Genomic DNA, 72,089 nt, shown 5'->3' with positions numbered 1-72,089 from the left:
AGATTAATTGACAACTCGTTTTGCCTTCGTAGGATGGGTTTTTGGAAATTATAAAAAATACAAAACTTTGAAACGATTGTATTAAGTAGGCATTTTCTTTGTAAAGAGGGTAGGGTTGGAGAAGTTAAATGAAAAATCTAGTATTCTAAAAATTTGAATTGTGTTAATATTTTTTGGGCTTGGGCTACATCACATTATTACACATAAATAATTCTCCTTATTATTAAATTTTGTAAAATGATTATTATTGCAATTATAAAAGTTTTCATTAATGAAACAATATAGAATCATTATCAAAATTACTGTTATTAGAACAATTGTGATCAATATTACAGTTGTTATTTTTTGTTTATAAAATTGACTGTGTAATAATTTCTAGTATCAATTTTTTCAAACCATACTACATGAATCATTCTCAATTCCTTTGCTCAACATGAGTTGTAGTCATGCCTTACAAAAGAAAGGAGAAGCATGGGAAATTACTGTAATCATTTGCAAAGGAGAAAATTCAATAGAGATATATCTTTGTATAGTAAAATCAAAAGTGATAAGTGCAATATTCATGATTGTGAGATATATGTCTATATAGTAAAAACAAAAGTGATAATTGTACAATATTCATGATTGGTATGTTTTCAAAAACCTACCCTCATTGGGAAAATAAAAATAAAAATTCTTTAAAATATTTCTTAAAATAATTAAAAATAACAATAAAAATTCTTTAAACATTAGAAATCAGATTTTTTTACTATGCTAAGTTTTTAAGACAAATTGATACCAAATGTATTCAAGGGAAAAAATTAGTCTCTGAACTTGTATATATATATATATATATATATATACATATATATATATATGTATATATATGTATATATATATATATATATATATATATATATATATATATATATACATATATATATATATATACATACATATATATATATATATGTACGTATATATATATATATATATATGTATATATATATATATATGTATATATATATACATATATATATATATATACATACATATATATATATATATATATATATATACATATATATATATATATACATACATATATGTATGTATGTATGTATATATATATATGTATATATATATATATATATATGTATATATATATATATATATGTGTGTGTATATATATATATGTATATATATATATATATATGTATATGTATATATATATATATATGTATATGTATATATATCTATATATATATCTGTATATATATCTATATATATGTATATATATGTATATATATGTATATATATGTATATATAAATATATATATGTATACATATGTATATATATCTATATATATGTATATATATGTATATATATGTATACATATATATATGTAAATATATATATATATATATATATACATATATACATATATATACATATACATATGTATATCTATATCTCTCTCTCTCTCTCTCTCTCTCTCTATATATATATATATATATATATATATATATATATATATATGTCACATGATAAGTTTGCCCCTATTTGTGAAATTTTTTTATAAATTTTGATAATATAAGATTCATAATTTATAAAAATAAAATTAACATTATTTCTAAGTTCAATTATCACTACATAATTTATTTTTGAATTCCTTTAATAAATTATAAGAAGGATGGACCAATACAGATAGAAAGAATGACACATATTTTGTTATGGAGCACTTGCAAATAATAATATTAAAAGTGCTAAAAGTACTAATAATTAAATTTTCTCAAAGCATCATCATACTGGAAAACAATTTAGAATCATAATAATAAGAAATAAAGTTTTCTCATAATAGAACCTTAAACTCTGAATAAAGTCTACCAAAAAGTTAACTTTGTTAATTCATTACAAAAATATCCAATATGAACTTCCGAAATTTGATTTCAATGCAAAAATCTCAAAATTCCATTTCAATTCGAGTTATCGCTCAATGCCATAAACATATATTTAATTTCACTAAACACTGCTATCTAAAATTTAATTTTCTTCAAATAAATTGAGCTAACAAAAGTATAGACCCTACAAAAAAAAATGTTTTAATCAAAATTTGCTACCTTATTTAGTACAATCAAAATCTCATGTCTAGCCTTACTTGACTGTTTCTAGAGTAGACTAAACCAAAAGACATAGAGGCAATACACTAAAATAAAAACATCCTTAATTTCACGGTCAAATCCCTAGCCCATGGTAAAACCTCATTCTTAGAAATATAATCAAATTATCCATATTAGAGTAATCCAATGCTACTAGAATTCATAATCAACTTGACATTAGTAGTTTGGATACTTTCTTTTGATAATGATTATTGATGAAATATAAGTTTAACTCTTTGTAGAATAATTGAGTGAATATCCTTGTAGATCATTAATGTCATTTTCCTATGAATATAGATTTACAAGATTTCTTAATATGAAAACATAAAACAAGATGACTCTAGTGAGATAATTCTAGAAATTGAATTGAAGAAATAACTATGCATACACTTCAAGCTAATATATTACTTGACATTTTTCTTACCTGTTCATAATTGATTTTCATTATTTCTTCAAAAGAATTGTGCTTTTGTGTGCTTTTTCCTTCCTTGGTGATGAGCACTCTATTAAAAAAAATTTTAAAAATTGTTCATATGATCAATTCTCTATTGAAGCTATTGATTTTCTATGTCCAACCTAATTTGAATGTTTAAAAATAAATGGTTCAAGTTTAATTGTTCTCTCCTGACATAGACCCAAGCATCCTTGGAGTTTTGATTCTATTTTGGGCATGTTTATAAGCCTATCACCCAATTTTGAATCTCTATTAAATCAAAACTACAACATTGGAATGGAATAAAAATTATTAAAAATTAACGGCTTGGTGATCAGCTTCCCTAATTTGTCTTCTTCAAGAAACTCTGAGAATGATTGAGATCTCGGTTTGGTGGGAGAACCATTCAAGTTTCACTATCAAACCTATGCTTCGAGAGGAAAACTTTAGCTATTGTGGAACCGTACAAAACAAAGAAAAGAAGAACATGTGTCCTGCATGCACATTGCACATGCCACTAGAATTTTATAATAGACACCTTACAGAGGAATGTCAGTCATCACAATTTTTTTTCATGTTAATTTTGTGATGGACAAAATGAAAAATACTACTAGGAAAAATGGGGGGGTGCCAATGAGAAAAGAGAAATTAAGTTTCAAAAATTCATTTCAATAAAAAATATTCAAATAACCTTAGAATAAAAGAATTTTCATGGTGTCCAAACCATTGCTTAATACAAATGAGACAATTGAAAGCTATAGTCTCCACCTTTTTATAGGCGGGACTAACAATTGTGATCAATATTATAGTTGTCATTTTTTGTTTATAAAATTGATTGTGTAATAATTTTTAGTATCAATTTTTTCGAACCATACTACATGAATCATTCTCAATTCCTTTGGTCTTGCTCTTTAGAGAAAACGCAAATAACATCAATATAAATTTAAATTACAATCTTTAAAATCACCTTTTTAAAAAATGTCTTCACAAATGAGTTGAATTGAATTTGACAGATCTAAAATAATATGGAAAATCAAACATAATATTAAAAATAATTATGGTCATTAAAGATATGAAAATCACAATTACTGAAACTCGTAAAGAAGTACAGTTAGGTTGGTCCATGTAAGCGAAATGCGAATGTACTGAAAAGATCTTGTGTGAGTATTTGAAACTCCCATATTCTCAAATTTCAACTCCTCTGATATTTGGCTCGTGGCAGGGCATATTTGCAGATTGGACAAAAGTTTGAGTATGTCAACCACTTGATTATACAGCTGCCATGGTAGAGATGACCACACTCCATCTTCTTCGCTAAATCGCCCCGAACCATGCGCTCCTGGCAGATACAACATAATATACCAATTTCACAATCATCTTTGCAATTGATCTCAACACTCACCCACTTCTCCACGGTAGACTTGTCTGCAGGATATCTACGAGCAACATTTTGATTCTCATCCGCCAACGCGTTAACAATTCTTTCAAAATCTTCATCATCCATTGCATAGTCTTCCAGACCAGTGTTAAACGGCCCATTTTCAGCGACCTCATTTTCATATTCAATTGGCTGCCCATTACGCTCATAAAACGTACAACGCCAATGCAATTTTGTTCTGCCACTTTCCAGAGACTGCAATATGTCTTCCCAGAAAAAACTCCGGCCTGAAATCCTCATCGTTACAGGAATGTCATTCATAGCACCTAATGATAGACGCACAGGAATTTTATTCTGCCTTCTCTCTCTCCTATCTTCTTCATTAGCAATTATGTTTTCATTGTCACTCCAGTTGATTGCATGCCTGTCAAAGGAAAAGAGTAAGTTGAGATATATTGTGATTCGGTTTCTTTCACAGTAGATCTGCTTAACTAGAGCATTTCTGTTATTCCTTGCATATGCCTCGTAGATTGTGTTAAGAGATGCCAAATCTCTCCGATTATTGCCTGTTATGTCCGGAACCCCGATTTCTACAATGTATTTGAGTACTTGATGGAATAAGAATGTGCTGAATTCTTCATTGAATGATCCTTCTTCGCTGAATAATTTCTGTCTTAAGCTCTGCAATTGTCTTCTGCTGATGCGGCCGTTTTCGTCGCAACGACATCCGAAGTCAGTCACGTTTCTTCTACAGTAGCGGCATGGAAATTCAACACATTCAAGATCACGCCCGCTTTCCATTCTCGGTAAGATTTTTTCACGTTTTTACAACTGTCTTTGTAATCTGTTTAGCGAGGAAGGAGAGCGCTTCTAGGTTTACACTAAGATCTCAATTTATGTAATTTGTTTCAGTCCAGCAGTCAAAAGTTGCGTTGTTTTGTTAGAGAGTGACGGCTTCTACTTACTGTAGTCAATTTTAACTATTTTTTTGGGCATGCTTCAAGATAAAATTAGTAGCCAGCAAAATAGTTGTCTTTACATTCTATTCTTTTAAATTATAATTAAGTGCAATTAAGATTTGAAGTAGGCTAAGCTGCAGCTCTTGTTGCTCATTATTATTAATAATGAAGTAGAATGATATGCAGCTTATGTTATTTATGACGGTTAAGCAGTACTAAATAGAACAAGAATATATCTAAATACCTATACCGGAGACCAATAATGCAGACTAACATACAGGCCATTTCTTCATTAGGGCTCCAGATGACTATTGGCCTGAAAAAACACATTGCCAGCAAGAAGAAATATAAGTAAATTCTTTGTTGTTGAGAATCATTTTACATGTAATGATAAGACACGCAGAGAATAATATAGTACATCTTCGGGCAACTGATATAGATGTTCTACTATATTAAAGAGAGCGAAGAGACTTGCACCTTTGTGTTGCCTCTAAGGAACTCCAAACTTCAAAGATTCTGTGAACTATATTTTCGCTTGATGCCACATCCCAAATTCCGAGATCACCACTACTTGTTCCAAAATTATGATCACAGTCAATATGAATAGATTTCATATTATTAATAAATAAATAAAGTAATTGATTAGGTGAAAGAACCTTGTTGACTACAATACTAACTTTTGGGAAGTTAAACTAATGCCATTCAATGGCATAAAACGCTCTGCTACCGACAGTCTTTTTTGCCAGCTCCACCTTGGCTCAGCCAATTCCTATGGAAATGGGTTACTCATGGAGAAATCTTCGGCTTTCTTGGCATTCTCTTTGCTTTCTAGGCTTCCCCTGTGGAACTTTGGAATGTTGTGCTTACAAAGATTCACAAAAGGCTTGATTATTGGATCACTAAGCTGCTTTCTCTTGCTAGTAAATTCCAGATTTGTTCTAAGATTTTGGCCGCCACCCATGTGTATTATTCTTCTTGTTGGGCTCCCTCCAGAGCTTCCTATCTCAAATTAGAACATTTGCTCAGAGATTTTCTTTGGGCCTCTAGTTCTAACCATCATGGTTTTCACAGAGTTGCTTGAGATTTTTGTTGTCTCCCAAGGGAATGGGGGGGTCTCAGCCTTCTCTCCACTTGGAAGCAGGACCTTGCCCTCTGTGCTAAATGGATTAACAGAGCTATTTTTGGAGATGAAGCCTAGAAAATTTTTGTTAGGCATTGCATCTCTTCAGGCTTCCCTGCTAACAGACCGGCGTGGAAGGGGATTGATTTTTAGACCCTTCTCACTATGCGTGAACCAGTGGTCATACAAGGCTCTTTTATTATTAAGAGCATCTAGAAAGCCTGGGAAGCTGTTAACCTTAGCTTCGTTGGGCTGGTGACGAGTTTCACAATGGGTTGTCCTTAAATCAACAGAACATTTGGTGGTCTCCCCTATTTGCCTTCCAGGGTACTCCTCTTGCCAAGACTCAAGGTGCCAGTGCTCTGCGTTTCTTTAAACGTAGCATACACACTACCAAGGACATTTTTTCAAGAGTCACCATGAATTTCAGGTCATGGGAAGATATGCAAGTTCAATACCACCTTGTTCGTGCCGATCACCAGACTTATGACCTTCTATTGTCTTCCATCCCTATGCACTTACTTCATAAATTGGGGTTTCAATCTATTCGTCCTTGGTGGTATGATTGGAAGTGGTTTCCTGCCACTCCATTTACCAATTATAAACCCAATATGGGATATAGATGGCTTTCGCCCCACCTTCCGATGGTGGACACGCTTAATCAATGGTGGCATTTGCATTCTTCATTTTCTCAATGGAGAAAACGGTTCGACACCATTTGGAGTGCCATTACAGAACCTAAGATTGCACACTTTGCTTGGTGCCTTGCCTTCCAAGGTCTTCCCCTGGGGCGTCGGCTCAAGCACATTGGGGTTCCTGATCCCAGATGCCCCTTCTGTGGCCAACCTGAGTCCTTTTTGCATATTTTTTGGTTTTGCAAGCATGCTTAGAATTATTGGCACTGGATTCATAATTTTTTCAAGCCTTTTAGGCCCAAACTTTTTTCAGGGCACATGATCTTGCTGGGTGATTCCCCCAGATGTCCTCGTAAGTTCTCCCAAATTTGGCATACTTTCAGGATGGAAATTTTGTTTTCTCTATGGAAAGATAGGAATGTAATTTTATTCACTCATAGTTTTTTGGATGTTAACATTGCAATGTACACTAAGGCATGCATTTGTAACAATGTCATTATGCAAATACAGGTCTAAGCTAATAAAGTTTCCCTGGAGGCTGCACACTTACAGGAATTGTTAAATCATTGGGGCAATGCTCCTTGCACCATTGCTAGAGTGCCTTCGGATGCCTCAGTCAATGCCTCCTCCTCTCGCGGTCGCCATTCCCGAGGCTAGTCCTCTGGCCGCAAGTCACACACACCGTGCTCCCAAGGTCCCTGGTACCACTCTCCTAGCGGTGGTCATGGTGGTTGGAGGTGCTACTCTACTTCCCCACCACATGGTGGTTCTAGCTAGTCCCTGACTCCCCCCCTAGGAGGGCTTCTGGCCGGTCTCTGGCTTGTCCCCCTAGATGGGCACACTCTGGCAAGTTTCCTTGGCTGGCCTTGGTAATTTCTCCTTTGCGGCCAGACAAGAAGGATGCGGAGACTGCGACTACCCCAGATCCTGCTGATGTTGCTGACGACTGGATTGTTCCCATTTCGCCTCATAATCCCACTGATGCGTGGGGATTTCTTGATAAAGATGATCCTCCTCCCTCTGCTGGTACTGCCTTGGCAGCCTAAGGTTGTTAAAAGTGTTTTTTTGTTTTTTTTTGATGAATAGTTTATAGTTTCTGGCTGAGGCCATGTTGTTTATTCTGGCTTCGACCGTTTGAACTCATTCGTGGGGTGATCCTATATCCCCCGGCCCCTTTTTTGTGAATTGTAATCTTAGTGAATTTTATTAATTGAAAAGGACTATTTATCAAAATATATATATATATTATCTAATATAATAGAATGCTTCTGGGGTGAAACTACATGCTAATTACTTTTGAGGCTTGGCAGAGTCTTTTTGCAACTCTTAGTTGGCTATGTAAAAAATTAAATACCAATAATAGCGTTGAATACTATTTGAATTCTCAAAAAATTGTTATGGACAAAATTTAAGTAAATATTGGTCTAAATAATAGTTCAATTATGAACAAATTACATGATGATTCCTAAAATTTATTACATCAAAATAGTCATTAAAATTCCTAAAATAAACAGGGTTGTAAAACAATCAGCACCCCTAACATAGAAACAACCAGCAAAAAACAACTAACACCAACACAAATCCCAATCTAATACACCCCTAAATCAAGAACAAGCTGTTTTTCAGCATTTTGATCCCCATTTCCCAAAATCTTGTTTGAACATTTTTTTATAATAAGAGGTAGTAAAAATGAAGCTGGCCCAAAACTTTAAAAAAAGATCCAGTTCATAAATGTATCAACATAAACAACATAACCAACACTCTGGACTAAATAGAAGCTAACAAACATAACAAAAAGATAAAAAAGAGGCACACCAAAAAGGAGCTAAGTCTCATTGTCAAGACATGTTATAAAAATGTTCTTGTCCTTAAATTTGAATTCTAGCACTTTTATTAATGGTAATAATAATAAGATCTTGGAAAAAAGGTTTAGAGTATTGAATAGTAAATTGAAACTCAAAATTTAGATAATTAGATTTTATAAAAATATTCATACTTATCAATTTATTTTATTTTCAAAGTTGAAATTAAGGAAACCAATTATACTAAAGTTATGGCAGGCATTCTTATTATGATTTGACAATGTATGAAATTGATGTCAACTACTGAAAAGATTATAAAAATAAAATTTACTATAATGAACAAGTTCTTACACCTAGTTATTTATGAACATGGTCAAATTAATAGATGGAAAACTCCAACTAATTTGATCTTTAGTTTAATATGGATATGTCTTGTGTGAAATCTAAATGTATACTCAATTGTGTGTGTAATATTGGTTAGATATAGGCGGGGAATTGTAAATATGCTCTAACATAAATGAAAAATTAAAAAAGAAAAATATAATCCTCATTAAAGGCATTCAAAATAATTTCTCCACTATATGAGAGGATTGTATGTGAGGTTTACAAAATTAATGAGATTCTTGAGATTAGATTGGGAGGAGCATTGTTTACTTTTATTTGAGGTGAATGTCACTACTAGGCTTTGTGTTAGAAACAATCCTCAACTTTATATAGAATGACATTTTTCAATACTCCACTAACCATGAGAGATGCAAGTGTCACTCTATTATAGTGAACTTTAATATTTGGGATTAATATGTGAGAGAGCCTAGTTCTTCTTCATGTTAAAAATTATGAGTAAAGATTGAAAAATGTTCATGCAAAATTATTATTGAATACTAGAAGGAGAAATTGGGTGTATAATGTTAATATGATAGAGTAATTTAAAATAATTTTAAATTAGGACTCAAGTCATAACTGCATCTCTTTGTCCTATTGGAGGGAAACAAAAGGAACACTATATCATATTAAATTTTGAGAAAAAAATAGAAGAACCTATTTTAGGCTTTCTATTTTTTATGTCAATATGAGGTATTTTAAAAAAGAAAAAATGATAATGACCATATATTTAAAGTCTATGCTTGCCAAACCATTACTTAGAAAAATTGAACATTATTTATTGAAGAATGTTTGTAACATTGTGCACAAATGTGTTGGTAGTACTTTGTTGACACCACTAGCCTATATGTTGAGGACTAAAATGATTTTCTCTTTAGTCTAACAGATGTTAGTATTTGAGTGTTAAGATACCAAAAAAAAATTTAAAACATTGGAACACAATTATAATGTGTAGACATTTCTTTACAAGACACAAGAAAAGAAAGACCATGTATAGAAGAGAACTAAGGGCATTCGAAATGATAAATGAGATTAATGAAGACACAACTATAGATAGACCTACTAATCTAGTATTGAATAAATAATTAATAATAACTAGGAAAACTATAATAACTTTCAAAATGATAAATTTTAAGGTCTTAGAGTAAGGGGAAAGATGAATAATTTAAGAAATAAAGATGAAGGGTTTTTAGATACATAAAAAAGAATGACATTAACGTGAACATTTGTAAGATTTAGTAGATGAAAAGGTTATCTTAATAATGAATAAATAAATGAAAAATCCTTTAGCCACTACAAGAAAAATTTTACTTCTAAATATAACTATTGATTAGTTTGAATGCAAAGTTCTATGGAGATTATAAAGGAGATAAATAATTTTTAAAAAAATTATAAATACCTTGGGGTTGATAAAATACGAATGAAATTATACAATAAGAATAATAGTTGGGTTAGTAAGGACCTTGTAAAACCTATCTCCTACTAAGCAATTGCTACATCACCAAATTGCTAGAATTCAGAAAATAAACAAAAGAAAACCCTAGTTTGACTAGTCGAGAATTATTCCATTAATCATAATCAAGGATTAATAAATAGTTGTCCATTTAAGAATGCACTACATAACATTATCACCTACACATCATCCATCCACCAAAATACCCATTTAATAAATGCAAGATCATTAGAGATACATTGGATTGTTCATAATTACATCATAAGATGATTGTTTATATTAAATCAAAAGTAGAATTAATCATTATATCTCTAATATGTGTCCATCTATGACCTCTAGTATCAATAGCCATTGGACTTCATCCATCCGCTATCTGAGATGGGAGTGTTTCCTAGATACTTTTACCATGCTAACCATGAAGTGTTTAGCGGCCTCAAGGTCCTTCTTCACACAAAGAATACATAGACCCTAGCATGAGAAGCCTAACAAGTTGTAACAAGAGAATTACATGGATCTATTGCAGCCATGAAACATATATCTCAAAGTACCCTAATCACACATATGCAATAAACTAAAATAGCTTACCTAAGCACTTTTAGAGCCACAATTAGCACTACTGATGGGTAAAAGAGAAACATATCATATTGTATCCATTTCTAAGCCTCCCATTTAAAAGCACATTACACCCAACCCATAAAGAGTTTGAGAAACACTCAGGTTAGTAAGGACTAGTAAAAATATAAATAAGAGAAATTTTAATAAATTTATTCATATATTTACATTCAACATGGCAATGTATTTAAGTGAATGAACTCATAAAATTCAGTATTTATAGGGAGTTCCTCAAATGTCCTATTTTACTCCTAGACATTCCATTTAGTAAGTCATTTCTGTATATGAGCAATGTTAGTATGCTAATAGAAACCAAATTTAAATAAAGCTTCTACAAACTAAACAAAATTCATAAACTTCAAGATAGACTAAGATGAGCTCTCAATTAAGAATATGAGCCATTAATGGGCTCTCTCGATAAGAAGCTCTTTTGTTGAGTGGCTTTGTCGAAATAGATAGGATGTATCCTCAAGCTTATGCTTCAAAAAGGGCTTCAAATGGAGTTGGAATTTGGGTGTGAGTGTATGGTTTTGATGTAAAATGGCTTCTTAAAATGGCATTATGAATTTACTTCATGGATTGTGTTATTTTTCAAAGGGGAAGGATCCAATTTATAGGCAAGAGGCTTGAGGGATTGAGGGCTAAGATGCAAGGATAGGAAAAAGCTCATGGAGGGCTCAGATTGCATGAGAGGAGAGCACATGGATTGTGCTTCCTTATAGCCAATCAGGGTGTGACACATGTCACAGGGTGAGAGGATGGAGGAAAGGGGATGGATGAGTCAACAAAGGAGGCTCAAGGGATAAAATCTTCATAAAGACCCTCATAATGGCTTGTAAGAGCAATAAAAGGGCTTGGAAGAGTCATTTATGGCCTAGTGGGCTTCATAAAGTTTTATGGTTGACATATTTTGAGGGAGATGAGAGAAAATTCAACTTGGACTTGATTAGGAAGGTTTTAAGCTTGCTTAGGCTTGTGCAAATGATTAGAGGATGGATTAGGATGGTTTAGGATTAGCTTAGGGATAGGCAAGTGGATGGCATTTAATGAGGGTAGGTTAAGGAGGAGATATTTGTTAACTTTGGCTTGGGTTAGTAAGTCTTAACCCATGTTTAGAAAATGTGACAAGGTTAGGAGGGGATTAGGATTAGGTTTAAAGACATCTTCTAGAAGAGTCTAGACTTTGGATGAGGATAAAGACTTTCTAGAATAGTCTAGAACTTCCTAGGATGAGGATGAAGATTTTCTAGAAGAGTCTAGAACTTCTTAGGATGAGGATAAATTAGATTTTTAGGAAATAAATAAAGTTTTATTTATTTCAAGGGTTTTGGTTGAGGAGATATTTATTAAATTTTTTTTAATAAACATGAGGATTAATATTTAATCTTAATTAAATATTTTGAGTTGGGATTAGGGGTATGAAATGATGGGATTAGCCTTTAATCAAAATTAAAGAAGGATTAGAAGATTTTGGAAGAGGTTAGTGGTCTTAAGGAAATTGGCCAAGTTTTGGGCAAAAAATAAATTTTTTATTTATTTTGGGTTTTTTGGTCAATTTATTAATTAAATAATTAATAAATAAGGAAATAATGTTTAAATAAGATTTAAACATTTTTGGGAGGGATTCCTTAATTAAATATTTTTAATTAAGATAAAGGGATTTAATTGCATAAAAATAAATAAATAAATTAAATAATTAATTAATTAATAAATGATGATGTCATCAGGAATTTTTCAGAAAATAAAAATACTTTATTTTCTAAAGGTTTTTAGGTGTCTACATTTTGCCCCTCTTTGATGTGATGCCGCAAGTGGCATGACATCAAAGATAAGAAAATAAGATGCCCAAGGCTAGAGTAGTAGAGGAGAGAATGGACTGCAAGATGCCCCCTCAAGAAGGTGGCGGGGAGAGAAAGCAAGGCTCGACAACTTCTTGAAAAGTACAAGAATCCGAGATGAGCAAGAAGACTCAGATTGGCTTAAGAGAAGAGGTTTAGTTAGCTCAAAATCTCACTACAGGAGAATGATAAAGGGAGAATTAGAGGCACAAGAGGAAGCAAGCTTAAGTTCTCAAGGATTGCAGAGGATGAAGGACCGGAGTGCTATAAAAGGAATCCAGGATGGGGAGATGGATGAGGGGATTAAAAAGCTAATGCAACAGGATTTCAAAGAGTCAAATTTGCGAAAGATGGGTTTCGGAGATCCCTAGGACTAGGATTGTGGATCTCGAAAGATGAGGCTTGGTGAATTGATTTGGATTGGTGGATCCCTAACACTAGGATTGTAGATCCCTAAAGCTAAGAGTGAGAAGTGATTCAAAGAGATACTGATGTATAAGCTAGGGTAGGAGAGACAGATGTTGGATATGGATGGGGGATAATGGAGATGAAGGAAAACCATTGAAGCTTTTTGAGTGGGGGGATACTTCAAAGAGAAGTACCACCATGTAGTTGAGCACTAGATTTTCTATAGGACTGTTGGTTAATTACCAAGGTTACCAAGAACATCAAGGCCCTTTCACCAATTGTCTAGAGGACTGACGAACTGACTCAAAACAAACACGCAAGGATTGCCCCAGTATCACACATGAATCCCAGAGGAAGCAGTGTTGAAACGACACTGGGTAACCCACAAGCAGAAAAGAAAACAAGAAAAAGATATGATCAAGACCTTACGCTCTGATTGCCCCACACGTAGTATACCATGATATGGAAGATCATGGAAACCTTGAGGAGGGACCAAGTAGATTGCTTGGAAAAGATATTTCAAGACCCAACAGGGAAGAGTCCACATCAAAAGAAAGCAAAAATCCAAAAGAGAACCGTTTGCCAACGAGATGGGTAGGACGAGGTACTAACAGACCAAGATCAGACATGAGGAAAGTTATATCCTGCAAGGACCTATCGAAGAGCACCTAAGCTGGTGGATTTGGATGAGTGATGCATCTGGAAAGATAAACTAAGAAAGATAACACTTTGGTGATAGGAAATCTAGCTAAAGGATGCATTGGAATAGCTAACCAAGATGTGCGATGGATGCAAGATGTTGATCAAGGATGAACTAACACAAACGCTGGATAGATACAATGGTACTAAGCTAATGAGGATGTACAAGCTAATGGACCAAGATATTTACAAGCTGAAGCTGACCAAGATAGTTACAAGTAGGCAAAATCTCGGGATGATAGGATAGCAGGATGGTTCGATGTTGTGCAAGATGTGAAAGCTAAGGGTGGGGTGATAACAAAGGATATGGATTTGACAAGATGCATCCAATGATGATGATGGGGACAATGCTAAGGTTTGTGGTAGTTGAACGAATAGATGGCGCTAGAGTGAATGGCTAATGAGAGGATGACATTAGATTTGCATGAGGATAGCCTAGAGCAGGATACTAATGACAAGGGAGGATGGACAAGACAAGATCTCCAAGGAATATAGTGCCCCCAATCAGAAGATAACATGTGGAAGGAGGTCTTATGATGGATGTGATAGGATTGAAGCTAGGATGTTAAAAGCTGAAGGGGATGGAAAAAGCTGAAGGGGCTAGGGAGATGGATGATAGTTGGGATGGTTGGCTAAAGCTGCAGGAGATAAGTGGATGGTGTGAGATGGAAGATGGAGGGTGGAGGATAGGTGGATAGATTGGAAGATGAAGTTGGATGTCAAAAGATGACCAAAAGCATGAGGGTGATAAGCTAAGCTGGGGATGGTGGGATTACGCATGATGCTTGTTTGCCAAGTTTTCATCATGGTACTTGTCCAAGGTGCTTGAATTGCCAAGTTTTCACCAGTGGACGCTTTATTTTTCTTTATTATTTTTTGACTTTTTGAATTTCGACTTAGCTAGAATGATTTTGGCTTTCTTCAACTATTTTTGGCTCATAGATATTGGTAGGATGGAAAAAAAGGATTGGATTGAACAAGTGGAATGGTGGGTGGGAGTTTGACAGATAATGGATGCAAAGACATAAGGCTTGTGGGTAAATGGATGAGGAAAATGGAAATATCACCATTGGCACACACCTTTAGAGGTGATAAAGTAGTGGGAAAGATGGTTTTGAGCGAGGTTGAGGAGAAAATGGAGGAAGAGAAAGATAAGGACTAAAAGTAGAGCTGGAAGATGGAGGATGGGAAATTTAGGATAAGAAGCATATGGACTAAAAGTGGATTGGGGGGATGAAGGATTCTTATATGGGGATTTGGATGAAGGATGGATGGATCAGGCTTTTTGAGTAGCGTGAATGGATGCCAATTGAGATTTTTCTTTGAGATGCATTTCTTTTACGAGCATCTTGGGTATCCAAATGATTTTTGACTTTTTTAGTTGGGGCTTTTGTGGCCTCTTGACTTTATCTTTGATTGGGATTAAATGTTTCTTGTTTGGAACATGTATTTTAGAAGGGAGATGTTGAGACTTGGATTTTTGTGGATTTTTGGATTTATGCTTTTGTATTTTGGCATCCAATATGCTTCTATTAGCCATGGGATGGGAACAAGAGCATGGAGGAGATGGAGGGTTAATTGATAGAGTGATAGGGTTTAAAGGTTGGACGGGATTCAAGGGTGAGTGCCTTTGATGATCTAGTTGGTGGATTTGAGGGCATGGAAGGATAGATTGGAGCATAGGATATGGATGTATATAATTTCCCAAAATGGATGCAGGGAAGGAAGGATATGGGCCCAAAATAGATGGAAACGGGGAAGGTGTAGGTCCCAAAATAGATGGAGGGGATAAAGGATTCATATTAGGTATGTAAGGACCCAAAATGGATGGAAAGGGTGTGGGATTTAGATAAGGGATATATGGACCCAAAATGGAGGGTTGGAGATAAGGAGTAGGATGAGGGCCCAAAATAGATGAATAATAAGATGGATGGGAACTTTGGGGTGTAGATGGAAGGACTTGGGACCATGGAGGAATAGCGAGGATACAAACATCTAGAAATACATTTTCATTTCTTTTTTCAATATGATGTTCATTATTTGGAACACAAGATGTGAGTCCATTACTAGCTGAAGGAGTTGGAGCTTCAGATATGATAATTGGTTCTTTTTTGATGGATCTATCATCATGGATTATGGGAGATGTATGATCACGAAGCAGAGGAGATGGGAGGATAAGATCTTGAGTTGGGTGGGCTGAGGGAAAGGGATCTTGAGATGCAGTAAGTAAGATGGTAGGATTTAGATATGGAGGGGATGGTAAAAGTGGATCATGTAGGGGAATAAGTGGGATCGCGAGATCTGTTGTTCTATCGGAGGGTATTTCAACATGCTTTTGGACAAGATCTTGATAGGAATGGATGGGAGTGGATGCATGAGGTTCATTATATGGGATTTGGATAATTCTTGGAGGAGGAGATGTGGATGGGATTTGGTGTGATTCGATGGGTGGTGGGATTTTGACGCTTGTGGGAAGTGGAAGGATTTTAAGAAATTTGATGGATGGTATGGGGATGGTAGCTATGGGAGATGGAGGTGATATTATAGATGGGGAAGCTTCATCACTGACTACTTCACATGGTTGGATTAGATTACATGGCTTATCGACTATTGGATGCAGCATTTCTTGTATTTCCTCTAGGAGATTCCTTGGAGACTCATGTGTTGGAGGTGGAGGTGGATTGACAAGAATAGCTAGTGTGATGGGGGTGGAAGATTCGAAGCTTGTTTGATTGGGTGATGGAGGAGAAGCTGGGATATCAGATGGCATGACTAGATAGTTTGGTAGAGTATGTGGATTTTGGGGGATGCTTGGGGGAATGTTTCTAAGGCTTTCAATATACTCATCATAGTCAACAAGATTTTTATCATCATTGGAATAGGAGGTTGCAGGAGCAAGGACAATATGACCGAACACATCATGATAGGTTTGGGATTTCATTTTTTGATGATGAGTCGGATGGGGATAGGATCTTGCATATGGATGAACACAGAAGCTCATGGTTGGATTTGGATTAAACAAAGATTTTGGATTGGCTGATGAAGGATTTCCTAGAGAGAGTCAAAGCTGTATGACAAACCTAAGGAGGATTGGCTGGAGATTTTTTTCTTTCTTGTGCACTGGATTTGCTAGTGGTTGTGTCAACTTGAGGATAGACTAATGATCCTATGGGCATGACATGAGATTGACCACTTGTGGATCCCAACCTTTAGCTCAAGGTGATGAGGGATATAAGTGACAAAGCTGGATTACCCTAGACAAAGCTTTGTCAAAGGGATAACCTTAGTGACACTCGTGGATTGATCAGATTTATTGGATAGCAAATTCTAGCAGAATGACAACAACTCTCTAAAGGCTTGTGTGTGATTTTGGATTGGGTTGCTAGCTGGCTGCGGGGGGTGATTTGGAGAGACTTTGGAGTTGGGATTGTTCTAAAGCAAGGAACTAGATAAATTCGATTGCAGTGGGGGAGCTTGGATGATTTTCTGATGAGGCAGTGACTACGCTAAGTATTCCTTGAGCTAGGAGATTTTTTCTTTTTTGGGATTTTGACCAAAGTTGGCAAACATTCATTCAAAAGCTATGAACAAAAAAGAAGACAAAATTTTGGAGCAAGCACATCAAACACACCAACATCCTAGGAAGCTTTCTACAATGATGAAATTTGTTATAGCTAGGGAGTCCTGGATATATGCAAGGTACGTGAGGCACAAATCCATAGATGAAACCAAAAAGATGTCACACAGCCGAGAGGAGCGGTAACCCACTTCTCATCTTTCACTTCTCAAGGGTATAAAGTTTCTTGAGGCTTAGCCCGAGTGACAAAATCTTGATTCCAAGAGAGGTGTCTTTGGATTCACCTCCCAATTTTTATAATCTGCTGGAACGTTGGAGTTGAGGTCATCCCAAGGGGTGATGAAATCCCCAAGTAGGCCTCCTAAAAAGTGTAAAACAAGACCACATACATGATCTTGGGCTTTAAAAGACACACGTTTACTCCAATTGATGATTTAGATTTTGTAAGTTATGATTGAAGGCACTTGTGATTATGGCATACAATGTTCATTCCAATTTGATAGCATCGTTAGCATAATGAAAGTCGAGAGATCGTCAACATAAGAAATGCGTCCAAACCATGCAATGTTCATTGATTGTTAGGCATTCAAGATTGAGTGTGAGTTTGTTTTAACCCCAAAACAAAGACGTGTGAAACTCGATTTCCAAGCGCACGCCCGGAGGCCCTCCACGTCAAAATTTGTCCAATTTTTATGCCCAAATGAAGTGTGAGCAAGATTAATGCTCATTCAAGAAATTTTCTAACTTAGAAAAACCACTAAAGACCCAAGTGAGTGGAGTTTGATTTGCGTGGAGCACTTAACACCCTCTTAGGTAGACCCATCCCCATAGATGGTGCTAAGATTGCAACCAATGGTTAAATTGATGGGTGATTAAAGAGGGTGAGTCCAACTACAAACTTACTCAAAGCATCTTTATTAGTTTTTATAACTTAGAAGATTTCAAAAATGTGGATTCTTTTTATGCCCCAAAAGATGATTATTTGATCTATGGCATTCAAGATTGGATTTTTTGTTTTAATCACGATTCATAAAAAAAAAAAACTTGATTTTAATCCATGGCACTCAAGAGTGATTTTAGCAACATGCATTCAGAGACAAGTGATTAAACATTCAAGTTTTTTCCTTTGAGCATTCAAGATTGAGATTTTGTGTGTTGTTTTAAGAACTTTGAAGTTCTTTGTTTTAACCTTAGATCATTCAATATTGTTTTGGACTCAAAAGTGAACATGGGGCTTTGGACTTTGGTTTTCATTCAATATTTTGTGTTCTAGTTTGCATATTTTAAGCCCAAAAATGATATTCCTAGATTGTTTTGATGCATGAAAAATCTAAGAAACATTCAAGATTTTGCAACAAGACATTTGTTTGGAACAAATAACAAAGCTTTTAGGACAATTTTTGGCAACCATTTAGGACTCTTAGTTTTCATGAGATTTTTAAAAGAACTTTAAAATATTTGCAAATAAGGTTCATTTTATCCTTGATTGATGCTTTGAGTTTGATTTAGATTTTAGTGTGCACTTAGTGTTGATTTTGAACCTTTTGAAATGGAAACTTGAAGTTCTTTTTAAATTCCCAAAAATGAAGTGTTCCTAACTTTGCATGAATGCATCTAAAAACTTGATGTTGAAAGGATGCAAATGATTGGATTGGTTTAGTTTCACTTGTTAAAAGATTTTTTCTTTTTTTCAAAATTTTAATTTTTAATGGATTTAAGTATGATTTGGGGGTTCATTTTAAGCACTAAAAAGAAGTGTGTATGATTTTGCTTCCTTAAAAAAAAATGGCCAAGATCTCCCATAGGAAGAAGAAGAAGAAGTAGATGGAATAAGAAGAATATAGACAAGAAGAGGAAGAAGAATTCCAAGTTCTTTGTCCACCTATAAGCTTGAAAAATCTGCAAACACTATGAGATAGACTATGAGTTCCTTTGTCTTCTTCATGCTCATATGGATCTACAAAACCAATTTATACAATCCTACCAATCACAAAAACAAGCAAAATCAGCCAAAATTAGCAAATGACATAACAAACTTGACTAAAAAAGCTAATGAAGATGACCCATGCGGGGTCCCACCGGGTGTGCCAAAATGTATATGAGCAATGTTAGTATGCTAATAGAAACCAAATTTAAATAAAGCTTCTACAAACTAAAAAAATTTCATAAACTTCAAGATAGACTAAGATGAGCTCTCAATTAAGAATATAAGTCATTAATGGTCTCTCTCAATAAGAAGCTCTTTTGTTGAGTGGCTTTGTCTAAATAGATAGGATGTATGCTCAAGCGTATGCTTCAAAAAGGGCTTCAAATGGAGTTGGAATTTGGGTGTGAGTGTATGGTTTTTATGTAAAATGGCTTCTTAAAATGGCATTATGACTTTACTTCATGGATTGTGTTATTTTTCAAAGGGTAAGGATCCAATTTATAGGCAAGAGGCTTGAGGGATTGAGGGATAAGATGCAAGGATGGGAAAAAGCTCATGGAGGGCTCAGATTGCATGAGAGGAGAGCACATGGATTGTGCTTCCTTACAACCAATCAGGGAGTGACACATGTCACAGGGTGAGAGGATGGAGGAAAGGGGATGGATGAGTCAACAAAGGAGGCTCAAGGGATAAAATCTTCATAAAGACCCTCATAATGGCTTGTAAGAGCAATAAAAGGGCTTGGAAGAGTCATTTATGGCGTAGTGGGCTTCATAAAGTTTTATGGTTGACATATTTTGAGGGAGATGAGAGCAATTTCGACTTGGACTTGATTAGGAATGTTTTAAGCTTGCTTAGGCTTGTGCAAATGATTAGAGGATGGATTAGGATGGTTTAGGATTAGCTTAGGGATAGGCAAGTGGATGGCATATAATGAGGGTGGGTGAAGGAGGAGATATTTGTTAACTTTGGCTTGGGTTAGTAAGTCTTAACCCATGTTTAGAGAATGTGACAAGGTTAGGAGGGGATTAGGATTAGGTTTAAAGACATCTTCTAGAAGAGTCTAGACTTTGGATGAGGATAAAGACTTTCTAGAATAGTCTAGAACTTCTTAGGATGAGGATGAAGACTTTCTAGAAGAGTCTAGAACTTCTTAGGATGAGGATAAATTAGATTTTTAGGAAATAAATAAAGTTTTATTTATTTCAAGGGTTTGGGTTGAGAAGATATTTATTAAAACTATTTTAATAAACATGAGGATTAATATTTAATCTTAATTAAATATTTTGAGTTGGGATTAGGGGTAGGAAATGATGGGATTAGCCTTTAATCAAAATTAAAGAAGGATTAGAAGATTTTGGAAGAGGTTAGTGGTCTTAAGGAAATTGGCCAAGTTTTGGGCAAAAAATAATTTATTTATTTATTTTGGGTTTTTTGGTTAATTTATTAATTAAATAATTAATAAATAATGAAATAATGCTTAAATAAGATTTAAACATTTTTGGGATGGATTCCTTAATTAAATATTTTTAATTAAGATAAAAGAATTTAATGGCATAAAAATAAATTAATTAATTAATAAATGATGATGTCATCAATAATTTTTCAGAAAATAAATATAATTTATTTTCTAAAGGTTTTTAGGTGTCTACATTTCCCCAGGTAAGGAACTAAAGAAGAAACTACATGATATATCACTAAATTCTTTTAAAAATGGATCATATTTTCACCTTCATAATATTTCACATCCCTAACAAACCATTTTGTGTATATAATGTCACAGCTCACATTCTAATGAACATTATATAGTCATTTACTAGGTATAATAAAATATATTGTAAGATTCTCAGTAGCTCTAAGAATAATTTAAGCTCAAATTTGACTGCTTTATCTTTGGATAGACATGGATTTACATAAGTAATCATGAAAATTGGTGAAGTTAGCCTTAGTGCTTGTTCTTCGGATCTCTATGAACAATAGATTTTAATACATATTTTCATATCCAATGCAAATTGATTATGGTTCCTATCTGTACACAGGTTATCGATAATATACAATTAATCCATGATTTAAATATAATAAGTTTTTTGCTTGATCCCTTTTATTGGTTCTATCATTTATATTAGAATTAAAACTCTTAGTTGATGTAATTCTTGGTTCATTAAAGAATGTTATAATATAGTTGGTTGTTCAACTAGCATATCCAGAACTTTCTACCTATGAGTTGAAGAAAATTCATAATTAATGATATCAATGTTGTTGGAAGTATTAGAGTTCTGAGAGGGGGGGTGAATCAGAACTATATGAGTTTAATTCAAAAATTGATTACAATCCTTTATCAATTCATAAATGAATGTAAAGTTGTGCTGAAAAATATAAATATTCACATTGAACATAAAGAAATATCAACTCACAAAATATAGAGACACATATTTTGCTGAGTGGAAAACCCTCAAAATTCCTCAAAAAGGATTCATCATAGGGAGAAAAGCTACTCCATGAATCTATAATCTTTATTGAGCTTCAACTCCTTTACAATCAGCAACAATAACTACTCAGGGTATTCAACCCTTTGTGTCTTTTTCTATGCTTACAATCTCATATACACATACAAATGTATATGCTACAGCAATACATGTACATAAGCTTATAATATAGCTTTCAAATCTCAACACTTAACAAGTTTTTCTCAAAATGTATTTGTGTCTTCTTTACAATAAATTTCACACTCATAAATCTCATAATTTACAAATGATCTCTATAAATAGAGACAAAAGTTGAAATAGATCAGTTATATCAAACCAACTAAACCAGTTAGGGTCATTTAACAAAACTCTTTTATGAAATGCCATTGAAAAACCAACTTTTATTAGTTATGCCTTAGATTTGTTAATGTTTAACAATATAAACTTCAAGTTGTGCAAGTAGTATTCCAAGCTTGAAACCCTTAAAGGATTCCAAAAAAAAAAATTTCAAAAATGCCATTTCAAACAAATAAAATTCTTTCAATAGTTTGTCTTTGAAGAATTTTAAAATTGTCATCTAGGACCAAAATTTTTTTTTCCCTTTGAAGACCAAAAATCCTTTTATTTGAGATTGAACCATGAAAATATTCAAACATTTGTGCTTCAAAAACTTTATTTCCTTTTTCATCTTTCAAAAAACTTGACTGTGAATTTTAACTTAACTTTTCAAAAACTGAAACTGGATAAAAAAAACATTTCCATACTGGAGGAAAAATTTTATTCTTCTTTGTTTATTTCAAGGAAAGAAAAATTTTAAGTAAAGATAATCCAAATCTTCATTTCTTTTAAACTCCTTACTTCCCCTTCAAAAAAAAAAAAAAAAAAAAAAAAACTTGTAAGAACAACTCTATTTTTTTTTACCATAGTCATTCCATGCACACACATAGGAATAAGATAAATAGGTGAGACTTTTAAAGAAACAACATGCATAATTTTATGTTATTCATTGTGAAAGAAACTTCCTTAACTATTTTTTAAACCTGTTCACACAGCCAAGGATCATTTTATCTTTACTAAAAACAAATCCTTATGCTTGCGTGTCAAAGACCCAAAAAAATTTCTTTCATGCAAATCAATAGAGGATAGAAAAGATATTACAAACATTGTAGAGAGAAAATATCAAGAAACACTTCAATAAGAATCCGCAGAGTTAAAAAATAGCTTTTCAAAATGTCCACAACCAAAATCAAAACATAGAATCCTTTGAAGTCCACGATACAAAATTAACACTTGGCAAGTTTCCTATTGCATGCAGGCTTTTTACTTAATGCCTTTGTATAGCTAGTATTTCTCATTTACTGTGCTGACGGCAAATGTGCATGTCAAAACTTTACATTATGCCATGTTTTAATTTTCCTACCTTGCTTTATTTTCTAGTTTCCATCTTTCCAAAAAAATATACTTGTTTTTTTTATATGTGCCATGCAATATATGCTATTTTTTCCGTGCTATACACAATGTCCACATATTTACATTTTGCCAACTTGTTAATTGTCGACATGGTCAACAATCTCCCCCATTTTTTGAGGCAAAAAATTTATCAACTAATATATAGAAGATGATATACAAAAAGCATAGATTCAATCACTTCCTTATATAACATATAATAGATATATCTTGAATGAATATGAAGAATAAATATACTAATTAGTATGCTATAAGAATATAATACTGAACACACAATGCTGATACAATGCTGAACAACTGAACAATAAACTAATAATATGCTTATTAAAATATGCCAATTGATATGCCAAATGATATGCCACTGATATGCCAAATACCAACTAAAACCAACTAAAATGAAAAATATGCGAACTGTGCCAATTGAAACCAACTAATTAATCTCCCCCAAAATTTTTGCATCAAAAAAATTGACCATCTGCTTTTCATAGAAGAATTTCTATAAATAGGAGCAGAAACATAACATAGAATGTTTATTTGCAAGAAACTTATATCAACATTGATTGAGAGAAAACTCCCAACCGAGTTCTTAGCTATTCAAATAATTCCCTAGGTAGAGCTTTAGTAAAAATGTCTACTACCTATCCTTGAGTGGTAACATAAATTAACTTGAATTCATTATTAAGAATGTTGTCATGCAAAAAGTGAAGTTTAATAGCCACATGTTTTGTATGTGAGTGCATTACTAGATTTTTGCTCAATTAAATAGAGCTCATATTATCAAACATGATAGAAATAGGTTTTGGGACTTGAATTCCTAAATTAGTCAATTGATAATCCATACAAGTCAGCTAAGTATAATATGTTGTAGTTGTGACATACTTAGATTCACAAGTAAACAATGTAACACAATCCTATTTTTTACTATGCCAGGCAACTAGGCAATCACCAAAGAAGAAAGTTGTACCACTAGTGCTCTTTTTATCATCAAATCCACCCTAATCTGCATTAGTATAACCAAAAAGTGTAAAATCATCACTATGAGGATACCATAAACCATAATCGAGTGTGCTTTGAATGTATTGCAATAATCTATTCACTGCATTTGGATTAGATTATTTTGGATCAGGTTGAAATCTTGACACCATACATACTACTTGCATTTTATTAGGACTAGATGTTGTAAGATATAACAAACTTCCAATCATAGATCTATAAAGAGTTTGATTTATTGAAGGTGAGTCATCATTCTTTGTTAGTTTGTAGCCTATCTCCACAGGAATACTTACTAGTTTACAGTCAGTGATATTGAACTTTCTCAACATTTCATTTGCATATTTTGTTTGAGAAAGGAACAATCCATGTTCAAGCTATGAGACTTGCAAACCCACGAAAAATGTGAGCACACCCAATAATAACATTTCAAACTCAGATTCCATAATTTTTTAATTTTTTTTGTTCTAATTCATCATTAGTAGACCCATAAATAATATCATCCACATAGATTTCTGTTGCCAAAATATCATAATTTATGACTTTGATATATAAAGAACTATCTTCTTTTCCATGAGAAAATCCATTTGCAATTAAATATTTATCCAACCTGGAGTACCAAGCTCTAGGAGCTTGTTTTAAACCATATAAAGCTTTTTTGAGTTAGTAAACATAATCAAGTTTGTTAGGAGATTCAAAACCTTTTGACTATTCCATATAGACTTCCTCTTCAAGATACCCATTCAAGAATGTAGCTTTGATTTCCATTTGGTAAACAATAATTTTTTTATAACTAGCATATGCAAGCAAAATTCTGACTGATTCCATCCTTGCAATTGGTTAAAAGGTTTCACCAAAATCAACTCCTTGCTGAGCATAACCTTTGCATACAAATTTGGCTTTATTCCTGATCACTTTGCCATCTTCGTTCAATTTTTTACAGAATATCCAGTTTCCACCTATGACATTTTTGTCATTAGGTCTAGGAACAAGTTCCCAATTCTTGTTTTTCTCTATTTGGTTTATTTCTTCCCACGTAGCATTTTTCCAATAGGATTTTGATAAGGCTTCAACAACACTCTTTGGTTCAAAATCTGATATCAAGAAAAAATATTCATCAATGTTTTCTTGTTCATCTATTTTGGATTTTCTTCTAGTTAAGATCCCTATTTCTACATCTCCAATAACTTGAGACTCAGGATGTCTCTTAGCAATTATTCTAGAGGATGTTTTTATTTTTGAACTAGTACTTATTTCTTTGGGACTTGAACAATTTTCTAGTTCAATTTCATCAGCAAGTTCAGTTTCAACATTTTCAAGATGTTTATCATGTAAAGTTTCTAATTTTTGGAATGATGTATCTTCATGATCCTCTTTATTATTGCAGCACATAGAATTTTCATCAAATACAACATTTATGGCTTCTATAATTTTATTCAACCTTTTATTATAGCATTTTTAAGCTTTGCTATGGAGTACTCAAGGAAGATCCCTTCATCAAATCTTGAATCGAAGTTTTCTAAAGAATCATCATTCTTTTTAATAAAATATTTATAACCAAAGATCTTGAAATTTTTGACAATTTCTATTTTTCCATTCCATAATTCATATGGAATATGAGCTATTCTAACTTTGATCTATGCTCTATTTAGAATGTAGATAGTTATATACACAACTTCTTTCCAAAAAAATTTGGGAAGTTTTGCTTCGTTAAGCATGGTTCTGGCCATTTCTTTTACAGTTCTATTTTTCCTTTCTACAACACCATTTTGCTATGGTGTCCTAGTAGTAGAGTATTATCTTTTGATGCCATGTTTTTCCACAATACTCAATGAATTCCTATGAGGTGAATTCTCCTCTCCTATCCGATCTTACACATTTTAATTTTAAGTTAGTTTCCCTTTCTACCATTTTTCTATAGATTTTAAAATAGTCAAAGGCTTCTGATTTGTGTTTCAAAATTTTTACCCAAACCATCCTTGAATAGTCATCTATGAACAACATGAAATATTTTTCACCATCTAATGATGTAGTTTTAGTTGGACCACAAAGATCAGTATGCACTAGTTAAAGTGGTCTATTTAATGAGTATTCTTTTGTTTTAAAAGATACTCTCATTTGTTTTCCTTTTACACATTCTTCACAAATATTTACTAGTTTGGTTATATTTGGTAATCCTCTGACCTTTTTATTCTTACTAATTCTAGCAAGATTATCAAAGTTTAGATGTCCCAATCTCTTATGCCATAGCCAATTTTCTTCTACGTGACTCATAAGACAAGTATTAACCAATGAAGTTTCTTGAATAGTAGAATTAATTAGGTTATAAAGATTTCCACTTGTTCTTAACCCAATTGCAATGACTCTATCCCTTCCATTTTTGATATAGCATCCTTTTGCATTAAAAGAAATAGAGTACTCACTATCACAAATCTAACTAACACTCAAAAGGTTATGTTTTGAACCTTCAACAAAATATACATCATGAATTGGTGTATCCTTCTTTAAAATTATTGAGCCTCTTCCTATTATATAGGCTCTTGAATTATCACCAAATCATACAAACCCTCCATCAAAACCTTCTAGTGTTTTGAATTTTCTTTTAAACCCAGTCATATGGTGTGAGCAGCCACTGTCCAAAACCCACATTGCAGGTTTTTGAGAAAATAGAGTTGTTTCAACAATTAAAGATTTTTCAGTTGTCTTTACTTGCTTCTAGATCTATTTAGGTCTCAAATAAAATTTGCATTGATTTGTAAAATGACCATAGTGAAAACATTTAAAGCACTTAATAATTCTTTTTTTGCCTTGATTCGTGTTGTTTTTACAGAAAATGGCATTGTGCCCAAAGACATTGTAGTTGAAACAATAACCATTAAAAAAGAATTTGATTTTCTGACACCTTAGATGAACTTTGAAAAACATTTAATTTCTTATCCTTTTCTTCAAGTAAGAATTTTTGATTTTCTATAATCAGATTTGCTTCTTTTAATTATTCTTGAAGTTTTTGATTTTCAATTTCATGATTTGAAATTAACTTCTTTAATCTTTTAAGTTCTTGTAAAGACTTTCAAAGTTCTTCTTCGAGATCTACTTCTTTATCTGAATTAGATTAAGATTCAAATTCACTAGATTCAAGTTTAGGGGTGTGGACTATTTCATCCATGAATAATCTTTCCCCTTCTTTGTCAAGATCAGTAGATGCTTCATTAGAATCTTCTTTTGACAGATGACTTTTCTTTTTATAGTCCATGAATCTTTTTTTTTGATTCCAATGCTTCTTTTTGGAAAACTTCTCATTTTTCTTGTCATAATCTTCAAGTTCAACATTTTGACATTTTGTAGCAAAATCTCATAATTGACCACAGCTAAAACATTTAGGTTTTCCTTTATACTTCTTTATCATTCTTCTTACCAACAATGCTTCTAAAGCGTCTATTAGGTTTGAATTAGTCTCATCATGTTTTTTAGCCTTAAAAGTTGTTTCTTTTGATGACGAACTAGCTTGATTGATAATCTTTATTTCATATGCAGTTAGTTTTCCTTGAAATTGATGCAGAGTCATTTTAGAAAAGCTTTTCTTTTCTTTTGATGCAGATACTTTAGTTTCAAATCTAGGTAATACTGACCTAATAACTTTTGAAACTATATCATGTTCTTCAGTATGTTCACCTGGACCCTTTCTAGCATTTACTACCTTATCAATTCTTAAGAAGTATGCTGCACTGGTTTTATCTTCATTCTTTTTTAGATTATCAAATTGTAGGTTTGAGAATTAGCAGTTTGGATTCTTTTACTTTTTCATCTCCTTGATAGATTGTTTCAAGTTTGACCCAAATGTCATTTGTTGAATTGTAATAGACAACTTTAGCAAAAACATCTTTTATGAGACCACAAAGAAGGGCATATCTTGCATTTTTATCCAGCTCAAATGTCTGTTTATCATTTGCATCAGTAGGGACTATTGGTGGGACAATATACTTTGTAATAACAAGATCCAACATTCTTATATCTAAAGAATGTATAAGTGCCTCCATCATTACTTTCCAGAAGACATAATCATTTCCATCAAACAGTGGAGCCCTGTTAAGGGAAGCCCCTTCAACTTGTGCCATAACTTCCAAATAATCCCTAGAAAAATTCCTAAGAGCAATCCTATGCTCTAATACCACTTGTTGGAAGTATTAGAGTTCTAAGAGGGGGCAGGGAGGGGGTTGGTTTTGGGGGGGGGTGGAGGGGGGCGTGAATAAGAACTATATGAATTTAATTCAAAAATTGATTACAATCCTTTATCAATTCGTACTTGAATGTAAAGTTGTGCTAAAAAATATAAACATTCACCATGAACAGAAAGAAATATCAACTCACAAAATATAGTGACACATATTTTGCTGAGTGGGAAACTCTCAAAATTCCTAAAAAAGAATTTTTCATAAGGAGAAAAAGCACTCCATGAATCTGTAATCTTTATTGAGCTTCAACTCCTTTATAATCAATAGTAATAACTGGTCAAGGTATTCAACCCTTTGTGTCTTTTTCTATGCTTACAATCTCATATACACATACAAATGTATATGCTACACCAATACATGTACATAAGCTTATAATATAGCTTTCAAATCTCAATACTTAACAAGTTTTTCTCAAAATGTATTTGTGTTTTCTTTAAAAAAAAATTCACACACATACATCTTAGAATTTAAAAATGATCTCTATAAATAGAGATGAAATTTGAAATAGATCAGTTATATCAAACCAACTGAACCAGATAGGGTCATTTAACATAACCCTTTTATGAAATGTTGTTGAAAAACCAACTTTTATTAGTTATGCCTCAGATTTGTTCATGTTCAAAAATATACACTTCAAGTTGTACAAGTAGTATTCCAAACTTTAAACCCTCAAAGGATTCCAAAACAAAAAATCTTCAAAAACACCAGTTGAAATAAATAGAATTCTTTCAATAGTTTGTCTTTGAAGAATTTTAAAACTGTCATCTAGGACCATTTTTTTTTTTGTTGCCTCTAAAGACTACAAATCATTTTATTTGAGACTAGACCATGAAAAAATTCAAAGACTTGTGCTTTGAAAACTCTTGTTTCCTTTTTCATCTTTTAAAAAACTTCATTATGAATTTTAACTTTGCTTTTCGAAAATTGAAATTGGATAAAATACATTTCCATACAAGAGTAGAAAAATTTATTATTCCTTTTTTATTTCAAGGAAAGACAAATTTCAACTAAAGATACTCCAAATCTTCATTTCTATTAAACATCCCTGTAGCCGAATGGTACAATTTTTTTTTGAATTTTACCTCCAGAAACCCACATCAATTTCAAAGACCCTTCTTGTTGAAAAGAAAAACTCCATTTTTTTTTTACCACAGTCATTCCATGCACACATAGGAAGAAGATAAATAGGTGAGATTACTAAAGAACAAGCTGCATAATTTTATGTTATTCGCTATCAAAGAAATTTCCTTAGCTATTTTTCAAACTTGTTCATGCAACAAGGGATCATTTTATCTTTATTGAAAACAAATCCTTATGTTCGCATGGTAAGGACCCAAAAAAAATTCTTTCATACAAATCAATAGAAGACATCAAAGATATTACAAACTTTGAAGAGAAAAAAAATATCAAAAAACCCTTCACAAGAAATCCATGTGAGAAATATATTAAAAATTAATTTAATACTCACAACCCTAACTCAAAAAACTTTATTTGGCACTTGAGAAATGCTCGACACATGAAGGTGTTGAGTGCCAGTTTTGCTCAGCACATGAAGGTGTCGAGTGCCAATTATGCTCAGCACTTAAAGGTGCTGAGTGACAGGGAACATGTGCCGAGTGAGCTCGACACACAAAGGAAAATGCAGTAGATGCCAAGTTAGCTCGGCACTCAAAGAAGACAATGGATGCCAAGTAAGGTCAGCTCCAACTAATAAAATTTATAACTTAGAAATAATCTAACGTGAATGCTTTCATGATTAAAACCAGAGAGCCGAGCTTTAACCTTTCATCAAAGTTTCTCAAATACAATGAATAGAAGAAGAAGAACAATAGATTCAAGTATGCCTACTTTCTTTTCTATTCAATGGAGATTTAAACTATTACAAAATTTTGGAGCATTCGGCTTCAAGTAGAAAACCCTAAAATAACCCTAAACTAATAATACTTCAAACTTCAATAAGCTTTTAAACCTGCAACTCTAATGGCTGCATACAATGGTGCCTGGAACAATCACTGCTTCAACAAGACAAAAATAAACAATGAAAAACTCACAGAATGAACAAAGGAGTCACGTGCAACTGGAGATATTGAACATACTTCCTTTTATCTCTGCAACAAGTGGATCTGCTCACCACTTTCTTCCTCTTCCTTTTCTCTACTTTGTTGAACTGAAACTCTCTGATCTGCTTGAACTACAAAAACTCTTGAATGATTATAGAAATATTCCTTTTTGTCACATTCTTCCTTTCCCTCTCAATGTTCAAATTTCAAAACTTACCTACCAAAAATAAATGCCTGCCGACTATGGATGCCTGTGATGACCTGATAGGGTAGATTGGTGTGGGGCTTGAGGACAACCTGCAAGCCTTTGACGTTTAATTTCCAACACTCCCCCTTTTTCTCGAACCAAAAAAAAAGGATCACAACTAATCCAAATCAACTACACCAAGACTCTCTCTTAAGTGTACAAAAGTTCTAATGGCTAATGGCTCTGTGAAAATGTCTACTAGCTATTACTTAGACTTGCAAAATTCCATGTTGATATCCACATTCTCCACCAACTCTCTGATGAAGTGATATCCGATCTCAATATGTTTTCTTCTCCCATGGAAGGCTAAATTTTTGGACAATACAATTGATGAGATGTTGTCACAATAAATTGTAGTTCCATCCTCTTGCCTTTTATTCAAATCTGTCAAGATCCTCCTTAACCAAATTGCTTGACATGCTACTACATTTTCTACTATGTATTCAGCCTCTGTTGTAGATTGAGCAACAATAGGTTGCTTCTTGGATTCCCATGAAATTGCACCCAATCCCATATGAAACATGTATCCAGAAGTGCTCTTCCTATCATCTAAACTTCCAGCCCAATCACTATCAGTGTAACCAACCAACTTGAAATCATCATTTGTAGTATATAAAATCCCAAATCCCTTGGTACCTTTCACATACCTTAGGATCCTCTTTCCCGCTTGCCAATGGGAATCCTTTGGTGTTTCCATGAATTTAGAAATTAGACTTACTGCATGCATTAGGTCTGGCTGAGTTATAGTCAAATACATTAGACTTCCAACCATACTCTTGTATAATGTTGGATCAACTCTCTTGCTAGAGTCTTCTTTACTCAACTTCAGACCTACTGCTATTGGTGTGGGGGCTGCCTTACTGTTCTACATTTTAAATCTCTCCAAGATCTTCCCATTGCTTTTGCTAAAGCCATTGCTCATCAAATATGAGTCAATCCTATTGTACCATGCTCGTGGAGCTTGCTTGAGCCCATAAAGATCTTTCTTCAATCTATATACTTTGTTCTCTTCACCTGCAACTTCATAACTAGGTGGCTGCTCCATATACACTTCTTCTTTCAATACACCATTTAGGAAGGCAGACTTCATATCCATTTGAAATACCTTCCACTTTCGCTGAGCTACAATTGATATGACAACATGCATGGTTTTCATTCTTGCAACTAGGGCATAGGTCTCATCATAGTCTCTTCCATACTGTTGTTTGTAGCCCTTGACTACCAGCGTTGCCTTATGCCTATCAATCTTGCTTTCAACATTGCATTTGGTCTTGTAGACTCATTTCACTCCAATCACTTACTTCTTTGGAGGCAATTCAGTTACCTCCCATGTCTCATTTCTTTCTATAGCATCTATCTTCTCATCCATGGCCTTACACCATTTCTTCTCCTTGATTGCTTCTTCAAAATATATTGGATCACTATAAGAAAATAATGCAAAATTAACACTCTCATCATAATCTTCATACCTTTCATCTTGGTATATCTCCCCAAGACTATTGGTCTTTCTTGGTAATAGGGAGGAGAGTGTGGGATCAAAATTTTCACTGTTGTTGCATTACTGACCAGCTCGATCTTCAGTAATACTCAGCACTGACACTTGGTCATGCCTAGAGGAGCTCGGTAGTGACTGAACCTGCTTGCCTTTTCTTCTATTTTCTCCTTCTTCTTGCTATTCATCAGCATCGTCTTCACTTATAATTGGCACTTTACTAGAAGTGCTTGGTGACTCATTAGTCGGACCATACCAAGACTGATTTTCAAGAAATTCCACATCTCTTGAAAGAGTCATCTTGTTTTTCAATGGGTCATACAATCTGTATGCCTCTGATTCTAAGTTGTACCTTATGAAGATGCACTTCACACCTTTGTCATCCAATTTGTGCCTTTTTTCTTTAGGCACATGTGCATATGCAACACATCCAAACACCCTTAAGTGTTCAACTATCCATCTTCTTTGTGACCATGCTTCCATTGGAATTTTGTCACGAACTGCCTTTGTAGGACACTTATTAATTAGGTAAACTATTGTTCCCATAGCCTCTCCCCAAAATTCAGTTGGGAGACCTTTCTCTTTCATCATGCTCCTTTCCATTTCAACAATGGTCCTATTATTTCTTTCAGCCACTCCATTCTGCTCTGGTGTATAGCTGGCTGTGAGCTCTTTCTTTATGCCATGTTTTCTACAAAAGTTTACAAAATAATTGGAGGTATACTCCCCTCCTCTATCTGATCTTAGGACCTTGATATAGTGTCCACATTATTTTTTAGCCTAGGCTTTAAATTCTACAAATTTATCAAATGCTTCAAATTTATTCTTTAAGAAATACACCCATTTCCTATGACTGAAATCATCAATAAATGTCATGAAATACTTACTCCCCCCAATGGAAGTAACTTGCATAGGACTGATTAGGTCAGTATGCACTAATTCTAATGGATATCTAGCCCTCCTAGAATTTCCAAAATTAAAGGGAAACCTATATTGCTTACCCAAAATACAAACCTCACACTTGTCACATGAATTTCCTATACGTGGTAAACCTTCTACAATTCTTTTATTTGACAATAAATTTAAATTAGCATAGCCAAGATGACCATACCTGAGGTGCCATAGTCATGAAGGGGTCTTCAATCACACTCCTTAGAGCTTAATTGTGTGGGAGGTGCAGCACTAACTTGAGATGAGAAACATGTCTCTATCCTCAAGGAAAACATTCTATTCTTTGTCATTTGAACTGCTGCAAGTAGGTTCTTGCTCCCATCCTTTTCATGAATGACACACATGTCATTCTCTATCAGCACTTTGTATCCATTTTGAATGAGCTAACCAATGCTCATCAAATTGTACTTCATACCAGGGGCAAAATACACATTTTGTATCTCCCTTTTCTCACCTTTCTTGGTGCAGACCATAATAGATCCTTTGCCCACAACTGGTAGGGTTCCATTGTTACCCATTTTAATCTCAGATTTGAAACTCTTGTCAATGAATGAAAAAAAGGTTTCATTATCACTCATGTGGTTGCTACATCCACTGTCAAGGTACCAAACCTCAGGGCTTCCTTCTTCACCAACATTACACATGATGAAGGCAGCAGCATTGGGTCCACTCCCCATGTTCACATCAGCCACATTTGCTAGTCTTGACTGATCATTTTGCTTCTTCCAACATTCATTTGTATAATGCCCATATTTATGATAGTAGTAGCATTCTACATTACTCTTATTTGAGTTGTAGTTTTTCTTACCTCCTCTTGAAGTATTTTGTGAGCTACTTGCTCCATCTACTCTTCCTAAGCTTTCTACTGTAGAATTTCTTTGTCCTCCATTTCCTCGACCTCTACCTCTAGAGTTTTCGCTTGAGCCATTTCTTCCTCTCCCCCTTCCTCTTGGATTTGATTGAGCCTTGAATGCTTGCTCTTGAGAAGAAGAAGATGTGGATCTATTGATCCTATGCTCATGGGTTTGAAGAGAACCCATCAACTCATCCATTTTCAAAATAGTGAGGTCTTTTGCCTCTTCTATAGTCATGACCAGATTGTCATATTTATGAGGTAAACTCCTCAATAGATTTTCCACTATCCTTTGCTCTTGATAGTCTTCTCCATTTGACTTCAATTGGTTAATCACATTGGAGGTCCTTGAACTAAAGTCTGCAACTGATTCATTTTGCTTCATCTAAAGGTTCTCAAACTACCTCCTTATGTTCTATAGCTTTATTGTACAGACTTCATCAGTCACCTTAAAGTTCTTCTCAAGGATATCCCATGCTTCCTTTGGATAATTTGGTGCTACAATCTTTGGGAATACTGTCTTTGTCATTGCTGCTTCAATAAGACTTAATGCCTTAGCATCCTTCCTCCTCGACTCCTTCAAATGAGTTTTTTGTGCATTTGTGAGGGCAGCATACTGAGTTGGATTAGTTACATCATTGAACCCATTAACTACAAACTCCCACAAATCATTTGCAACAATTATGGTCTTCATCTTCTTTTCCCATGTATCATAATTCTATCCATTAAATGATGGTGGCTGCTGCCATATCTTTCCTGCATCTCTTGCCATGTCAAATATCCCAAGAAAAAAAAAATCCTAACTCATTGTTGATGTGGGGCCTCAAAGCTCTGATACCATGTGAGAAATATATTAAAAATTAATTTAATACTCACAACCCTAAGTCAAAAAAATTTACTCGGCACTTGAGAAATGCTTGGGACATGAAGGTGCCGAGTGCTAGTTTTTCTCAACACATGAAGGTGTTGAGTGCCAGTTATGCTCGGCACTTTCTCAGCAAATGAAGGTGCCGAGTGACAGGGAACAACTGTCGAGTGAGCTCAAACCACAAAGGAAAATGCAATAGATGCTGATTTAGCTTGGCACTCAAAGAAGAAAATGGATGCTGAGTAAGGTCGGCTCCAACTAATAAAATTTATAACTTAGAAACAATCTAACGTGAATGCTTTCATGATTAAAACCAAAGAGCCGAGTTTTAACCTTTCAAAAAAGTTTCTCAAATACAATGAATACAAGAAGAAGAACAATAGATTCAAGTATGCCTACTTTCTTTTCTATTCAACTGAGATTTAAACTATTACAAAATTTGGGAGCATTCGGCTTCAACTAGAAAACCCTAAAATAACCCTAAACTGATAATAGTTCAAACTTCAATAAGCTTTTAAACCTGCAACTCTAATGGTTGCATACAATGGTGCCTAGAGCAATCACTTCTTCAAAAAGACAAAAAAAAACAAAGACAAACTCACAGAATGAACAGAGGAGTCATGTGCAACTAGAGATACTGAACGTACTTCCTTCTGTCTCTACAACAAGTGGATCTGTTGACCACTTTCTTCCTCTTCCTTTTCTCTGCTCTGCTGAACTAACACTCTCTAATCTGCTTGAACTGCAAAAAATCTTGAATGAATGTAGAAACATTCCTTTTTGTCACATTCTTCCTTTCTCTCTCAACGTTCAAATTTCAAAACTTACCTACCAAAACTAAATGCCTACCGACCATGGATGCCTGCAGTAACCTGACAGGGTAGATGGGCATGGGGCTCGAGGACAACCTATAGGCATTTGACGTTTAATTTCCAACAATCCAAAGATTTAAAAAATTTCTTTTGAAAATGGTTACAACCAAAATCAAAACGTAGAATATTTTGAAGTTCGCCATACAAAATTAACACTTGGAAAGTTTCCTGTTGCATGCAAGCTTTTTACTTAATGCCTTCATACAACGAGTATTTCTCATTTACTGTGCTGATGGAAAATGTGCCACATCAAAATTGTACATTATACCATGTTTTAATTTTCCTGCGTTGCTTTGTTTTCCAATTTCCATCTTTCCAAAAAATATACTTGTTTTTTTATATGTTCCATGCAATATATGCTATTTTTGTCATGCTATACACAATGTCCACGTGATTGCATTTTTCCAACTTGTTAATTGTTGACACTGTCAACAAATGCTCCCATGCAAAATCGATCATGAGCCCAAGATGAAATAGAATGCAGAGGCCACTAACAAAGAAGAAACATTTATTCAGGTGTTGTAAATTATTATGAAATATATTAGTCTGCTAATATATTGAAGACTAGACATAATGGTGCACATCATAATTGTTGGAAAAAAGGTTCTTCTAAAACTATGAACGAGGATAAAAGCAACAGTAAGTTTGCTATAATGCTTGGTAGTGCAATTAATTACAACCAAGATTCTTGTGCAATATTTAATAATGGAATCTTAGGCACCCATGGTAGGCCTCAAGATTAACTTATAAGTATACTATCTTGATTTTTCCACACAGACTGTTTCTACATTTTGTATCTCCCTTTTCTCACCTTTCTTGGTGCAGACCATAATAGATCCTTTGCCCACAACTGGTAGGGTTCCATTGTTACCCATCTTAATCTCAGATTTGAAACTCTTGTCAATGAATGAAAAAAAGGTTTCATTATCACTCATGTGGTTGCTACATCCACTGTCAAGGTACCAAACCTCAGGGCTTCCTTCTTCACCAACATTACACATGATGAAGGCAGCAGCATTGGGTCCACTCCCCATGTTCACATCAGCCACATTTGCTAGTCTTGACTGATCATTTTGCTTCTTCCAACATTCATTTGTATAATGCCCATATTTATGATAGTAGTAGCATTCTACATTACTCTTATTTGAGTTGTAGTTTCTCTTACCTCCTCTTGAAGTATTTTGTGAGCTACTTGCTCCATCTGCTCTTCCTAAGCTTTCTACTATAGAATTTCTTTGTCCTCCATTTCCTCGACCTCTACCTCTAGAGTTTTCGCTTGAGCCATTTCTTCCTCTCCCCCTTCCTCTTGGATTTGATTGAGCCTTGAATGCTTGCTCTTGAGAAGAAGAAGATGTGGATCTATTGATCCTATGCTCATGGGTTTGAAGAGAACCCATCAACTCATCCATTTTCAAAATAGTGAGGTCTTTTGCCTCTTCTATAGTCATGACCAGATTGTCATATTTATGAGGTAAACTCCTCAATAGCTTTTCCACTATCCTTTGCTCTTGATAGTCTTCTCCATTTGACTTCAATTGGTTAATCACATTGGAGGTCCTTGAACTGAAGTCTGCAACTGATTCATTTTGCTTCATCTAAAGGTTCTCAAACTACCTCCTTATGTTCTATAGCTTTATTGTAAAGACTTCATCAGTCGCCTTAAAGTTCTTCTCAAGGATATCCCATGCTTCCTTTGGATAATTTGGTGCTACAATCTTTGGGAATACTATCTTTGTCATTGCTGCTTCAATAAGACTTAATGCCTTAGCATCCTTCCTCCTCGACTCCTTCAAATGAGTTTTTTGTGCATTTGTGAGGGCAGCATACTGAGCTGGATTAGTTACATCATTGAACCCATTAACTACAAACTCCCACAAATCATTTGCAAAAATTATGGTCTTCATCTTCTTTTCCCATGTATCATAATTCTATCCATTAAATGATGGTGGCTGCTGCCATATCTTTCCTGCATCTCTTGCCATGTCAAATATCCCAAGAAAAAAAAAATCCTAACTCATTGTTGATGTGGGGCCTCAAAGCTCTGATACCATGTGAGAAATATATTAAAAATTAATTTAATACTCACAACCCTAAGTCAAAAAAATTTACTCGGCACTTGAGAAATGCTTGGGACATGAAGGTGCCGAGTGCTAGTTTTTCTCAACACATGAAGGTGTTGAGTGCCAGTTATGCTCGGCACTTTCTCAGCAAATGAAGGTGCCGAGTGACAGGGAACAACTGCCGAGTGAGCTCAAACCACAAAGGAAAATGCAATAGATGCTGAGTTAGCTTGGCACTCAAAGAAGAAAATGGATGCTGAGTAAGGTCGGCTCCAACTAATAAAATTTATAACTTAGAAACAATCTAACGTGAATGCTTTCATGATTAAAACCAAAGAGCCGAGCTTTAACCTTTCAAAAAAGTTTCTCAAATACAATGAATACAAGAAGAAGAACAATAGATTCAAGTATGCCTACTTTCTTTTCTATTCAACTGAGATTTAAACTATTACAAAATTTGGGAGCATTCGGCTTCAACTAGAAAACCCTAAAATAACCCTAAACTGATAATAGTTCAAACTTCAATAAGCTTTTAAACCTGCAACTCTAATGGTTGCATACAATGGTGCCTAGAGCAATCATTGCTTCAACAAGACAAAAAAAAACAAAGAAAAACTCACAGAATGAACAGAGGAGTCATGTGCAACTAGAGATACTGAACGTACTTCCTTCTGTCTCTACAACAAGTGGATCTGTTGACCACTTTCTTCCTCTTCCTTTTCTCTGCTCTGCTGAACTAACACTCTCTAATCTGCTTGAACTACAAAAAATCTTGAATGAATGTAGAAACATTCCTTTTTGTCACATTCTTCCTTTCTCTCTCAACGTTCAAATTTCAAAACTTACCTACCAAAACTAAATGCCTACCGACCATAGATGCCTGCAGTAACCTGACAGGGTAGATGGGCATGGGGCTCGAGGACAACCTATAGGCATTTGACGTTTAATTTCCAACAATCCAAAGATTTAAAAAATTTCTTTTGAAAATGGTTACAACCAAAATCAAAACGTAGAATATTTTGAAGTTCGCCATACAAAATTAACACTTGGAAAGTTTCCTGTTGCATGCAAGCTTTTTACTTAATGCCTTCATACAACAAGTATTTCTCATTTACTGTGCTGATGGAAAATGTGCCACATCAAAATTGTACATTATACCATGTTTTAATTTGCCTGCGTTGCTTTGTTTTCCAATTTCCATCTTTCCAAAAAATATACTTGTTTTTTTATATGTTCCATGCAATATATGCTATTTTTGTCATGCTATACACAATGTCCACGTGATTGCATTTTTCCAACTTGTTAATTGTTGACACTGTCAACAAATGCTCCCATGCAAAATCGATCATGAGCCCAAGATGAAATAGAATGCAGAGGCCACTAACAAAGAAGAAACATTTATTCAGGTGTTGTAAATTATTATGAAATATATTAGTCTGCTAATATATTGAAGACTAGACATAATGGTGCACATCATAATTGTTGGAAAAAAGGTTCTTCTAAAACTATGAACGAGGATAAAAGCAACAGTAAGTTTGCTATAATGCTTGGTAGTGCAATTAATTACAACCAAGATTCTTGTGCAATATTTAATAATGGAATCTTAGGCACCCATGATAGGCCTCAAGATTAACTTATAAGTATACTATCTTGATTTTTCCACACAGACTGTTTCTACATTTCCTAAGCATCATTAGGTTATAACTAGTTAGGGTTTCCCTCATGATGGAATTTATTCTAATAATCAACTATGATGTATTCAAAATATGGATTTTAAGCATTTCTATCATATTTTGATGAAGATATTTTAGTTAAAGAAAAACCTAACAAATAGTTGTGGTCGTTATCATTCAGAGAAGGCTCTATCTCTATTCCAACTTTCTTGTAGACCACTCATGTAGAATTTGAAGAAGGTTCAAAATGCATAAGCACAAAGGGCAACACTCATAGCTCCAACATGAAAGGTTACTAGCTATGTTCCAAGCTTGGGAAATTTGCATGCTACCAAATGATGTTTGCAATAGGGATTAGTGCTTCTTCCAAACTTCTAAATAAGAGAAGAGTTATCCATAAGGATATTTAACACAATAATAGTGTTAGGAATGGGTTGGGCTAGTTAATTGACAAGAAATGGGTTCCAATAACTCCAAATCATAATCATAAATTATGGTTCAATAGTTCTAGATTGAGCATTATCCAAGATTCAGGTATTGATATATGTTAAGAAATCCCTAAGTGTAATTGACACCAACCTTTTCCAATAAAAGGTATTTTAAATTTTTTTTCTCTGAACCTCCCAAAAAATATCTTTCTCTATGCTTCCCCTATTAATATGGGGTTAGGAAGTAGTTATGAATAACTTTTGAGTCATTAATTTGTAGCTACATTCTATTTCATGTCTGCCAAAATTGTGTTGGAATTAATTTTCAACTGTCTCATTTATTTTAGCGTTAACTTACTTATTAATGTAAGGAAACTCCCTTTTTAGCTTGATGTTAGTTTAGATGGTGTTTGGGGTTAGTTAAAAATCTTAGTGTAAGTTTAATAAGATCCAATAGTCCTTGGATTCAAACTTGTCCTAATTTATTTGTAAGGGCAAAAGTTGCTCTTATGGTCAAAATATTGTCCAATGTTGTTAGGTCAGTCAAAAAGTTGCCAAGATTGGGAAACAAGGATACTTAGTCTCCTATAGGGTCCTTAGGGTCCTAACTAAGGTTGTAGGATAGTTCTAGGAGCACCCACTTTCTTATAGCACTCAAAAAGCAAGAATTTCAAAAGTTGCTAAAAGAATTCAAAAGTTACTCAAGCAACTTTTGCAATTTTTGTAAGAAAGTTTCAAATGAAGGAATGGATGGTTGAAACCACCCATGCTTGGGTATTTGAGCATGGGATGGAGATTTTTGGAGGTTAGAATGAATTTTAGTTATAGACCACATGTGTGAGCAGACTATGCAAATGTTTTCCTAAGTTTTCCTTGCATTCATAGTATTTTTGCACTCTTGTACAACTGTGTATTTATTGTATTATAAAATTTAAATTCATGGTAATGTAGATTTTTTTTTAAGCTTTCTTTTTCATACTCAAGTTTGATTCCAAGTTGTGAGGTTGGAGAGTTATCCTTTTTTCTAGGTGACTAGACTATAATCTTCATTTACAGAGTTGCAAGCACTAAAGTGGCACTAACTTAAGCATCCACAATTGAAAATTAAAGAAACTTGGTGGAATGTTAGGTTAGGCCTTGTACATAGAGGTTTTATTTTCATTTCTTCTTGTGTAATTGATCTCCTAATTTTTTAGTAATGCCCTAGGCTAAGTGCTTGGAGTAGGTGAACTAGGACAATGAGAAGATGTGTTTGAAGAGAACACCCATGATTTGATATGACCCCTTCAATGACATGGATAAAAGCCTTAGGATGTATTTTTTAAGGAAGAATGGGTTGCATGGGTTGGTAGGAAGTTACAAGACCTCTAGGAAGCATTATGTTGAGACTAGTTCAGAGGCCTGAAAGATAGCCTAGTAACTAGGGCCTGAGAGTAATTAGGGTTGAGGATGATTTGGAGCTCTATAATTTGGGATTTTTTAAGTGTTAGGTGGTAATTTTCAAAATAATATGGTCTTCCATAGGGTTGTGTGGGAAAATTTTTGGCCATGGACCAAAATAGTGAAAATAGACCTAATACAATTATGTCTAATTAGCCCTATTTGAAGATGGTGATAACTAAGAAAATGCAAACATGTATAGAAGTTTTTGAAAGGTATGGGAAGGATATGGAAGGAAAGAATACACTAGTGAGGAACTAGGAGGTGTATGGGAAAGATCCTAATTGATGGTTTCGAGTTTGAGAAGAAGCACAAGATGAGCAAGGGCTAGTCGGACTAGTTCCTAAACACATTGGCTTTTGTTCTTGCATCGACCCAACTATACCTAGGAGGAAAGTTAGACTAAGGGTCCTAGATGCCAAGGCTAGTGGAGAAATCGTAGAATAAAGAATTGTTGGATAGTTCAAAGGGTTGAATCCTAACTAGGTGAAGATTAGCTCTAGAACCCTAGACCAACTACATCAGAGTGGTATGAGAGCCTGTACTATGGAAAATTTGGTGTATGTCTAAAGAAGTAGAGAGTCAAGAGGATGACAACATGCCACCCAAGCTAATAAGAAAGGGTGTCATAGTGGACTTGGTCCAAGGACTATCGAGAAAGGCCAATTTCATAAGATAAAAGAGTGAAAGAAGTGTCACTTAATGGGGAGATGAAAGTGAGAAAGAAGATGGAAGCTAGACATGGGAAACACCTGAGAAAGGAAAATAAGTTGATATGGAAGAGGAACAAAAAGTCTTCTTGGATGCCTTCAAATCTATCAATAAAGACAATATGGATCACATTATTTACTATAATGGTAGTTTGAATGGAGAAGAGTTTCTAGATTAGATAGAGGCCAAATAAAATCAATTTCACTATAAAGAAGTGTTAGTGGAGAAGAGAGTGAATTATGCCAAAGCTAGCCTCAAGGGGTCATCATTGGTTTGGTGGAATATTATGCAAGAAGATAGGGTGATATATGGGAAGAGGAAAATAGTCCCATGTGATAAGATGAAGATCAAGTTGAGGACACAATTCATTCCCACTAATTATGAGATACAAATGTATTGAAAGTTGCAAAACTTAAGGCAAAGAGAGGTGAAAGTAAGTTCCTACATTGAGGAATTCAACAATATGAGTCTAAGTATAAAGGGTAGCAAGGTATCTCAATAGATTAAGGAAAGGAATCCAAGATGAGATCAACATGATGGCCCCTGACAACATGGACAAATTTTTTTAATAGGCATTAAGAGCAGATGAGAAAGCTAGAAGGAGACATGAATCCCAACAAATAGGAAGAGGTAAAAGGGGATTTAGAGGCAAGGGTAAGTTTGGAAGAGGCCAAATAAGCTAGAAGGAGCTCAGTCCATAGATACTAATGTAGGAAATTAGAGTAAAAATACATTTTAGATAGGAGCATACAAAGGATGATGACCTCCTAGAGGTAGGTTTTAGTCACAAGGAAGGGGTATTTCTATCTTAACTAGTAGGTGCTATAACTATAACCAACTAGGCCATACTATGGGTAGCTATCGTGGAAAAGGTTCTATCGCATCCATGGGAGAAGGAAGAAATTAGTTGGTACAAGAGGAGGACACCCAAAGTGTCACTTTACCAATCTCCAAGGTGGGGCTAGAATTGGATGGTGAAAATGTTATATTGAGGTGGACATTATTTAAAGTTCCTAGTGTTGGAGAGCCACCCCGATGGAAGAGCTTGTTCAAAACTACTTGTAGGTCACATGGAAAGATCTATAGGGTGATAGTGGATTCTAGTTCTAGAAAGAACATAGTGTTAACACAAATGGTGGATAAGCTAAAGGTTAGAAAGATACCTCACAACACACCCTACAAGGTGTCATGGTTAAGGAAGGGTCAGAAAATAGAGGTAGATGAACAAAATTTGGTTGAGTTTGAAATCGGCTAGTATAATGACAAAGTGCTATGTGATATAATGCCTATAGATGCATGACACCTCATATTAGGAAGTCCATGGAAATATGATGTAAAGGTCATTCATGATGGGGAAAAGAATAGTTATATAATTACCAAGAAAGATAAGGAGTTCCAGATGGATCATTTGACATAACCTAATGAAGGGAAACATGTGGGGTCTAGTGTAATGATTTTTAGTGGAAAGAAGTTCCTTAAAGCTATGAAGAAAGAAAAGGGAGTCTTTTGTGCAGTGATAGTGAAGCCAAGAGAAGAAACTAAGGAGAAATTCAATATATCTAAAGAATTGCAACAATTGTTGGAGAAGTATCATGAGATAGCAGACAATGGATTTGCCAGTGCATTGTCACCTATGAGAGATGTGAATCATCAAAATGGCCTAATATGAGGAGCTAATCTACCCAATAAGGAAACATATAAACTAACTCTAAGTCAAAATTCTTGTTGTTAAGAAGATACAAGACTTTATACAGAAAGGGCTTATAAGGAAGATTTTAAGTCTTTGTGTTGTGCCCACTACCCTTGAAGCAAAGGAGGTTAGAAAATGGAGGATGTATATAGATTGTGGGATATCAACAAGAAAAAAATTAGTTACATATTTTCCATACCCCAAATTGAGGATTTGTTGGACAATTTTGGAGGTTCTTTCTATTTCTGAAAGATGGATTTGAAATCAGGGTATCATGAAATCAAAGTGAGACCTAGTGATGAATGGAAGAAAATATTCAAGATAGATGAAGGGTTGTATGAGTGCCATGTAATAGCCTTTGGCTTGACAAATGCACCTAGCACATTCATGAGGCTCATGAACGAAGTACCAGTATAATTCATAGGTAAATTTTTAACTATTTATCTAGATCACATTTCAATTTTTATCATATATAAGGAGGAGAATATGAAGAATTTGGTGATGGTCTTGAGAAGGCTACACTAGGAAAAGTTGATGATCAATTAGGAAAGTGTGAGTATTTTCAAAACTAAAGTCTATCTTGGATTTGTTGTTTCTAATGGATGCATAAAGATGGATCCTAATAAGGTTAGGATTACATTAGAATGGCCACCACCTAGATCTATATAGGATGTTTGAAGTTTTCATTAGTTGGCCTCTTGGTATAGGAAGTTTTTGAGAAATTTTAGTCATGTGTGTACACCATTCCTAAACACCATTAAAGGGGAAATTAATGAGAAGAAGTAGATAAAAGCTTTGAAATATTGAAGAAAAAGATAGTAGAACTACCCAATCTTAGATATCCTAACTTCAATAAACTATTTGTGGTTGAGTGTTATGCTAGTAATCTAGCCATTGGGATAGTGTTGATTAAAGAGGGACACTCTATGACATTCTTCTTAGAGAATTTGAATATAACCAAGAAAAATTACTCCACCTATGATTTGGAGTTTTATGCAATGATCCAAGCACTCAAAAAGTGGAGACATTATCTCCTACCAATGGAATTTCTAATCTAAACAGATAATCAGACCTTTAGCTTCTTAAATAGACAAGAAATGTTTAACCGAAGACACCTAAAATGGGTAGAGTACATGCAAGAATATACCATTTTCATAAAAAATAAGAAAGGTGTTAGCAAGAAAGCTATAAATGCACTAGGTAGGGGAGTGTTGGCTATTCAGGAAATACAATTACAAAGTGTGGGAATAAGTGACCTTAAAGATCTCTATGAGGAAGATAAAGATATCAAGGATATCTATGAAGCATGTGAAAAGTTGAAACATGGATTAAAAATGAATTTTATTGACTTTATGTTTCAAGAGGGGCTATTATTCAAGGGAAAATTATTGTGTATGCCTCAAAGCTCAATGAAGGAGAACATAATCAAGGAGAAAGACCAAGGTAGTTTGGGAGGCCACTTTGGAGTGGACCAGACATTTGAGAAAGTGAACAAGCATTACTATTGGCCTAAACTCCAGTCATATGTTACAAGGTTGATCGACCACTATCACATATGCAAAAGAGCCAATGGACATAGTAGAAATACTAGATTGTACCAACCTCTATCGATAGCATGGAGACCTTGGGAGTGCCTAAGCATGGATTTTGTTTTCTGACTACATAAAACACCAAGAGGACATGCCAGTATATTTGTAGTGGTGAATAGCTTTAGCAAGATCATATACTTCATTCCTTGCATAAAATCTAATGATGGTTCACACATTTCTAGACTTTTATTCAAGGACATAATGTGAATCCATGGTTTGCCACTAAACACAGTGAGTGATAGGGATGGTGAGTTTCTGGGCCACTTTTGGAGAATCCTTTGGAAAAAAGTTGGGAAAAAATCTATCCTTCTCTTAAGCCTATCACCCTTAGTTAGATGGAAAAAATGAGGTGGTAAATAGGTTTCTAGGTAAACTATTAAGGTTTTTGACTAAGTATCATGGGCAATCATGAGATCACATTATAGGGTAGGCAGAATATGCTTAGAATGACTCCATCAATAGAATCACTAGAAAGAGCCCATCTAAGATAGTTTATAGGGTTACTCCAAGAGGAGTCATGGAGATGAGGACCTCAACTTGTAGGATAGAAGGAGAGATCAAGGAGGATCCTTTGTATAGAAGATGAAAGAACTTCATCACCAAGTTAGGAAGGCTTTACAGCACCAAGTTGAAAAGTAAAAAACTAGATAAAATAAGACGAGGGATCTAGAATTCAAGGTGCAACATTTGGTACTTTCCTACCATAGAAAGCAGATACTGCCAAAGAGGGTGCCAATCAACCTACTAATGAAGAAGATGGGACCATTGAAGATCTTGCATCAAATTGGTAATAATGCATATGAGGTTGAGTTGCCTCCTGATTTGGGTATCTACCCCATCTTCAACATGTGTGATATGTATCCCTATAAGGGCCTTCCCTCTGATATTGGTCAACCAACTCTTTTAGATGTGGGAGAAGATGATTTGGTTAGGGATTTATCCACTCCGTAGCCTCTATAATATGAAAGTATATTGGACTTGAAGGTGCTCAAGAAGACCAGGAAAGATACCTACAAAATATACTTGATAAAATACAAAGGATTGCCAAATGTTGAAGCTACTTAGATGACTAGGGCAGATATACTAAAACATGGATTCACCATTGAAGACCTTCTAACTCAAGGGACTTGAATTCTTTTTCCCAAGGGAGTATGGTGCAGAGCACCTCCCTTTTTGGCTTGATTTTAGTTTAGATGTTGTTTAGGTTTAGTTAAAACTCTCTTGTGAGTTTAATAAGATCCAATCATCCTTGGCTCCAAACATGTCCTAATTTTTTTGTAAGGGAAAAAGTTGCTCTTAGGGTCAAAATATTGTCCAATGTTGTCAAATGGGTCAATAGTTGCTAAGATTGAGAAACAAGGGTATTTGGTATCCTATAGGGTCCTAAGCGTCCTAACTAAGGTCCTAGGATAGGTCTAGGAGAACCCACTTTCCTATAATACTTAAAAAGAAAGACATAGAAAAAGATGTTGACAACATTCAAAAGTTACTCAAGCACCTTTTGCAATTTTTGTAAGAAAGTTACAAATAAAGGAATGGACAGTTGTAACTATTGGAAATATAAGAGGTGTAATTGAGAGGGGAGAGGTAAATCAATCACCACAAAAATAAATCCTAGATCCCTTAGATGTCAATACAAATCAAAGCTAAAATCTTCTAAAATTGTAAATACAAGTGTAATTTAGTTGGCCCTGGATCACTTAGCAAACACTAATAATTTACTATCACTTGAAAACTACTAAAATATCAACAATAACTCAGTAAATACTAAACATGGAGATATTAAGATATTAAGTGTGAATAACCTTAATTAGATTAGTTTCATACAAAAAAGAAATAGCATGAACACAAGTCACACTAGGATTTAACATGGAAACCTAATTTTTGAAAAATGACCAATTGTAACTAGTTACTATTTTTCACTCTTCTATAATGAGCCCTATTAGAAGCCAACATTAAATTTTTTTTTTTAGGTGTGAACTTATTAAAGGATTTAATCACCCTATTAGGAGTGGATTTCTTAGAGTTCTTTAGACACTTCAATCTAGAAATGCCACCTTTTTAGAGGATTTGGAAAATAGTTGTTAAGCTAACTCTGTTAAGAGGTTTGATACACTACTAAATTTATTAGAGTAAAAATGATATATATGACCTTCTTGTTGATGCAAATGAATTGGTAATTTTAGTTCTTTGTTGTGGCTTGAATATTTGATCCTCCTTTATCAGATAAAACTTTGTAGCTTGGTCAGCATAGGATACTCTATTATCCTTCCAATTTTCTTGCTTGGTTTATCTCTTAAATCCCATCTTTCTTATCTTAAATTCCATAACTTGACCTCATACTTATATCTTTTTTCTTATCAACTTTTCTTTAATACACTTACAAATATTCAATATTCATCCCTTAATTCAGATAGACTTGAAAAATAAAATCATGAAACTAAATATAGTTATTCAAGAAAATCCTTTGTTAGTCAACCCAACTCAGTCAACACTAACTCAGAAAAGACTTTCTTTAGACTTCCTTTGTTAATCATATGAACTTAATTAACACTTCATTCTGAATTGAATTACTTTTGTAAGCAAATGAGCTCAGTCAATACTGGTTCCATGCCGACTTCTCTTTGGTTCCCAAGTGAACTCGATAGACACTATGTTCCTACAAACATTCTTTGGTGCCTGAGTGAACTCAACACATACTGTCTTTGAACTTGGTTTGCACTGGAATGTTAGGAAAATCCTTGAAATTTTTTCATCACCCTAGTGAGCTTGGGAGACACTACCTAGTAAAAATATGAAATTTTGTGTAGCATCAAAGATAATATATAATTAAACAATTATTTTCAAAAATCCCCCTCTTTGGCACTGATGGAAACACAACATATCATAATATAATGAAATTTTTGAGCAAAATAAAAAGCAAATATAATATTCTTATCCATAATTTTATTCTAATTCTCATCCATGAGAAATTTCTCTATGATTGTGTACTCCCTCTAACATCAATCTCTCCCTCTAGAATGATTTTATGATTACTTTGTTTACAATGACTGCAATATCAAACTCAATTTCACTCTTCCTCTTTGACATCTATGATATGTGACACAACTCTCCCTTTATCAGATATAAAATTTTATGATGTATGACAAAACTCTCCCTCTTTAATATCTTATTCCAAAGATAGTATTCAACAAACTTCCATGTACTTGATGTACTGATTCATATGTAATCTTCCCTTTACAATATTGCATTAAATTGACTAATCTTCAACATGCTTGGTTGAAGCATCACTAAAATCTGATTTAGTGAACTCTAGATAGGGGAATGACTACTAGCTTACCTCTTAGATATAAGAATCTATCCTTAGGTAATGTCTTGCTAAATATGTCTACTTGATCTATTCTTTTGTATTGATATATTCTAATCTTACTTCCTTATCTTGCACCAATTCTCTTATGAAATGATACTTTATTGCAATGTGCTTGGTTTTTGTATGCATCATAGGATTCTTGGAAATGCTAATTGCAGTGGTGTTATCATATAAAACAACAACTGGATCCTTGATCTCTTCCTTCAAACCTTTCAACAATTGTTTGAACCAAACAATATTTGAATAATTGACTATTTTAGCAACATATTTTGCTTTTTTTGTTGATTGAGAGATACAATTTATCTACTTGCTTGTCTAAGATGCTGGTCTCTTTCCAAGAAATAATGCTCCATCACTAGTTCTCTTCCTATCATCAATGCTTCTTGGGAAATCAGCATCAGTGAATGCTTTCAATTCAAATTTGTCTCCTTTCTTCTACCACAAACCATAATCTTCAATACCCTTTAGATACCTCATGATTCTTTTGATTGCCATCATATTATTATTTTTTGGATTAGAAAAGAATTTGCCTCCATTCCAACTCCTAATGCTATATCAGGTCTTGTATGCAATACATATTGAGGCTTTCCAATCCTTGACCTATATGTAGTCTGATATACTTATTTTGAATCATAATCTTTGGAAATATTATGTCTAGTAGACATAGATGTTCCAACTCATCTAGAATCCTCCATTCCAAACTTCTTTAGTATCTCCTTGATGTATTTTGATTGAGAAATATAGATACCATCCTTATTCTATTGAATCTTCAATCCAACAAAGAATTTGATCTCTCCAAACATTGAAATCTCAAATTCCTTACTCATTTCCTTTGAAAAATATTTATACAAATCATCATTTCTAGTAAACAATGTATCACCCACAAAGATTTATTCAAACACAATCCACTTATCTAGTCCTTCTTTGATGTATAGGTTATTGTTATCATTAGTTCTTTGAAAACAAATCTTTATGAGATACTTTTACAATCTCTCATACCATGCTCTAGGAGCTTATTTTAGACCATACAAACCTTTGTGTATTTTGAAAACCATGTCCCCTTTTTTAAGATCAACAAAACTTTCAAGTTGCTTAATTTAGACTTCCTCTTCTAAGATTCCATTCAAGAATGTTGATTTCACATCCATCTGATACACTTTGAATCATTTGTGAGTTGCATATGCAAGGAGTGTTCTAACACCTTAAAGTCTAGCAACATGAGAAAAGGTTTCTCCATAGTCAATACCTTCCTCTTGGGCATAGCCCTTGCAAACTAGCCTTGCGTTGTTTCATGACACTTCTCCATTCTCGATCAACTTATTTTTTAATACCCATTTTGTGCAAATTACATTATTATCCTTGGGTCTAGGAACAAGAGTCCAAGTCTTTTTCCTTTTCAGTCTGATCAATTTCTTGATTCATAGCTTCAATCCAACTTTCAGAATCTTTAGCAATGTAACAAGATTTCTTACCTTTGTCCTTGTAGTCTTTGTAGCTTTTGAATTCCTTCTTTCCCTTGTACTTTTCATTCTTTTTCTTCTTCTTTTCCTTCTCTATTTGAACACCTTGCAACAATGTGACCAACCTCTACATAGGAAAATAATATCAAAACAATTTTTCCTTTATATTTCCCTTTGCCCTTAGGAAATCTTCTTGCAAGTAATGCTTCAATGACTTTAAGATTTCCATTAGAACCATCTTCATCCTCATTTTCAGATCACCTTTTAAATTTTTAGCTTTCTTCTTGAGTGATAGCTTGGTTTGAAATGTAGACTCAAGGTTGTTAGTGTTAGGAGCATAATTTTCATAGCCATCTAGCTCAAATTTTGTCAATTTTGGAACTACTACATCCAATGTTATATCATTCTTGGGATTGTATCTCATCTCTTGAAATTATGACACTTTGATTGCATATATAGGAAGAATTTTTTTGAGAAAATTTCTCATCACTATCTCATCTTCAAAATTTACTCTTGAGGATTTGATTGCACATGTATTGGCTTCTATTCTTTCACTAAATTTTGTAATATTCTCATCTTCTCATATCTTTATTTGATCAAATCGACCTCTAAGATTTTTTGCCTTGGCTCTTCTTAAATTATCATCTCCTCTATAGATGTAATTCAACTTGATCCACGTTTCATGAGTATTACCACAATCTTTAATTTCATCAAATTCATCGTAGTTGTGAGATGAAGTAATATCAATCATCATAATATTATGATTCTTCTTTTCTATAATTTTTTCAAAAGTTATAGTTCTAGTAGGTACCACATAATTAACATCTAGGTACTTTAGGCTCGAGTCTCCAATGGTTTCCAAATGTAATCTCATGAGTTCTTTCCATGCCTTGAAGTTATCTCTTTTCAGCTTAGGGATCTCCCTTCTGTAAGAAATCCTAATCTTTAGCTTAGGTCCTTGAAACCTTCTTTGCAAGCACCAAATCATATGATACTAATTGTTGGAAATATAAGAGGAGTAATTGAGAGGGGAGGGCTGAAATAGTTACTAAAAAAAAAATCCTAGATCCCTTAGATATCAATACAAATAAAAACTAAACTCTACTAAAACATAAAATGCCACATTGTAACTTGGTTAGCATTGAATCACTTGGAAAACACTAATAATTTATTGCTACTTGGAAAGTACTAAAATATCAACTATAACTCAATAAATATTGAATAGGAGGATCTTAAGATATTAAGTCTAATTAACCTTAATTAACTTAGTTTCATACACATAAAAGAAATAGCATGAACACAAGTGACACTAGGATTTAATGTGGAAACCTAATTATTGAAAAATCACCAATTTTAACTAGTTATTATTTTTCACTCTTATGAAGTGAGCCCTATTAGGAGCCAACTCTGTTAAAGATTACAAGACACATTGTTAGGTGTGACCCTATTAAAGGATTTAATCACACTATTAGGAGTGACTTTATTAGAGGTCTTTAGACACTTCAATCTAGAAATACCACTTTGTTAAAGGATTTAGAAAATAGTTATTAAGCTATCCCTATTAAGAGATTTGATACATTGCTACAATTATTAGAGAGTAAAAATGATACAACCTAATTCCTTATGCAACTAAATTTCTGATTTTGGATCTCTCTTTTGTCTTGAATACTTGATCCTCCTTAACCAAATAAAACTTTGTAGCTTACTCAACTCAGGATACTCTAGTATCTTTCCAATTCACTTACTTGGTTTATCTTTCCAATTCCATCCTTCTCATCTTTAATCCCACAACTTGACCTTATGCTTATATCCTTTGCCTTGTCAAATTGGCTTGAATATGCTTACAAATATTCAATATTAATCCCTTAAGTCAGCTAGACTTAACAAACAAATTCAGCAAAATAAATCTGTGTATTCAAGAAAATCCTTCATTACTAAGCCAACTTGGTCAACCCTAACTCATAAAAGGCTTTCTTCATACTTCCTTTGTTAATTGTCTAAGCTAGGTTAATGATGCATCCTAAACTAAGTTCCTTTGGTAATTGAGTGGGCTCATTTAACACAGGTTCCATGCTAGCTTCTCTTTGGTTCCTAAGTAAACTCAGTAGATATTGTCTTCCTACAAACCTTCTAGAATGCTTGAGGGACTAGAAAATGTCTTCATCACCTGAGTTAGCTCAAGAGACACTAACTAGTAAAGACTTGACATTTTGTGTAACATCAAAGACAATAAACAATTGAACAATTTTTTTCAATAATAACCAGCCGTGCTTAGGTATTTGAGCATGGGATGAATATTTTTGGAGGTTAAAATGAATTTAAATTGCAAACCACACGTGTGAGAAAACTGTATAGATGTTTTCTCTAAGCTTTCCTTCCATTGAAAGTGTTTGTTCACTCTTGCATGGCTATATATAGATTCGATTATAAGATCTAACTTCACGAAAATGTAGAGTTTTGTTTTAGCTTTCTGTTTCATATTCTATTTAGATACCAAGTTATGAGGTTGGAGAGTAATCTTGTGTTTTTGGTGACATGACTGTAATCTTCATTTACAAAGTTGCACGTACTAAAATGGCTCTAACCTAAGAATCCATGGTTGGAAATGAATGAAACTTGGTGGAATTATAGGTTAGGCCCTATAGATAGAGTTTATGTTTTCATTTTTTCTTCTGAAGCTGATCTCCTAATTTTGGAGCGATGCGGTAGGCTAACTGCATGGAGTAGGTGAGCCAGGATAGTGAGAAGATGTGTTTGAAGAGTGCACCTATTATTTGACATGACCCATTTAATGGCATGGATGGAAGACTTAAGATATCTCCTTGAAGGAAAAAGTAGTTGTAGGGTTGGTAGGAAATTTGAAGACCTCTAGGAAGCATTATGTTGAGATTGGTTAAGAAGCCTAAAAGATAGCTTAGAAACTAAGGCCTAAGAGAAATTAGAGTTATGGATGACTTGGAGCTCTATAATTTGGGATTCTTGAAGTGATAGGTGATAGATTTAAGAATCATATGGTTTTCAATAGGGTTGTGTGGGATAATTCACATCCATTGATAAAAGAGGTGAAAATAGACCTAATAAAATTAAGCCTAATTAGCCCTACTTGAGGATGGTGATAGCTAAGTTATTGCTAGCATGACCAAAAGTGCTTGAAAGGACTAGAAAGTATATGGAAGGCAATAATACACTAGTGAGTACCTAGGAGGTGTGTGGTAAAATCCTAAGAAAGGGTTTGGAGTTTTAGGAGAAGGATAAGGTGAGAAAGGGCTAGTAGGACTAGTCCCTAAACAAGTTGGGTTTTGTTTTTGCATCAACCTAACTATACTTAGGAGGCAAGTTGGACTAATGGTCTTGGAGACCAAGGTTTGTGGAGAAATCTTAGAAAAAAGAACCATTAGATGGTTCAAAGGGTTGAACCCTAACTAGGTGAATATAAGCTCTAGAACTCTAGAACATTTACATCACTTAATGTCTCTAGCCTACCATGTCCTATCAATCATTTTAGGCAAGGCTACAATGGGTTAAAAAAAAAATACTAAATTTTAAATTTTAAGAAACTTCCTATGGTCTATTTTTAACTTAACTTAAATGTCCATAAATTCTTGTTGTAGTATCATTTCGTCTTTACCACACACTGAGTTTAGATTTTTGTGTGTACAAAAATCCAACAACATAGAGGTTTTTCTATAAGACAAAGTAGATTGAAAAATAATATGAAGAATTTGTGTGCTACTATTATAGTACAAAACTACTTAAGTAAAATAGAGGTTTATATTTTCTTTTCCAATTATAGTGACGAATCAAAGGCATACAGGTTGTACAATCCAATTAGAAAAAAGGTTATAATTAGCATATATGTGCAATTTGTAGAAGATCAAGCATGGTATTGAATATTGGCTAAGATGATTAATATAACATCCAACATACCACAAGAGGAAGATGAAAAATTTGCATCTGCACATACTTCAAATTTGACTTCTCCTACCCCAATTCAAGTTCAAGAATTGGGTCAAAGGACGGCATCATCAAGCATTAAGATAGTCTTATGGTCATAAGAAGATACAACATAAAATGTGCAAAAAACACCATCTTCAATTGGGACTCTTAATGTTGATCCTATTGGGACTAAAAATTGCATGCTTCATTTTAGTCACATCTTGAAAATTTTGAGAAATCAGGCCTATAAATGCTTTTAATAAGGTTGTACCCGATTGTCAATTAAAGCCTAAGAGGTGTTTAATGATTCTAACACCTTTCATTTAGTGTGTCCATGTGTTCCATGAAGTTAATTTGACATTCTGAGTTGTTTGGCGAAGTTCTGTTTTGAGCCAATGTCAAAACTGCATTTTCACCTAAGTGTCAAATAGTGACAGGAGGCTATGTTTGCACCTGAATATCTTGCATCTAGAATTGTGTCATGACCTACCACTTTGGGAGTTTCTAGTATCCATACCTGAGAACCTATGTTTCATATTTTGAGTCATTTTGAGTCCGTTTGACTAGGTTTTGAATTTCTCAAAGTTAGTCATTCACTATCTTAATCCTTTTGCACTTTGCACATAGTTCTGATAAGCCCTCTTTGACGTGTTGTAATTTTGACCCAGTTGACCCAAATGTGAAAATTCCTATTGCATTTTATTGTAGGCATCAGAGACTTGTTATGTTTCAAGTTTCATATCATGATGAATCCGTTTGATCACTTTTCAAATGTAATTCCAAGTGAAATTTCTATCTTTTTACTGGTGTCAGCATTTGCAGATTGATTGGAACCCCTGTTCATGACATCATATATCCTGATCTATGATAGGTGAGAACAAATGGTTTATTTTCCTATGTTCTATACTAAAAATACTCCAAGTGTGTCAGTTTTTAAACCTTGATGAATCCGTTTGCATACTTTTCCAGGGTCATTACATTTGCCAAAATCAATTTTACACAATTGTTTCAATCCACAAAATCCAGGTAGCCCACTTTGACTGATCGCCATTCGCACCCTATTATTTTTCATGAGCCAAAATTGTAGATTCATATTGTCCTCATGACAGAGAACTAGCACCCCAGTTTTCATGCTAATTTGCCCAATTTTTAAAGCCAAATCTGAACCCAGTTTAATGCTTTCTAACATGTTTTCATGTAGGTAATTATGAAAGGGTGACTTTGACATTGAATATCTTTTGACCTCAAATTCATCATGAGATGAGATTCGACAAGCTGAAAGTGTGCAGAACAGAGATTCAATGTGCTAGGTTTTAGAGCCAAGTCAGTTGTTTGGGTTAGTTTTTAAGGCCAGACAACAGACCTCCTGCCACAAATTTGACAAGTTAGCAAAAGGTGATAAAGTGAGTTTTATTTGATTAATCAGTGGTCGAACTTATTTCAAATCAGTTTGAGATGTTCAGTTGGTTAGTTTGGAGTATCAGTTGTTCGGAATCAAATTTTTTTTTAGTCAGACCCACTTTAGGGCCCAACTAAATTCATCAGATGAACAAGACATCAGAATTCAAGAGACCAGCAGAAAAGAACAAATTCACTTTTGTTATTTTGAAGCAGATGAGATCATTGTTTTGTAAAGATTGATGCAAGTGAAATGGGTTTTAGGAGAAAGAAAATAGAGTCTCATTGGCATCAATGGCAAGAAGAATCATAGTCAAGAGAGGCTTGCTATTTCTGGTTACAACAAGTTAGAAGAGAAAAGGGTATTTAAAGTTGTTGAATCCAAATACTCTCCTATGTTGTATTGTAGGAAGAGGAGGTCCACGTTATGGAAAGAAAACGTGAGCCATGTTCAAAGCCAAAAATATAATAAAAAAAAGAACACACACCTAAATCAAGAGCCTCACACATGCTAAAAAGAAAAGCACAGACCACGCATGATCAGCAACAAAGGAGCAGAGAAGTTTCCAGAGAACAGTCAGAGCAACCACATCATCAAATTTGATGAAATCCATGCATTAGAAAAGGGGAATCCAAGGCAAAAGATAGAGGAGGCGGTTCATGCAAGTTAGAAGAAGACCATGCGACGAACAAAGTCACCCACGCATGGAAAGGCAATTCACGCCAATTTAAAAAGGTTGGTAAAAAAATGAAGCATGTGTCCTTCTATGGAAAATGCTGAAGATAGGTCCTTTTCCCAATGCAGTAACATTCAATGTTATAATTGATAGATTGTTGAGTGCTTGTGGTCATGGCGATGTTTTTTCTACAATTTACCTGCTTCTTGCTGAAATGGAACTGACAGGGCTTGCTCCTAAGATCAGAACGTTTACAACAATGATAAAAGTTCTGTGTAAGTGAGGTCTAGTTGAGGAAGCAGAGGAACTCTTCAGAAAGATATATGCAACTCATCTCCACAGACAAATTCATGAGAAAATAGAGTATGTTTAAAGCAGAGAATTCACAGAAATTTGTAGAGAAAGACACTAAATTAAAAGTAAATGACAGCGGTGAAAAATAGAGGTCACACGAGTCATAGAAAGTAGATGCTAAAGCAAACAACCACGACATGAGACAAAGAAGGATAGACTAACGCCTTGCATGGAGAGACCAAAGCCGACCCTCAAGGAAGAGAATGCCAAATGAAGAAGCCATTGTAGGTAAAATGAGAGCCTTCAGTTTCAAAGCCATAGAAGAGGCATTTTCGTGTCTTAAATGTAAAAGAATTTGTTTTAAAATAGGCTGAGATAGCTAAAGAACACCAGTCCATGCGTGAAGCAAGAGCAGCATATAGAAAAGGAGCTCATATTTTGAAAAGGCAAACCAAATCCAGAGCAGTAGCATCCACGTGATTTGCAGAGTTCCCCACGTCACTTTGCAGTCCTGTTTGGCATCAGTTTGGAGGTTCCTCAATCGGTTTATGGAGTGAAATTGATTGGTGCCAAAATGCAGGTAGGTCTGGAAGGAATTTATCATGTTTGGATACAGCTCTCCCTAGTCAAATGGCCTTGCGTACACCTACTAGCTATGTGTTCATGAATCTTCTCGATGCTACTTATGACCGAGTCCCCTATGGGGTAGAGGCATCACTACATTATATAATTATTACCATCCTGAATGGCAAAAGCAGAAGTAGTTTAGTCGAGTGCCTATTGTTTCTTTAAGCATCCAGTGCTTAAAGCTAGATCAAATCAAATAAGTGTTTGCTGGTTCCAGTCTAGTGAGCTATTCTAAGGATGCGACGCTATTGTATCAGAGCCCCAAAATTTAAGAAGGTCGTAGCATGGAGGAGGTCTGAAATGTTGATGGTCCATTATCCCACATCGGGCAGACTGTGGACTTTTTAAAACTTTAAATACAAAGACTCGCCCAACGTTGAATGTTTAAAGAGACAAGTGCTTTTGAAAGCGCCAATCTAATGTAGAGGTGGACCAATGTAAAAGTGGACCAATCAAAAAGCACCGCGTGGCACTTGGTCAAAGGGAGTATGGAAAATTCAAATGACTTAAAAAATTTATTTTCAAAATTTTTTCAAAAAGAGACGTGCAAGTTTTTAATTTTAAAATTTTATTTTCTAAAGTCTAAATTTTAAAATTTTAAAATTTTTAAAGAAATTCAAATGTTCAGACCTGTGTTTCTTTTATAGTAGAGGGGCATTTTTCAAATCAAGATTCTAGGTGTTTCTTGAAGGCCAGATATGTCTTATCATATACTGTCGAAATCGTGGAAGTCCAAATTTTTTGATTCTGAGGTTAAGTTTTGCATAGGAAGCAACTGGTTCAAGCTATAGGGGGATTTGTCTTAGGTACCTTAATTGCAACAATATTCAGGTATGGAAGTTTAGATTTGATTCCTAGCATGGTGATGACCTGAATATGGTTAAAAAATAGTTGAAATGTAGTATGGGTCAAAATTTGAACATAGTCACTTTGTAAAAACTAAAATTTCACTGGCATTTCATGAGGCAAATCAGACTTTTTGGCAAATAGGCTTTCATGATTGAGCAGAGGATAGTTTGCAAAATAGTTAGTGTAATGATGAAAACCAAATTAGATCAGATGGAAGAAAGAGGTTAGAGAGAGTCTTTTTAGTTGTAGGAGATGGATTTCTAAGTCCACAGATGGCAGTTGCATGGGAGATCTGTGAATTCATCTATCCTATATTTTTCTCTATTTCTTCCATTGTAAGGGTTCCATTTTTTTGTTACTGTGAAATCATTGTTGGTAGGAAATTTGCAGTCATTCTATGAGACCAATTCTTTGGATCCAAAACTGTGATTCCACCTCCATTCTTCAGCAAATTCTTCTTGTATGAACAACAATAGTGCAAATAATACAGATAGTTCAGACATGTTAGGTGTTTTCATGTTTTGATTACTGGCATTTCATGAGGCAAATCAGACTTTTTGGCAAATAGGCTTTCATGATTGAGCAGAGGATAGTTTGCAAAATAGTTAGTGTAATGATGAAAACAAAATTAGATCAGATGGAAGAAAGAGGTTAGAGAGAGTCTTTTTAGTTGTAGGAGATGGATTTCTAAGTCCACAGATGGCAGTTGCATGGGAGATCTGTGAATTCATCTATCCTATATTTTTCTCTATTTCTTCCATTGTAAGGGTTCCATTTTTTTGTTACTGTGAAATCATTGTTGGTAGGAAATTTGCAGTCATTCTATGAGACCAATTCTTTGGATCCAAAACTGTGATTCCACCTCCATTCTTCAGCAAATTCTTCTTGTATGAACAACAATAGTGCAAATAATACAGATAGTTCAGACATGTTAGGTGTTTTCATGTTTTGATTGTATGCATTTAAATGTATTGTTTCAAGGAAATTAATACAAAAGAACAAGAATTTCATTAGTTTCATTCTGATTCTCGTCTCCTTTATCAGTGATCTTCAACATTTTACAATCTCTTAACAAAAAGCTTAGGTTGTAGTTGCAGCTCCTTAAGGTTGTATGTTAATTCATTGTTGCTTATAGCCCAAGAGGTTGTGTAAATGCTTCAGAGAATCAACAGGGTTGCAAGTTTGTTGATGGGGATATCATATAAGCATGAGGTCTAGATTGAGCATAGATGTCCATTTACAAGCTAAATGGATAGATCAAATATTTGAAGATACATATATGTCTCAGATATTCATATGTATGCATTTGATTCATGGATTTTCCCAATAGATAAGGCATTGGTCATTTACAGGATCAGTTTTTCATGCTGCTACATATTAGGGGTTTTGTTGAATTCAATATCTTTAAATCAAATACTGCCGAAATCATGGAAGTTTGAATTTTTCGATTCTGAGGTTAGGTTTTGCATAGGAAGCAGCTGGTTCAAGCTATAAGGGTATTTGTCTTAGGTACCTGAATTGCAACAATATTCAGGTATGGAAATTTAGATTTGATTCCTAGCATGGTGATGACCTGAATATGGTTAAAAAATAGTTGAAATGCAGTATGGGTCAAAATTTGAACATATTCACTTTGTAAAAAGTAAAAATTCACTGGCATTTCATGAGGTAAATCAAATTTTTTGGCAAATAGGTTTTCATGATTGAGTGGAGGATAGTTTGCAAAATAGTTAGAGTGTAATGATGAAAACCAAATTAGATTAGATGGAAGAAAGAGGTTAGAGAGAATCTTTTTAGTTGCAGGAGATGGATTTCTAAGCTGACAGATGGAAGTTGCATGGGAGATTTGGGAATTCATCTATCCTATATTTTTCTTTCTTTCTTCCATTGTAAGGGTTCCATTTTTTTGTTACTGTGAAACCATTATTGGTAGGAAATTTGCAGTCATTCTGTGAGACCAATTCTTTGGATCCAAAACTGTGATTCCACCTCCATTCTTCAGCAAATTCTTCTTGTATGAATAGCAGTAGTGCAAATAATACAGATAGTTCAGACATGTTAGGTGTTTTCATGTTTTGATTGTATGCATTTAAATGTATTGTTTCAAGGAAATTAATGCAAAGGAACAGGAATTTCATTAGTTTCATTTTGATTCTCGTCTCCTCTATCAGTGATCTTCAACATTTTACAATCTCTTAACAAAGAGCTTAGGTTGTAGTTGAAGCTCCTTAAGGCTGTATGTTAATTCATTGTTTCTTATAGCCCAAGAGGTTGTGTAAATTCTTTAGAGAATCAATAGGGTTGCAAGTTTGCTAATGGGGATATCATGTAAGTATGAGGTTCAGATTGAGCATAGATGTCCATTTACAAGTTAAACGGATAGATCAGATATTTGAAGATACATATATGTCTCAGATATTCATATGTATGCATTTGATTCATGGATTTTCCCAATAGATAAGGCACTGGTTGTTTATAGGATCACTTGTTCATGCTACTACATATTAGGGGTTTTGTTGAATTCAAAATCTTTAAATCAAATCATTCAATTGTTCATGTTGAAGTGGGCATCAAAGTTTAACCCTCACTCAGCTTTTGTATGTCATAGGTTTGCATTTAGCTACCGTTGGTCTATGTCATTTCATGAGTTCTTAGGAGATGTAAGGGGTTTTTATCTACTTAATGGATTCAAGGATATGTTTTGCACTAGTATGATATTAATTGAATCTGAGGTATACCTGCCTAGGTTTTGTAGAGCCTGAAGTAGAAGGGTCTAGCCTTATAGTTGGCATGTTGTCAGAAATGGCATGTTGAAAATGGGAGTTAGTTGTCCCTAGATGGGTCCCTTTCTCAGTGGGATAATTGAAAACCATCTAGTGTTTTCAAACACCAACAAGATGGCGACTCTACTGGGGAGTAAATGGTAATCCATTTTGTTAAAAGGGACAAGAATCTCTGGTGTATTTAGTTGAAAATTTCAGTCCTACCCCAGTTAAGTTTTATCCATTTACAATAGGAATTTCAAGGTTGGATACAGATTGTGTTATTGAGTTTTATTTCCATTCAGTTCAACTAGTGGTGGTTTCCAGAGTACTGTTGTAATTGCCAAGTTAGAATTGTTTAATGGTGATTTCTCTCTTTTAAGTTTAAAGCTTTGCAAAGTTTTTCAAAGTGAAAATTTTAGGTCGGATCTGTAATGATGTAAATTATATTTTAAATCTTTCTCACAATATGTGAGTGGTGACTCTTTCTAAAGGATCTCTAAATCAGCATAGATCAGTTACCTATAATTGCTTTCAAAGAGTTTTTAGTTGAAATGAATAGATCTAAGGCTTGTGTCAAATTTTAAATAAGAAGAGAAAGTATATAAGTTCCTAACTGATACATTTTGAAGTGTTGTTTGATCTATTGTCATAAGTTTTTGAAATGATAAAAGGTGAATCACTGATGTGATTTCATTTTCCTCTTCAAGGAGGTGGTGGCTTTACAAAGGGTTAGATCAGTGGTGTGAAAGATTTCATGCTAGCACTAGGCCAGTCAGCAGATCAAAGGTTTTATACAACAACACATAAAGGTATTTTGGTTTTTATGTTTTCTTTTCATGGAAGTCGAAAGCTATTAAAAATGGATGCCTCCATCTAGTGGTTTCAGCACTAAGAAAATAGAGGTAGAGTTTTAAAAGGTTTATAAGATGGATTCTGAGTTTGGATATGATGAGTTAGAAAATCTTTGTGTGGAGATTGTTAGATTAGAAAGAGAAGATCATGATAATCTGGTTGTCATATTAAGAAGTAGAATTGGTGATGTTAAGGGTCTTGATGGGTTGCAAATTTACATGAGGTTCAAATGTACAGTTTTTACATGGCCAATGTTGCTCTTAGAAGTTTTTACAACATCTTTGGTTGATTGGCTAAAGGAGGGAAGATTCCAAAAGCTTATTAAATTTCATGATATTATCATTGAATTTGAATGTGAGTTAAAGACTATTGAGTGTAATGTTAGTGAATGTAATGAGTCTATTCAAGATGATATTGAAAATGAAGAGTCTTAGTTTTATGAATCAGAGGATAGTAATTAGTGGTCTGATAGTGTGCATAATGTCAATTCATCTTCTTATGATGATTAGTATATAAAAGAAGAATAGTGCAACAGTAGTGATAATATTTCTTCTAGTGGTGAATGTGCTTGTGTTGAGACGCTGGTTGTTGAGGTATTATCTCAGGAAGAAGAGTTATGTGGTGATTAGATTTCTGATTTTTTAGAATGTATTACTAACAAGTCCATTGTTACAAATTTGTCAAGCTATCTGGATAATGATTTAAGCCAAGGAGAACAAACTAGGGATGAAATCTTGCTAAGTGTTGATGAGATTTCTTATTTGTTGGCTCATGATTTTAAAAGTTATGCTAACCAATCTAAGGATGCTTGTGTTTTGACATGTTATGTAAATTCATGTGGTGAAGTCATTTTCCCTAAGTATGATGTTGAGAAAGATGTAGTTTTAGAATGTGCTACATCAGGTTTGGGGGGGTATATGTGATAGTAATTTGTATGTCAATGCACATAATGACTTCTATGATTAGAATGAAAATAGAGAGATAAGAGTTGTTGCTAATTCAATGTTTTCCTATTTTCATAAGGCTGAGATAAGTTTAGATAGCTCATGTGATAAGAAAAATAGTAATGAAATAGTTTATCCTAGTGAGCTATTTGAGAAAGCATTAGATACAGATTAATACATTCTAGGAATGCAATTTCATGATAATTCTTATGATTTGGGATCTAATAGTTTGCTGTAATATGAAGAAAATATAGTGTACATTAAGTCTAATATCTGGTATACTATTGATGATGCAAATGAGGAGAAATTAGGGTCTCCATACTCTTCATATTTAGAGGCACAAGGTGAGTTACCATCTGATTCATGTAACTCGTTCAATGAAGTAGAATATCAAGATTTTGTGTTTTTGGTTGAAGGGATCCATGAATCTATCAGTGGTGATCAGTTTTAGTTTGTTATCAGTTGCTATGATCATGCTGATTCATATTTTCATAGTGAGCAAGATGAAGAAAGCATGTCTGAGTTTTATATGCACTATGAAGATAATGATAATAGTTTTGTTTTGCTTAACGAAATGATTGAAAGTGTTGATACATTGGGTGAAACAAATGATAATGAGAATTTCAGTTTACCTCAAGAAGATGTAAATGAAAATCAAGTTTATGATAGAGGTAAAAGTTTTTGCTAAGCTCAGTGGCCTAGGGGCACTGATTGTACATAGTTAGAGTAGTTTCCCTACTTTCAATAAAGCTGTTTAGGAAGTTTTGTTCTTCAAGTGTGTGGTCTGCGTCCTCCAAAGATTTGAATCCTTTACATGCCCACAAGGGACATGCATCCATAGATAGAACCACTATTGGGACTAAAAATTGCATGCTTCATTTTAGTCACATCTTGAAAATTTTGAGAAATTAGACCTATAAATGCTTTTAACAATGTTGTACCTAGTTGTCAATCTGAAGCCTAAGAAGTGTTTAATGCTTCTAAAACCTTTCATTTAGTGCATCCATGTGTTCCATGAAGTTAATTTTACATTCTGAGCTATTTGGCGAAGTTCTATTTTGAGCTAATGTCAAATCTGCATTTTCACCTAAGTGTCAAATAGTGACAGGAGGCTGTGTTTGCACTTGAATATCTCACACCTAGAATTGTGTCATGATCCATCACTTTGGGAGTGTCTAGTATCCATACCTGAGAATCTATGTTTCAGATTTTGAGTTGTTTTGATTCCGTATGACTAGGTTTTGAATTCCTTAAAGTTGGTCATTCACTGTCTTCATCCTTTTGCACTTTACACATAGTTCTAGGAAGCTCTGTTTGATGTGTTGTAATTTTTACCTAGTTGACCCAAATGTGAAAATTCCTATTATATTTTATTTTAGGCATTAGAGATTTGTTATGTTTCAAGTTTCATATCATGACGAATCCGTTTGATCACTTTTCAAATGCGATTCCAAGTGGAATTTCTATCTTTTTACTGGTGTCAGCATTTGTAGATTGATTTGAACCCCTATTCATGACAGTATATCTCCTGATCTGTGATAGGTGAGATCAAATGGTTTGTTTCCCTATGTTCTATAATAAAAATAATCCAAGTGTGTCAGTTTTCAAATATTGACAATTTTGTTTGCACACTTTTCCAGGGTCATTCCATTTGCCAAAATTAATTTTCCACAATTGTTTCAATCCACAAAATCCAAGTAGCCCACTTTGACTGATCTCCATTCACACCCTATTATTCATCATGAGCAAAAATCATAGATTCATACTGTCCTCATGACAAAGAACCAATGCCCCAGTTTTTGTTTCCCCATGTGCTCATTTGCCCAATTTTTAAAGTGAAATGCGAACCCAATTTATTGCTTTCTAACATGTTTCATGCAGGTAATTCTGAAGGGGTGAATTTGACATTGAATATCTTTTGAAAATGAATTCATTATGAGACGAGATTCAACAACACAAAAGTGTGCGAAAAAGAGATTTAGTGTGCCAGTTTTCAGAGCTAGGTCAGTTGTTCGAGTTAGTTTTTAAGGCTAGACAAAAAACCTCCTTGCGCAAATTTGACAAGTTGGAAAAAGGTGATAAAGTGAGTTTTATTTGATTAATTAGTGGTTGAACTTATTTCAAATCAGTTCGAGATGTTCAGTTGGTCAATTTGGAGTATCAATTGTTCGAAATTGCAAATATTTTTAGTCGGACCCACTTTAGGGCCTAGGTAAATTCATCAGATGAACAAGACATTAGAATTCAAAAGACCAACAAAAAAGAACAAAATGATTTTTGTTATTTTGAAGGAGACGAGATCATTGTTTTGTAAAAATTGATGCAAGTGAAATGGATTTTAGGAGAAAGAAAATAGAGTCTCATTGGCATCAATAGCAAGAAGAATTGTAGTCAAGAGAGGCTTGCTATTTCTGGATACAACAAGCTAGAAGAGAAAAGCGTATTTAAAGTTTTTGAATCCAAATACTCTCCTATGTTCTATTCTAGGAAAAGGAGGTCCACGTTATGGAAAGAAAATGTGAGCCATGTTCAAAGCCAAAAATATACTAAAAAACAAGAACAAACACCTAAATCAAGAGCCCCACACATGCTAAAAGGAAAAGCACAGACCACACATGATCAGCAACAAAGGAGCAGAGAAGTCTCCAGAGAATAGTCAGAGCAACCACGTCATCAAATTTGATGAAATCCATGCATTAGAAAAGGGGAATCCAGCACAAAAGATAGAGGAGGTGGTTCATGCAAGTTAAAAGAAGACCATGCGAAGAACAAAGTCACCCACACATGGAAAGGCAATTCACGCCAATTTAAAAAGGCTAGTAAAAAAATGAAGCATGTGTCCTTCTATGGAAAATGTTTAAGATAGGTCTTTTTCCCAATGCTGTAACATTCAATATTATAATTGATAGACTGTTGAGTGCCTGTGGTCATGGCAATGTTTTTTCTACAATTTACCTACTTCTCCCTGAAATGGAACTGACGGGGCTTGCTCCTAAGATCAGAACATATAAAACAATGATAAAAGTTCTATGTAAGTGGGGTCTAGTTGAGGAAGCACAGGAACTCTTCAGAAAGATATACGCAACTCATATCCACAGATAAATTCGTGAGGAAATGAGGGAGCAGAGCACGTTTAAGGCAGAGAATTCACGCAAATTTGTAGAGAAAGGTGCTAAATTAAGAGTAAATGGTACTGGTGAAAAATAGAGGTCATGTGAGTCATAGAAAGTAGATTCCAAAGAAAAGAACCATAGCATGAGACAAAGAAGGATAAACTAACGCCTTGCATGGAGAGACCAAAGCCAACCCTCAAGTAAGAGAATGCCAAATGAAGAAGCCACTACAGGTAAAAAGAGAGCCTTTAGTTTCAAAGCCGCAGAAGAGTGAAATGTCCCTTTACTGATTTTTTATGATATTTTCAACCTCTAATCAGATCTTTAAGATCAAACAACCAATATTTCAAAGATCCACCAATTTCTCAATAAACCCCAAATCGGGTATGCCAGAAATAGTGCCAAAAGCTTCACAGCTTCACCTATTATTAATAAATTTGAAAGTGGAATTTTTTACAGAAATTTGGGCAAAATAACAGCCTATAAAATGACATTTATAGATCTGTATAACATGCACACAATAGCTCCCAAACGGAGGACAAAAACAATGCTCATCGGGCTCCCGAAAATAGCACAAAATAGCTCGGCTCAGAATCACCACAAACACTTAATAATCTATCACAGAAATAAAATCATATCCAAATACATATTTTCAGATCTATTTTAACATTTAAAAGTTTTATATACAGCAGCAACCCAAAGTGATATGAAATACTCATTGGAAACACCAAACTCTTACAAAATATACACCTGAAAACCCACAAATCTGCACTGTTTAGCACAAAGGCAAACTCTGCATGAGCATGCACATGGAATGGCTTCAAACTCCCATCCTTAGCCTTCCTGGAAACTTGAAAAATCCCATTCTTGGGTCTCCTTGGAAATCTACAAACTCCCATTCTTGGGTCTCCTTCTCCACAGGTTTGGTAGCCTCTGAAGAATAACAAAGAAATGAGCAAAAATCAAGTTTTGGAATGAGCCCAGAATGCCTCCAAACCCCTTAAAAGAGGGCATAAACCTAACTCACATCCAAGAGGGGTTAATAAAACATATTTTAATAATAATTTTCATTTATTAGTCCATTCACTTCCAAAGATTATCCCCTTTTGCTGAAACTTCACCTTTTTGGGCCTGCCTGCCTTAGCAAAGATTATTATTTTTAATTATTTGAAAAGGGGACATGACAAGTGCTCCCCTCCCAAATATTTTTTGTCCTCAAGCAATGGCTGAAAAATAGACCAGTCAATCCACCTGGATCCCAAATGTAGTCATGAACTATACTACTGCCAATTAACACAGGCTCCTGCAATATCCTCTGCAATATAACCAAGAGGAATCCATAACCAAACTAACAATTATAGCTCAACCAATCTCCAAAATCACCACTACCACAGTTAGAAACCCACGAGACACAAGCTCTTAGAACATCAAAACCCAAGTAAAGTGGATAAATCAAACTGTCAACACAGTAAATACCATCAATGCATCCCACTGGCCTATACAAAATGAACAATCCAACTCTGCAACAATGGTGAATGCTCCTAAATGAAACTATACCAAGTATGGAGAATCCACACACTGTACAACTCCTGCAATCAAGACAACTCTATAGATCACTGACCACTGTCTCATAACCATAACTCCCATACACCCATGATGGTGAAAAGCCATCACAAGATAAACAGCAAGAATTGGAACCCAAACCAAATTTGTCTGCCATCAACTCCTCTACACAAGGATCAAATGCTAACTAATGTACATACCTTGCAATATAATGTTGATAAAAAAAACCAACCTCAGTCAACAGCTCACCATGAACAAGTCATACAACCCACTGTGACTGATCACCAACTAAGTTAGGAGATGTCATAGCCAAAGGAGTAGAATCAATAACAACACCCAGTGAAGCATCACTTCGAAACTCCTGCTCTAAGTCACGTATTATCAAGCTGTCAACTGCAAAACCTATCACCATGTCCTACCCATCACAACTCTCATCTCGAGGCATCAAACTATCACATAACTGATGATAAGCACTAGGAACCAAAGTACATCTCTGTATCATCATCTCATCAACATGGTCATCAAAGGTAAATTGATGAGCATACCTCACAATGTAATGTTGATAGAATGCACCAATCTCAGTCAGTGGCTCAGACTGCAATCTATATGTAACTAACTGCAATCGATCACTAACCAAGTTGAAACTGACTACTACCTCTAAAGACATCACCAAGGGAGTAGTATTACTAGCAGGAACCATGCCAACTATTGGCTCACCAACATTACACATGGTCTTTGATACAGCATCACTAGTCTTCGTGCCATTAGTGCTATAGGTCACCACCATGTCAGGCATACCACAACAATCTGCTATAGCACCCAACTCAATTGAACCTAAATCTAGTGGGGATGAACCTGATATGTCAATGTTAGTATCAAGGATGGATGCATCCCCATCTCCATTTTCTTGACAATCTCAACCATGGACATCCTCGAATCACCAGACATCATAGCTTTTGACTGTATAGAATTTGGTAAAGACTGTAGTTGCTCTAACTCCATGGTCACCTTAGCCAAATGAAACTATGATTCCTTGAAAGCCAACTGTGTACTCTCAAGAATCTTAGAAGTTACCTCAAGCTGCTGAGTAAGCTCGCTCACGTCATCTTCCTTCGCCAATAATGCATCATATGCTATACTGCCCCACTTCATAAGATAATCTTTGTCGGCTACCAACTGCATATAATCATGTCTTAGAATCTGGATAGCCTCCCATAAAGAGTGGAACTCTATCAAGGAAAGATAATTGCCTCCCTGCTCATCACTAGTAGGATAACCCCATCCATAAACTGCTAACAATTGATGAGCATCATCAAAATGTCAGCAAGTGATAGCAATGTCTCGCTCACTAACTCTCAATTGATTAGACACATGATGGCACTAGCTTGACTATCTCCTACAAACCTCCTCTGATGCATTGTCTAAAGGAGTATCCTCAAAGTTACTAGTCTCTATATTATTACCATTCATATCCTGTGAATCAAATCTAAAGCTCATATCAACAAATAGAGTATCAAAAATTGTAGCACTGTTGTCCAACTCCTTTGTACCAAAGGAAACTAATTCTTCAAAACTACCCACTGCATCCTCTTGGATGTCATCAATGCCAATATGATCCTGGGACTGATCTCTACACACTGCCAAATATGAAAGATCATCAACACATTCCAGTAAGTATGGTCAATTGGATATATGAACAAAGCCCAACACCGGTGTATAAAAACTAGTGTATAAAAACTAATACCAACATTGGACAAGCTACTAGCACAAGAAAAGACAACATCATGCAATTTGCTAATGAAATCCATGATAGCACCCAAACAAACACTGCTACCAAAATGTGTTAAAGATCTCCAGTCAACTGAATCCCAAATGCCAATATAACAATCTCGAGTCCATATCTGTAAACTAGAATCAGCTGGTAACTCAAGAAAAATTCTCACTTGAGTAATATGACCAATACCAACTAACTCCACATACCTGTCATGATGAGATAATGTAGTCACAATACTGTCTTCACTCACCTTCAGTTGGTGGGATAAATCATCCGAAGTACTACTAGCCTCAACCTCATGTGATGAAGCATCTAACTGTGCCTGGTACTATCTCTCAGAAAAGTCATGAATGCTCAATGTCTGCTCATCTCTACCAGGTATCTCACCATCATGCACAACAACATCCTCATAATCATCATCCTTTAGGTCAAATCTATCTATCACTCTTTGACTAAAATCATCAAATATAGTTACCTGATCATGACCTTGAGTAGTCATTCCATGATACCACCAATCATAGGCTACATCTTCTAAGTGTAGACTTGCAATTTGAATAGCATCAGTCTCCTTCATGGGGTTAAGTGTGAAGAAGGTCTGTAATTTTTGGAGCCATGCTCTACCTGAAAATTTATTTGTTCCATCAAAAGTAGGTGCTATAAACTTGCTTATTTTATTTTTGAGCTCTCTTCCACTTATGTCATGCTCCCTTCTGTACTCTTTCTTGGGCATCAAAGTGTTCATCATATCCACATATTCTCTAAAAGGAACTAAACTGCAAAATTCATCATCAAAACCATTGTAAGTAGCTCTTAATGCAATCAAGTTACTTGTAGCCTCTTCCATGGGATTAAGGGCTGGATTTGGCACTGGTGGCTCATCTGCATGCAGAAAAATAGTTTTTGTTGATTGAGAGGGTGTGAATTTCAGATTTCTTGACTCCTCTGAAGTGCTCCCTTTCTCATTAATAGATGCAACTCCTTGCAATTTTTCTATCAATATTCGCAAATCCTCTCTAGTTTCTACCAAACTATCCATTGTTTGCTTCTGAGTATTTTGGATTTCTTGGAAGAATTTCTTTGCCATCTCATCTAGATTAGCCATACTTTTTCCTTCCTTAGATTTTATACTTTTACTTTCAACTGGAGGTTTCACCAAAATTTCTTTATTCTTTTCTCACTGTAAATATCTCTTTTCTCTTTCACTTAGTTGCATGCAACCATAAATTTTGACATGCAACTGATTAGAAGCAACATGCAACCACCAAATTCACCAAGAACTAACATGAAAATGATTAGAAGTAGAATGCAACCATAAATTTTGACATCCAACTGATTGGAAGCAACATGCAACCATAAATTCAAGATTTGGGTAGTTATCAAAACTGACATGCAAGATCTGGGTAGTTGTCAAAACTGACATGCAAGATCTGGGTAGTTGTCAAAACTGACATGCAAGATCTGGGTAGTTGTCAAATTGACATGCAAGATCTGGGTAGTGTCAAAACTAACATGCAAGATCTAGGTAGTTGTCAAAACTGACATGCAAGATCTGGGTAGTTGTCAAAACTGACATGCAAGATCTGCGTAGTTGTCAAAACTGACATGCAAACTTCCACAAACCCTCAGGCTGGCAAGATCATGGCTCTGATACCACTGAAATGTCTCTTTACTGATTTTGTATGATATTTCCAACCTCTAATCAGATCTTTAAGATCAAACAACCAATATTTCAAAGATCCACCAATTTCTCAATAAACCCCAAATCGGGTATGCCAGAAATAGTGCCAAAAGCTTCATAGCTTCACCTATTATTAATAAATCTAAAAGTGAAAATTTTTATAGAAATTTGGGCAGCATAACATCCTATAAAATGAAATTTCTAGATCTGTATAACATGCACACAATAGCTCCCAAACGGAGGACAAAAACAATGCTCATCGGGCTCTCGAAAATAGCACAAAATAGCCCGAAATCACCACAAAAACTTAATAATCTATCACAGAAGTAAAATCATATCCAAATAAATATTTTAAGCTCTATTTTAACATTTAAAATTCTGATATACAACAGCAACCCAAACTGATATGAAATACTCAACTGGAAACACCAAACTCTTACAAAATATACACCCAAAAACTCACAAATCTGCACTGTTCAGCACAAAGAAAAACTCTGCATGAGCATGCACATGGAATGGCTTCAAACTCCCATCCTTAGCCTTCTTGGAAACCTAAAAACTCCCGTTCTTGGGTCTCCTTGAAAACTTGCAAACTCCCGTTCTTGGGTCTCCTTCTCCACAGGTTTGGCAGCCTCTGAAGAATAACAAAGAAATGAGCAAAAATCAAGTTCTGGAATGAGCCTAGAATGCCTCAAAACCCCTTAAAAGAGGGCATAAACCTAACTCACATCCAAGAGGGGTTAATAAAACATATTTTAATAATAATTTTCATTTATTAGTCCATTCACTTCCAAAGATTATCCCCTTTTTCTGAAACTTCACCTTTTTGGGCCTACCTTCCTTAGCAAAGATTATTATTTTTAATTATTTGAAAAGGGGATATGAAAAAGAGGCATATTTGGGTCTTAAATGTAAAAGAATTTTTTTTAAAATAGGTTGAGATAGCTAAATAACACTAGTCCATGCATGAAGCAAGAGCAGCATATAGAAAAAGAGCTCATATTTTAAAAAGGTGAACCACAGCCAGAGTAGCAGCATCCACATGATTTGTAGAGTTCCTTACATCACTTTGTAGTCCTTTCTGGTGTCTATTTTGAGGTTCCTCAATTGGTTTATGGAGTGAAATTGATTGGTGCCAAAATGCAGGCAGGTTTGGAAGGTATTTGTCATGTTTGGATACAACTCTCCCTAGTGAAATGGCTTTGTGTACACCTACCAGCTATGTGTTGATGAATCTTCTCGATGTTGCTTATGACCGAGTCCCCTATGGGGTGGAGACATCACTGTATTATATAATTATTACAATCCTAAACAAAAAAAGTAGAAGCATTTTAGTCGAG

The sequence above is a fragment of the Cupressus sempervirens genome, chromosome 4 (genome assembly GCF_028749045.1).
Source record: "Cupressus sempervirens isolate cs-2001-9-10 chromosome 4, ASM2874904v1, whole genome shotgun sequence".
Classification (NCBI taxonomy): domain Eukaryota; kingdom Viridiplantae; phylum Streptophyta; class Pinopsida; order Cupressales; family Cupressaceae; genus Cupressus; species Cupressus sempervirens.
Note: the sequence above shows the minus strand (reverse complement) of the source record.